Source organism: Rutidosis leptorrhynchoides, unplaced genomic scaffold (assembly GCF_046630445.1).
Source record: "Rutidosis leptorrhynchoides isolate AG116_Rl617_1_P2 unplaced genomic scaffold, CSIRO_AGI_Rlap_v1 contig171, whole genome shotgun sequence".
Classification (NCBI taxonomy): Eukaryota; Viridiplantae; Streptophyta; class Magnoliopsida; order Asterales; family Asteraceae; genus Rutidosis; species Rutidosis leptorrhynchoides.
This window is the reverse complement of record NW_027266420.1, coordinates 24,623-90,599: the sequence shown is the minus strand read 5'-3', so window position 1 is coordinate 90,599 and position 65,977 is coordinate 24,623. Positions and strand designations below refer to the sequence as shown.

Genomic DNA, 65,977 nt, shown 5'->3' with positions numbered 1-65,977 from the left:
AGTTTCTCCAAGTGTAAGGCGAAGTAGCTGAAGGCTTAATACTCACAAAAGCTATTATGCTAAATCAAATATGATTCACCCGAGCAATCCACAAGGTGTCAGATTCAATCAAAAACATCCAGATAAGCTTAATTCGGCAGCCTTGCTCCTCCGAAAAATTTGTTTAAGCCCCAAACCACCCTCCTTAGTTCTCTCATCAGCTCTGTCCACAAGGAGCTGCAGCACCTCTCCAATCTCCATGGCTTTGATGACTTCCTTTGGCAAAACAAAAAGTTGCACCAGTAAGAGACAATACTATAAAGAACAGAGGTTATAAACTGAAATGTACCAGCAAATTAGAGCCTTTGAGCACTCCAACCTTTCACTCTACTTACAATCTTTTAGGTCCAAGTTCTACAAGTGAGTCTACCTGAAACTCATGGAATACCCAAGTACCTCACAGTCACAGGTGAAGCCTCAACTTTAAAGCCACTAATATGGGCCAACTCCTCCGGGGAATCACTTGAAATACCAGAAGTATAAAGCTGTGTCTTGGTTAAGTCTAAGTTCAAACATCTTATATAAATTTCTAAACATATTCACCAGGAAAATAATCCTCCAAGGCACAATTTATAGCCACTGAGAAGTAAGGAGAAGTGACACAAGCCTTGGTCCAGTCTGTGAACTTCTCAGGAGAACTCGTGACCTCATGAGCCAGCAGCACATCTTCCACAATTTTCCTCCCCTCCACAGAAGCACTCCGATTCAAGCTAACCAAGCTAGACAACACCACTCTTATTACTACCAAGAAGTTTAGTGATACAAAAATTAATCCTCTATTATGACACTCTTAATTACATTTTTTCTCTCTTTTCCACAAAAAAATGTTCTTTCTTTCCATAATACATTGAGATTGTCTTCATTTTCAATTGACATGTTAGCAATATAGTCCGTGTAATTGAGTGTCAATTGCAGAATTTATGTTAGAGTACTTAACTGCGTTAACCAGATTAAAGACCAGTGTAGAAACTAATTGCCAAACATGAATCCGTCACATCACTTCGTAAATCAATTTTATTTAATATGTCTATTATTATTCTAGTAGGAAGAGCAACTAGCACTAAAATTTGTTCATCAACCAAGAACTTCATGTATAAGGTTTAAAATCTCAAAAACTAACGTTTAAATAGCAGTGCATGAATAATCCTGATATAGAGTAAATCTACTTGATCCTAAATGTTAAATGATGTGGTTTGTGTGAGACTCACATGATTTAGAGACTCGGATCACATGATTTCAAATGAGGAGCGTGCAAGAATTTTTCGACTTTTGTGCACATTGACTCTGTGAGATAATGTGTTGAAAGGAATGCAAAAAATTATTAGGAGCACTGCTAGCAGCGATGCCCACCTTTTTTCGAAGAAAGGGAATCGGTTGAAAGCAGCCTCAAGGGGCGTGAGTTTCTGACATGATTGGGTGTTTCATTGATATGTCCATTTGAACTGCACGGGCGGGGACCGGTGAAGGCGTCATTCGTTGTTTTTGAAGCCAAGTGAGCGTGCTTTCGTTGTTGAGGTTTCACACTGTTGTCTCCCTGCTCGTCTGGAACAGAGATCTGTTCCGGATGGAAAAAAGAAACAAATTGTTTTAATGGATATTTTCTTTTCACTTCTTTTTCTTAAACGGATTAGAGTATTTGGATTACTCGACAAATCCCAATCGGATTCGAGAGCCTTAGAGCTGTCCCCAGTCCTATTGCCATCAAAAGATCACGTCATGCTTCCATAGACGTAGTATGGTGCTGAGTTCTAACCAACTCGACAAATCTAGGTTCAATTCTCCTTCATTTTCGACTTTAATGTAGTTACTCTTTCATTTCTGATGTCCTCGAATGTATGCTTGTTGTGAGGCCTAACTTGTACTTTGTATCGAGCTGGGAGCTGGGAAACAAAGGAGAGAATGGAGGCAAAGGAACCAATTACAACATAATCACACTGTAGACTTGGTTCTAGCCGTACTATGTCTTCGATGATAGACTGAAGATGCCTTCGATTGAACACACACGAACAAGCACGTGAGCCACTCGAATGGATATGGCTTAATTGCTATCTAATATCTTCTGGTCTATGCATCAGGAACTTTAGAAAAGTTCTCAATTAATGGATAGTTACAACATATTCAAGAAAATTATCCTAACTTTTTTAAACTTATTGCATTTTTACCAATTTAATTTTAAATCTTTTGATTGTGCCAATTGAGTCTTAAATATTTTCACATTTTACTAATTAAAAGGTCAACCCTGGATCGACCCTAGACTGGCCCAACTCTGCTGGTCCTGGTCCGGTTCCTAGGGAGATTGGGTCGGTTCTTGGTCCTGGAATTTCTAAACCAAAACTGTGTGGATTGGTTCTTAGTCCTAAGAGTTTCGGGTCGGTCAAACCCGAACCAACTCTGACTATATATTTATATAGAAAAAACATTAAAATAAACGGCGTTAACAACATTAAACAGCTCTTTAGTGAGGAGTTCAAGTAATTTTATATTGTTCTTTAATAACTTACGTTTTTAATATCTTTTACGGCGTCAATAGTCATAATTTACGAAAGAGGAAAATGTATTTGTGATGAGTCCTCACGGCATCCAAAAAGGCACTTTATGGCATTCTCCTTTAGTGTTTGTTCTCTTCTGTCTTATTTGTCCTCTTAGTCTTCAATTTTCCAAAATTGAAAGAAACAATTTCTCTGCTTGCCACTCGACACTCGCCTCACTCATTTTAGGTCACTCGTGCCACTCTCTGCTCGATGCTCGCTTGGCTTATTGCTCCTCATTCGATATTCAATGCTCATTCCATTCTACGCTCACCCCACTTGACCCTCATCGCTTGCCTTTCTTAGCTGACCTCGCTCATCATCAAACCCATTGGGTCGATACAATCCCTGATTGCTATTTCAAGGAGTGCAAAAAATGAAATAAAAAATTATTGGTTGTTTTTGGGTTGACCTTGAAATCGGATTGAACCCATTGAGTCGGTCTGTTTCTCAATCGTTTTTTTGAGGAGTACAAAAAATGAAATAAAAAATCATCAGTTAGTCATGGGTTGACCCTGGAATCGAACGAAACCCATTAAGTCGGTCCGGTCATCAATCTCAAACTCAATAGGGTCAGTCTTCGGTCCCAAAAGTTGAGGACCAGCACTGTGTGGGTTGGTCCTAGGGTTAGGGGGTGGACCGGCCCAACCTGGACCATGCTCATCCTTAGCCGATATGAATCCAAATAAAAGAAAAGAAAAGAAAAGAAAACATTAAAAATTCAAAATATATTAACATATTATAAAAAAATCTACGTTAGTGCTAGCCATGCCATGCTATGCCATGCAAGACATCTGGTATCCAAGTTAGTGATTCCTGGTCAAAGCTAACTGGATAAACTCAATTGACAAATTGTAAACATGTTTGAACTAATTTGGCAAAAGTGTAATAAGTTTAGGATTTTTTGAATAAATTTCTAGGTATAGTTATAGGCTTAAACTAGAGACCCCAATTACCTTATTTCATGTAAAACTAAGTAATATATATATATATATATATATATAATATATATATATATATATATATATTGGCCAATCAAGTCTTTAATTTTTTGTAATTGTGCTAATTTAATTCATCTGGCCAAATTTGACCAGTTGGTATTGCATAATTTGCCTAATTGGAGCTGACATAGATAATTTTAATAAAATATTGAATGTTTTTAATTTTTTTTAATTTTTTTTCCTCTTTTCTTTTCTTTTTCCTTTTTTTTTTCCTCTTCCTTCCTCCTTTAGCTGGTTGTCTCAGTCTGATGATTGCCCAGAGGTGAGGGCTCAGTCTAATGATCTTGCTGGTCGATGGCTAGGCTAGCTCTAGCGATGGTTGGGGTAGGGTGAGCTTGCCCTCGCATTTAGTGAGGGGTTGGCAAGATCGACTCCTAACCACTGGTGAGGGCTCACCTCGCCACTAGTCGGTGAGGTCATCAGATTGAGCCATCGACTTAGTCCACTGATTGGCCAGAGGAAGAAGGAAGATGGAAAAAAATAGATAATAGAAGGAAAAAAAAATTCAAAAAATTAAATATTATTAAAAATTGTTTATGTTAGTGTCAATTGTATCATGTTAGCATTGGTTATATGCCAGCATGGCATGCCAAATTTGACTGGATGATTGAATTTGCATAATTGTGAAAGGTTTACGACTCAATTGGTAAAAAAAAGAAAGTTTATGACTAAATTGATACAATTGCAATTGGTTGACTTTTTGGATAATACTCCCCCAAATTTTATGAGCGACTTCTTCAAGATTGAGCTTGACCGTTTATCATCACAAGCTCAATATCAGCCTCTCGATGTTAGAGTTTTAGAACTTGACTCTTGCGGCACTTGTAATAGATGGGCCCAACAAAGCCCAAAACCAATCTCTTCAATAGCCAACTCAGCCCACCTTCATTTTCCTTCACAGATGATACACGTGAAGTCAAGGCAGCGGACAAAAGAGAAAAGTGAGCTCGTTCGTGAGTAGGAAACGACAAAACGAGGAAAAGTGAGTGAAACTTTTGCGTGTACACGTTTCAGACTACCGACAAGCTAAATCAACTACCTTTAGTAACATCCGGTAAGTACTTGAACTCGGTGTCCATCTAATCAGAGTAACTTTTGAAGTTAAGTCATAAATTTGATGTTATGTGAATTTTGAACTATGAAATTCCATTTAAGAGTTGTTAAGCTGCGAATTATGTGAAAATGATAGTTTAAGCTGTTGTGAAGTTATGGATTTGACAAAAATCGATTTTGAAATATAGTTTAATTAAAATGGATTTTTAAAGTCTCGTGTGTGAGTAAGAAAAAAAAAAGTCTCATGTGTGAGTTACACATAACGGACAAAGATGAATGTTTACTATCAACGAATTTTTTGTTAGTACATAAGACTCAATGGATCTATGAGTAAGCATAATTTAATTGAGTTGTCTGTTAGAGCAATGTTTTACTTGAATTTTAATAATGTTTTTCGATAAATTGATAGATATATGAGTTTGTCGGTTCGTGTAACCTTTATAAATTAGTTTTTGGCTTTCCTAGATAAGTAGTGCCATTTTTTCTTTGAGTTTGTAAACTTATATTTTGAAAGCGATATATATTAGATATATTATGAATTATGGAATGGCATTATTGTTGTATAAAAGTCTTGATTGAACAATGATTACTTTTAGTAATTATGAATAGTTTGAGAAACGTTTTAGGAAATGTATTGTGAGAGGTTTTCTTTTATGTATATACTTCTTTATGAATCTAGTTTATGAAATGAATTCTCTTGTGATTTGAGATATGCTTGCACAAAAAATGTTCTAACTAATGAATTGAGTCGTGAAAGATTATATATTTTTGTTTATGAAAGGATTTTGTTTGATATATTGAATCGTGAAAAGTTGTAGGATTTGGTTATTGAACTTGAGTCTTGTGATGTATTTTGGTTTTAATTGTGGGTTATTGGAAAATGAGGTTTGTAGATTATGTTCATGTAACTATAATTAAAACTCGTGGAGAGGCAAGTATCCATGCAATTAGTAGGGTGTCCTTTTAAATTGAACTATTAGCTGATGTAGGTGGAGACATAGCCAAGAAAGGATCGTCTTGGTCACGGGTGCTAAGTGTGACCATTTTTAGATATTTAGCATTAGATTAGTCAACGGAATGAACCATTGGCATTTAATTTAATAGATATCGATTAATAAAATGAACTATTGATGGTTGCTTTGATATTGTTAAGTTGATAGTGTTGATTGATTTGATATGTAAAAAGTTTTGTTGAAAAGAGATAATCCACTTTTGATAATTTACGTATATTGTATATTGAATTTGGCATTGATAAGTTAGGATATCGTTTTATAAAAATGCATAGCAAATATTCAATTTGGTTAGAAGATGTACTATTCACTTGGCTGTAGTTGCTTATTTCATTTGTCTTACTTTCTTTTCAAGTTTTTCAACTATTTGTCTTACTTTCTTTTCAAGTTTTTCAACTAGCCGTGAGTAGGACTAAAGTGTTTAGGTTATCAACAACATTTTGATTGTAGGATTTCTAGGTATGAGTTATTTTTGTGTGAGATGAACTTGTAAGTCTAGTTGTTGGATAGAGATGTATATATATTTTTGATGGATTACAGAAATTTTGATCCTGTAACCATACGACTCTTTTATCAAATATATAATTGTATTATATTTCGATAAAAGATTGATGATGCTTATGTATGAGGCCGCGTCTTCAGATGGCCGTGTTATCATTCCTTTTCTTGTAAAGTTAGGGGTGCGACAAAACTAGATGGCATTAAGTGCATTTCTATGTGAGAAAATGGAGGTCTAGGTGTTCTCGCTATGCGGAACAGGGGTTACATGCAACCTCTCATATGCACACTCAGGCGACATGAAAACCATCCCACTGGTTTCTCTACACAATATTTCGGATGAAATAATCCAATTAAAAACAAAAGAGTAAGCAGAGGTGAGCTGAGCTCGCTGGGGCGCTCAAAATTTGTCACGATTCGGTACTGAAATTACCCATCAGAGAGATTGCAAATGCTTCTTCTCTTTACTGCTTATCATCAAACCAGCTGAGATCTGAATAATTTGCTGGGTATGGAAACAGAAACTAGCAGCAGATAATAGATTTCGTCATTAAACACATCACCCTTATAAATTTGCGCTGTCAGTAGTGAGATTCAGCTGGACAGATCGAATGACGAAATGTGCCAATGTGTCGAACCTTGTCTCGACTGTCCAGTTCTGAAGGAAAACGACTTCTCAGATGCCTGCTACATAGTTGTTCCCACCTAGTGCAGCTTCTGCACGTATTTTTGGGACCGTCTGTTATCGTGCGTGCGTGAATCTCTCCTTGGCTCGCCAATATCTTGTGGCCTGGTTGTACAGAATAGACCTATCGATGAGAAAAGCGAAGTGACCAAGACGGAACGAGGCCGAATTGGAGTAAATTCTTTTTGTCACTCTCCCAATATTTGAATTACGCCTCGATCACGTTATGAAGGAGTAGTGCAGCTTCCTTTGGAGCTTTCTATTTGACACCTTCTTCCTTCTCGTTAATACGTAGAATATGTTTAGAGTAAAAGAAATGGAAGAGAAAGGGACAAATGATGAAAAATTACCCGCAGGAAGACAAAATCTGCCATCATTCTGTGATGATTGGGAGGTCTCATTCCCTCTCATCTTATCTTCTTCATCTGCATTGGTGTAGAATGGCCAGTCGAGAGTGACCGACTGAAGTGGGGGACCATAAGTTTGTGATCCAAGGCGCTAGAGGTAGCTAAATGAGTTTTTTAACTCATACTTAATAGGTCTGGTGATAAATGAGTTGCCTAAAATTTTTAAAAATGTCTTTATGAATTTGAAAGATAAATACCTAATTACATGTGGGTCTTAATGGGTTAGGACATACATTACAAATCCATTTCATTGCAACATAATTACTTTCGGGGAAAAAATTAAAGAAAGAAAAAAGAAAAAGAAAAACAGGAAGAGCAATAGAAATGGTTCCGGAGAGAGAGAGAGAGAGGGGCTAGATAGAGCGGCGATGGGCATTGATTGTGCCATGGCCATTGGCAACATCGTTTACATCGGTCAATCTTGCTGCCAACGTCGCCCGAAGTTGCGGTAGATCTCTCCGACAACGTCTTTAGCAACTCACCAATGTCCATGGCTCGCGGATGTAGTGGTGTCTCTCTCTGTTCTACTTTTCAGATATGATCGAAAATAGTTGCTTGACGGTGGGATCAAGCTCGGCATCCATTGACAACGAGCTAGCGACCTCGTGGTGAATTAGCAGTCAAGCATGATGGCATTGCGAGCTCGAGCTTGTGACCTAGTTGAAAGAAAGAGTAGTCAAGAGATGGAGGTGATGGCCCGGTGATGAGTAAGTCCCCGGTGATGACTTGGCAACAGCTCAGTCACACCGATCGTTTGACGGCGGCGGCAATGACGGCTCGTCGGTGGTTGCAAGAGATGTTGCAAATTTCAAGGTGGATTTACAGCAAGACGGCAATTCCATTTTTGACCTTTTTCATATTTTATTTTATTTAATATAGTTTATGTATGCTTTCATAGATATTACAACAAAAAGCATCCCTTTATTTCTATTTTAAAAGATATATGTGCAGTAAAGGATTGTTCCCCTTTTCAAAATAAGTAAAAGAAAAATATTCTCCTGAGAAGATTAGATCAAATTTCTAGCACCAAGAGAAATAATAGAAGATGTGTTAGTAGCTTGATTCGTCAAAATTTACAATAATTTCTTATTTGCCAATTTTTTCATGTTTAATTTATTTTTAATTGATTAGTCTTTTTTTCCTTTTAGTATGCTATTTTCCATATTTAAGGGGGTAAATTGTTAATAATTGGTTGAGAATGAGTTGAGTTGAGTAGGATATGAGTTGCTAGAATTGTATTATATAAAATGGGTCAATATGAGGTGAAAATGTCTTAGATCCATTTTCTATACACCCAAATCTAACTCGGCCGGAACCACACCTGTTTGACCAATTTAGTTATCACGTAGTTCTGTGCATTTGAATCTTTATATTCACATGGGTATTATGAGGAACGAATCAAAATTGGCTTTCACAAATTAATTATTTCACTCATGTAAAGATTTTTTTTTTTTTACTATTCTAATTTTCAATTCACTCTCAAACTTTTACTTCGCTTCCTTATAGAGTGTGGGAGTCAAACTCTACACTTGAAATAAGACATCCTTATGCTTAGCTCCTCTAAGAAGGAAGGAAATTGAATTCCCCACCTTCCCCTTCCCATGTGGGAAGGGTGGCCATTGAGACAATCTCTGATGGTTAATCATGTGAAGATTAAAGCCGACTCAAATCCAGCTTCGGCTGGACAAATGATATTCAAAAAGTAGATGAAATTCTAAATTTTTCGGCTGAAAGAGTTGGAAAGCCCAATTGCCTTCTTATGCGCTACCCTGAAGTGAATTTACGTTCTAACATGAACTAGGAGATCAATGTTCAATTTAGATAAGATCCATGCATAAGGGAAATGTGTCAGAAAGTTCTAAACCTACTGCATTAATGTCAATTTCATCCTAAAACCTTTTGACTTATTGACAATTAAGTTATTTCAATTAATTTCAATTGGATATTGTTGATGTGAACACCGACAAGCTTATGTGACACTATCGGTGCTGACGTGGACAATTTGAAATAATATTTTAATATTTTAAAAATATTTTTTTTGATTTTTTAATTTCATTTTATTGTTTTGCCTTTCTTGTTTCTTTTGCTAGTGACTAGTCACTAGCCAGAGGCGATGGTTGGGCAGGTTGGCCTCGCCTAGGGAAGAGTCGCCCGCTACAAGCGAGCCCTAGACATGTGAGGGCAAGCCTTGACAAGGGCTCCCTTCGCTTGATCTGGAGAGGTCGGCCCTAGCCTAGGCTAGGGTGAGCTTGTCCAACGTTGCCTCCACTCGAGAGATACCTAGCAAGGGGAGCCCTTGTTGGGCTTTGTCCTCACTCAGCTGAGCCTCACTCGAGGTGGGTAGTGGTGGCCCTCACCCAGGCAAGGCCACCCACCCTGACCATGGTTGCTGGCCAACAAAAGGTTTAAGGCATAAATAAAAAAATGAAAAAAAATCATAAAAAAGATGATATTAGAAAAATAATAAAATATCAAAAAAATTAAAATATTACTTTAAAATTGTCCATGTCAGTACCGGTGGTGCCACATAAATCGGTTGATCTATGTCAGCAATATCATACCAATATTAGTGAAAATGACCAAATTGGTACTAAATCAGATGTTTAGAACTAAATTAGCACAATTAAAAGGTTTATGACTAAATTAGCACTAGTAAATAGGTTAAGGACTTTCCTGACACTTTTCCTTCCATGCATACATTCTGAACTAGTTATAGCTTTGCCAGTATGAGCCATTCATGGACCTATTTTTGTTGAATCTTCCAAGTAGCTTGAGATATAGAGTAATCTGTTATTCGGTACCCAGATTTCATTCTAGTCTCAAGTTGAAAGAATGAAGCATTTTGAAAATTCAGCTCAGGTAAGTTCACCTTATGGGTAGATAAGGAGAGGAAGCTCGAGTCCGGTCGTGGAGGCATGAGAGTAGACATGTGCAGTGAAGTGAACTCACCGGCGTATCTTTGGATGGGAAAGAAAGAGCGTACTCTCTAGCGTGCAATCAGTCCGCAAAAGTATATAAGGCAAAAGAGTAACTGTGTAGTGAGCGGGGTAAGCCAACGGACCGACATTGCGATGTACATGGTAGATGAAGCAACGGATAAGATCAACGATCTCTCAACAGGCCCGAAGACCGAATCATTACTTCGAACAAGAAAAGTTGCGAAACAAGCTAGAGAGATCATAATTAGTTGTAATAATGCAAATGGGTCCTTTCTTAGAGTCTTTTGAGGTTGTTGCCAACATGACATCCATTTGCAAGGGGGCAAAGGCTCGGGGACCCCCCAATGTTTTCCTGCAGGGATCGTTGTTCTTCGAACTACTTTTTCACTTTCGCTTTCCAGCATCTTAAATTGCCATCACCACTTTCTTCTTTCTTTCTTATTTATTTATTCCTTTTTCCACCGCTCAGGTGACCCCGAGATGTCCCAGAAAGGATTAGTCCAGAGAAAAAGTTTGACCGAGATGAACAGTGCTCATTGTAGCTGATGAACGCGATGATGGAGAGCGTCCATTTTTGTTTTTCTCTGTCACAGCTTTTCTTGGGATGCAACAAGCGAGCCATACAGCATGAGAGTCCTCAAATCATCCTCATTAACGGTTTATGGTAAGCCTTGAAGATTTGTTGCAGGTTACTCTTTCTTTCGGGGACCAATCGTTCTTGCAATTTTTATCTGCCTTCCTTTCCGGGCGGATCTTGATGGTTCCATTGGTACAGACAAATTTTCCAGTGGTTTTTACTTCCTAGGTGTGGCTACAGCCTCAAAAGCCTGGGAGCTAGAAGCTCATAATTGGAGTGTCATGATTGAAGTGATGCCTTAGCCCCCTTAGATGTATGTACTTATTTTTACCACGAGATTTATGTAAATGGGGCAAAGAATATGAAGTCAGCTAAATAGTGTTTTATCCAATGAAATTACGACTTAGGAACAAGAGATACACCTTGCCCTAAGCAACTGCAACATATAAAGAGATTTGGCATAATAGAGAACAGTTTCAATGTTAATAGACTTAAAAAAAAAAAAGGTTTTTGACAAACACGTGGATCTTCCATTTATCTCCAGATATGGTATAAACAATCAATGGATGGGAAGGACTTTGGAATTTGCCTTTGAGATCGGCAGACAAGATGGGGTCTCAACTTTCTCTGAAGCCAGATTCTCTGCCTAAAGCATCATGTGGTTTTGTACCCGATATGTCTGAATGGATGTCCATGTAAATTCATGAACAACAGCAACAACCGAACATTGAGTGTGGTAGTCAAGTGGTGAAGGCTTGTGACTCTTTTTGAGGCGTCCTTTAATCCGACCACCGAAAGCATGACGGTTATGCAATCTTTATGGTAAGGTTTCCCGAACACCCGATGCGTGTGAAGACTTCTATAATAATGTCACGGGCACTTAAAGTGACTGCCCCTTCCTATCCTTTATTCAATAAAAGAAAAAAAAATAAATTTTCAGCATTTCCAAGATCAGCATTATTTTCAGCATTTCCAAGATCAGCATTTGATCGAAAATTACTTCAAAATACTTACCAAACATCTAAGCATTTCTCGAAGGGCTTTAGAGGCCGAAAACCTCTTGAGAAAGCTAAATAAAATGCATCCTAAATTAGAGCTAATGTACATTCGTGCCTTGCAGGAGCTATCACATCAATTATAACCAAAATGAACCAAAAGAGAAAATCTAACAATAAAACAACTTCAAAGTTAATGTACCAACTTGTATAGGTAATTGAATATTCTTATAAATTTTGAAGCAACTTAAGTAAATGAAATTAACAAAGGTGATTCCATGACCAATTTTATTTTACTTTTTTGGTTGGATAACCAACTTTAGTTCACACATTTCTTTATCATGTCTTAGATACATGTAACTATTATTGTTATCATTATTTTCTAATTTTGATGAAAGCATGGGCGTATTCATGCTTGTAGTTGTTTACCAATGTTAGTAATTAACGATATACAATTCTAACTATTTTGAATTCGCCTAAAAAAATAGTAAAATAAAGGAAAATGTTGAAACCCTTTTATTAAAGAGTAATCTCCACCAACAAGCAAGGTTTGGTTCGATCTAATCTACAGGAATGCATTAACCATAAATTCCAATTAACTGTTGATTAGTTGGTAAGAAGTGCAATTAAAGTCGGATTAAAAATCATAATGTGATTTGAGTTTTGAGCTGAATTACCCTTTTTTTTCTCTGGGTTCCTCTCGTTATGCTGAACATCGAAATGAAGTGTATTATTAAATTTAAACGTGTAACAATGGAAAATGCAGGATAATTCAGGAAGAGAGGGGAGGGAGGAAAGAAGTAGCTAATAGGCAGTGATATGGCGAGAGACAGCAGAGCTCTTGAGAAACTCTATTCGAAACAACTTCAATTGCATTTATAGATAGGCAGCTGTTTATTGAATAATCGAAAGCTCTCATCACCCTCTGTCGTCCACCATAATAATCCAGTCATTGCTTCAACGTCACTTCAATATTTTCCATCTTTGTTTCCCCAATAATTTTGCTCATCTCGACTACTTTAGTGTTGTTCATTAAGAACCCGACGACCAGCGGGTCTTCTCTATCTAAATTTGAATGCATCTCCCATCAATATCAATACGCTTGCATTGAATGAACCCTCTCTCTCTCTCTCTCTCTCTCTCTCTCTCTCTTCCGGGAATTTCCGAATCGTAGACCAACGTTATAGCCACCCTCCAATATAATTTGGGCTCACTCTCGAAGCCTAATTACTAATCAAATCACACACGAGCCTCAAGGAAAGCTAATTAAACAATTAGCCTTGGCACTTGACATCAACCCCTCTTGTCCAATCCCATATTCCATTTCTCATCAATCATTGTTACCCCTCAAAATTCTCTGTTTTCTTTGTTCTTTTTTTTTTTTTTTTTGGGGGGGGGGGGGGGGGGAGGGGGTGGGGTGTACCTTTTTTGTTATCATTAATATTCTCACATTTTATACACAATCGTCGCAGTCCTCTCTATTTCCATCATTATGTCAATGTTTCCTTTTTCTACTTTCTTTTGGGGTATGGTCAAACATATATATATATATATATATATATATATATATATAATATATTTTAAATTATTATAGGAGTGACCGGTTGCAAGATGAGTATGTCCTAGAACATGTACTTGGAACCTAACCCGTCATTGTTAGTTCTTAGTTTTAGGAACGGGAAATTGGCCTGAATCGAAGAAATATAACTATTAATTTTGAAAGCACATCCTGTGAACAATTTATGGCATAATGGCTATGGATATTTTAACCTTCGCAGGTTCAAAACCTATCTTTAACATATTAATCTTTTTTAAAATAAAGTGAAGAAAAAAGAGAGCGCTAAAAACCGATTCTGGGACGGTTCTTGGTATAAAACCAGGAACTGAATCGGTGAAGGAACTTACTCCGTCTCCATGTGTTCTAGCCTGACCGACTGGGTAAAGGCAGTCCATTTCCCGGGTCAAACTGGCCCGATTTCTCACCTCAAGAGGTCCTTCTCTATCGGTGTAAATAAATGAAGTGGGGTTCAAGTTCAACCGAAAAAGGGTTGGATGGTTGGTACTTTGGGGAGTGATTCATGTGGGAGTTGCTAATGATGAGTGAATCCACAATCGAAGATGAGTGGCTTTTATCAAGACACGAGTAATTTTGGCAGCATTCTCACTAGTTTACATAAAATTCATGTCGTTCACCATGTGTCAAGCCTCGGAGGCTAAGTACAAGTTCCAATATACAACTTGCAAAACGTCTTTTATTTGTCTAATAGAGCAGATAATGTCTGTGTAATTATCCAAGTATTTCAATATGTAAGTGCTTTTGCCCAAAATTGCTTATTTCCACTAGAATCTCCTGTTTTTGAATCTAGTAACATAAAATCAAAGAAATGAGTTTCAAAAACTGAAATTACCTATACCATTATTTTCGTGTAAGTCTTGATACAAAACTAACAATTTAGGTAACTACCTCTCTAACAAATCTAAAATCTCTTTTTGGTTAGAATTTTATAGATATTCCTGGACCGCAACCTCAATGTCCACACAAATTCGTCATTGTTCTCAAAAGCTATGAATTTTCTTATGATCTCTCAAAATAGTAACAAAGTATGAGACGATAATTGGTGTAGATGAATAAGAATGCCATGTTTCTAGAGTACGCAGAATTATTAATTTTCCTTCATAAATTGTTTTGAGTAAACAAGCCAATATTGAAGAAACGAGGGAGGGCAAAAAAGGAATTAAAAAGGAGGAAATCAAATGTGATGGTTCTCCTGGATTTCCTCTAGATTGAACCGACTCTTTTGGAGGGAGGTGATGTTAGACAAGGGGACAAAATGCTACAAGCTGTTCCCAGATTTTTTGGCCTAATCTCTGGGGCATCTCTGTCATTTTCTAATATTAAAGCCCCTCCTGTTCTTTTCTTATGTTCAGTCGATGTCCTCTTTTTCCTGCTTATGGTTTGCTTGGCCAATATCATGCAATCGCATTGAGGTCCCTATCATCCATCTGTCCCATGAGCAAGATGTTCTTTGGATTTCAGTTTGAGCTTGACCTAGTGACATCAAGCCATACGTCTCCTTCCCCACTCTTTTTAAAGCAGAAAAAAGTTTCAATAAATGAAGGGGAAAAAACATGTTATGGACAAAAAATAAAGGAAAACAAAAAGGAAAAGGAAAGGTGTGCGATGCAAGCATGATAGCATTTGAACTACAATACCGCCCCTGCTTGGTGCTTTGCTCTTTCTAACCGGACTCCTTTCCTCACAAAAGCTAGAAGAAGCTTAAAATTAACTTTGTGCTCTGCACTAAGTTTTCTTCAAAGATTTTTGTACTCCATGCTATAATATGATATTTGAATCGAGTCTATCTACTGGCAAATAATACGTTACTTAAGGAGACAATTGATAATAATAGATTCTTCTATGATCTCTCGAGGAGCTAATTCATTGTCATACCACACTTGTACTCAAGTTTAGTTTGTCTTAATTCCTTATTAAAATATTGTATATATGAGTACTTGTAAGTTTTCAATGAATTGTGTGACACGACGCTGTACGAGGAAATTAAGACAAAAAAAAAAACCCAAAATAGAATTGCGCATCTCTACTGGCTAGTGCATCTCTGGATGCGATTTGATCCCAGAAAGAAAATCATAGCTTGGTCTTGGCCACTAATCCTGTAACCCATATCCAGTTAAGTACAGTGAAAAAGCAGAAAAAAAAGTAGAATTTTCTCTTGGGTCCACCACAAAGGGCAAAATCAAAAAGAGAGAGAAAAGAAAAAGAAAAATAAAGGGAAAGGGTAGCTGAAAAGTAGACCGAAACAATTGAGCAGCACAGGGCATGATCTATGTCCCTGTTTCCACGCGGGCATAGCATTTCATGATTCTCTCTCATAATTCAAGAGAGAATGGTGTCAGCTTTTGCCTTTGAAAGCTTCACTCTTTTTGAACAACACAGTAGAGAGAGAGAGAGAGAGAGAGGATAGGGGGGGAGTGGGGTTGTTTAGCTGATAGTGGGTCGCGGGAATCAATAAAGCAAGCCTCTCACACTTACAGCACAAAAGTGAAAACAGGTATGCTTACATTTTCATTGCATTAAAAAAATGAGAAAGATCCAAATAAAGATACTCAAGCAAAGCAGCGGCCATGGGGAGTGTGGGTAACCAAATCCATCATCTAATCTCGAGCCCCTCGAGATTCCCACATTCTTTTCTCAAATAAACAAATCAAAAGCACTGTCTGTTTTCTGCTTTTTCAATTTTTGAAGTACTTTTTACTCTTCTTCTCAAATGGCCAGCCACAAGGAATGTTGGCATCCCATGGGCTCCGGCCACAGCCAAAAGCAATTCTGTGTTTATTCTGTGTCCAATGCACGCATGAACGAGTAACCAACAGTTACCATACTTAACGTGATTCTCACAGCTTGTTCTGTCCTCTGTCCGAATCACTGAGCAAATAATAAGCGGAACAGGTTGTAATTATATGTAAAAAAATCCAACGAAATAGAAGAAGACAACCACAAGGCTTCCTGCGCAGGGATAATTATATGACCCAATACAGATTTTGACCGTACTGGAGATTTTGGCACCACCATTTGTAAACTTCTATGGTCTTAATATTCAGTGCTTCATTCCTTAAAACATCCTGCACTGACCTCTCCTTTTTTTTTTTTTAAAGAATTTAGTACTTTATAAGAATTTTTATTTTTAAGAAAAAAACTTGGTTGGAAATGCATTAATATTGAAAAAGCAAAGGGAATTACCCATTCTCTCCCCTGTACAGTCTCACCTTGATTTGGTAAGCCTTGTTCACTTTAAGAGCATGGGGTTTTTTGAATATTCTTTTCTTCATGACCTCCCCATCTCAGTTTCGCAAAGCATGCTTCTCTTCTTTTATATGATACAAGAGAAAGCAGGTTTTTCTCTCTCTCGGGTCTGACACGCAAAACTGTGGAATACCTTAAGTTTCTATTCATACTAGAAACTCACTTCACAGCCAAGAGACGTAATTGCAGAGATTTATCATTCTATCTGCACCATCACTTGCTTCAAGCAGATTTGGACTAATCTAGCCTTAGCCCATCTGGGTTTTCTGTGCTTCTGATGAATCTCAATACGATGAGACTGAAGAGAGGTGAAGAAGCCGCTTTGTGTTTAGTGGCCTTTTTGTGGATTTGGAATTCGGCAAACGGATTGCTCTCTCCCAAAGGTGTGAACTTTGAAGGTAAGATGGGCGCTTTTTTACCTCGCACCTGGTTTTGTTCATAATTAGCTTGAAGATTTCTTCTGGGGCTTTAAGCTGAGAATTGAAGGTTGTCTTTCTTTCTTTTTTCGGCTTCGTGTTGGAATGATTTTAGTGCAAGCTCTGATGCGCATAAAGGACTGTCTACATGACCCTCACAATGTGCTTGAGAATTGGGATAAGGATGCTGTTGATCCATGTAGCTGGACTATGGTCACATGTTCAACTGACAGTTTAGTTGTTGGACTGTAAGTACTAAGTCCCATTCTTCCTCTTCTCCAACTCTGTTTGTGGAATTTGTGTCTGTAGGAGAATCACTTTTTTACACAACAAATCAAATGGAAAAACTGTGGTGGTTTTTATCATCCTTTTATCTTGAGAAACTGAAGGGTGTTGACAAAATTAGTATCGAGGTGAATTGAAAGTTCAGAGCGCTATGTTGTCACGTATTGCAGGGGAACTCCTAGCCAGAGCTTGTCTGGTACTCTTTCTCCAAGCATAGGCAACTTGACAAACCTTCAGATCGTGTGAGTATTTTAGAGTGCATTTTGATCAGAGCTCCCTTTGATGTAATTAAGCAAGGACTGCTACTTAAGTTTTATTCACGCCTGCAGGCTCTTACAGAACAACAACATAACGGGGCCTCTTCCTCCAGAGCTTGGGAGGCTTTCGAGGCTTCGCACTCTCGATCTTTCCAATAATTTCTTCACCGGAGAAATCCCCTCCTCATTGGGTCATCTGAACAGTCTTCAGTACATGTAGGCCTTTCTTATACTGTATTAAGTAAAGAAATAAAGCCTATGTGGCACTTACACGAGAACCGTGTTTCTTGGCATTGATTTGCCTCTAAACATAACATGGTTGGTGTCAAATGATTGTAGGAGGCTTAACAACAATAGTCTCTCCGGTGCATTCCCGAGCTCTTTGGCCAACATGACTCAGCTTCAATTCCTGTGAGTGTTCTAATTCTGTGACTCCATGTGCACACGTTAAATAGGAAGTGCTTCGGGAGAGTACAACTTTCTCATGCCCATTGTTCTTGGTCGTTTCTACAGTGATTTGTCTTACAATAACTTGAGCGGCCCTGTCCCTAGAATTCTGGCCAAAACATTCAAGTAATGCTCTCTCTCTCTCTCTCGCGTCTCTGTGTGTATATAGATTAAAGTCACAATTTAATTTGGTTATCTCTGGAGCAGCATTGTTGGGAACCCTCAAATATGCGCAACTGGCACTGAGCCAGACTGCTACGGAACACAGCTGATGCCTATGTCCATGAGCTTAAATACTTCTCAAAGTAAAGCCTGAGCTTTGCCATATGCTATTTTCTGTTTTCCAGTAAAGTTCTATATCGTGTTGCTTTTGTGTTAAATAGGAATCTCTACACTATGTTTTTCAAGGTCTCTGTGCCTTCTTCCTAACCCGTCTTTAAAATTTTAATGCAGCGCTACCCTCCAGCAAACGTGAAAATCACAAAGTAGCCCTTGCCTTGGCATCGAGCATCGGTTGTGTCTGTCTCATCATTCTCGCCTTTGGCATACTTCTTTGGTTAAGACAAAGGCACAACCAACCCACATTCTTTGATGTCAAGGGTCTGTAAAAATTACAAAATCTAGAATCAATCTTTGTATTGTATGATAAATGTCTGGATGCCTGAATTTAACTGGGAACTTGGGCTTCTGTATCTTCCTTTCGGAATTTCAGATGGGCATCATGAGGAAGCTTCGCTGGGGAACTTGAGGAGGTTCCACTTTAGGGAACTTCAGATTGCCACAAATAATTTCAGCAGCAAGAACATTCTCGGCAAGGGTGGCTTTGGACATGTCTACAAGGGTGTTCTTCAAGACGGCACGCTCGTTGCTGTCAAGAGGCTTAAAGACGCAAATGCTGTTGGGGGTGAGATCCAATTCCAGACAGAAATTGAAATGATCAGCCTAGCGGTGCATCGCAACCTCCTCAGGTTGTATGGGTTTTGCATCACGCCCGCAGAAAAGCTCCTTATATACCCATTCATGTCCAACGGCAGTGTTGCATCTCGCCTCAAAGGTAAAGCCTGCCTCTTTTCTAGAGTTGAAAAGCCAAAGATGATGACAGTTCTGGTGTTGCATTAGCTTTCAAAGGTATAAGAAAGACCTGCATTGTGTTTCTCAGGGAAGCCGGTCTTGGATTGGGGCACCAGGAAGAGAATTGCCTTAGGAGCTGCACGGGGATTACTGTACCTCCACGAACAATGTGACCCAAAGATAATCCATAGAGATGTAAAGGCAGCAAATATATTGCTTGATGACTATTGCGAGGCTGTGGTTGGAGATTTCGGGCTGGCTAAGCTTTTGGATCACCAGGACTCGCATGTCACTACGGCCGTGAGAGGCACAGTGGGTCATATAGCCCCTGAGTATCTCTCCACAGGGCAATCCTCTGAGAAGACGGATGTGTTTGGGTTTGGGATTCTTCTTCTTGAATTGATCACTGGACAGAGAGCACTAGAGTTCGGCAAGGCTGCTAATCAGAAAGGAGCGATGCTCGATTGGGTAAGCGAAACTTCATTACAAAGATTGTATTTGCTCGATATCAATCCTAATGTTCTCATTCCTTTTTCATGATGTTTGGTTATCCTCACTTGGCTAACACTGAGCGATCACTTCAGGTGAAGAAAATTCATCAAGAGAAGAAATTGGAAATGCTTGTCGACAAGGACCTCCGAAGCAACTATGATCGGATTGAGCTTGAGGAAATAGTACAAGTAGCACTCCTATGCACCCAGTACCTTCCCGCTCACAGGCCAAAGATGTCGGAAGTGGTCCGAATGCTCGAAGGTGATGGCCTCGCGGAAAGATGGGAAGCCTCTCAGAGAGTTGAATCGAACAAAGGCAAGCCTCATGAGTTCTCATCGTCAGACAGATATTCCGATCTCACCGATGATTCTTCCTTGCTGGTCCAAGCGATGGAGCTCTCAGGCCCTAGGTGACTATGGTTCTTTTTCGAAGAATTGACAAAATCTATAGTTTTGGAAACGGAGGAGGTTGAAACAGCTTGTAGCTATTGCATATAGAGAAAATGAATTCATGTTGGTGACCTTTCGTATGACTTTATAGCATACCTGAGTTAAATGGGGTAAACATTGTAAGGAATTTACATGAGAGATCTGAGAGCTATCTGGAATGTGTGAGCACAAGATGAGTATTTGTATTTGTATTATAGTCGATCCAATATATGTCAGCTCCAAACGGCTTCAGTGTTTGCAACTGTACAGAATTTGGTCTTTGAAATGGACACTCTTTTCTTGAACTGAAGTTCTAGTACGTAAGTTTTGACTGCAGTTTGTTGAAGTGGATGTGTCATCACATTTCTAATTTTGCCTCGAAATAATGTCTTGAACTGCGTGGACGCTCATGTTGGATTTCAGATATTTCAGGCATGTCTTTGCTCACACATGGTCTAAATATGACTTGTGCTGGTACAAGTATCTCGCAACCATAAAGCTATGCAGCACGTTTCAGGTACATGCTCCCTTTCTTCATAAAGGAGCTCAAGTCGGTCCTAAATCTCCTTAGTTGTGACACTAGATGAAACACTACTAAATTTAGTAGGAGACAGCGCACAATACATGCTTTAGCGATTAATGTTAGTCTTCTCGTTAGCTGCTCTTGTGTTATTTTTAGTTGTGTTGGATGAACTGACGCAGTAGTGGAGGTTGAATATATAAGTGGAATTCTTGTTATGGGAAGCTGAGGTGGAGGTGTCGGGATTGTGATCCTCCTTGGTAGCTCAGATGGACTATTCTCGATCACGTTCCACTAGTCCTAGTCCTACTTTGTTGATTAAAAAAAAATTTCATTCTACATTTCCAATAAGTGGAGTTATTTCCATCAAATTTTGGAGGGAATATATTGAGCTTCACCAAAGGATGCTCCCATGATATCAGCCATTACGGGTCTTTTGCTAGAAAGTAAAACACAATAAAAATAATAGAGCACACGAGCTCTAACACCAATTGAAATGGACTGAATATAACATCCGAGGAGGGGATGAATTGGTTATTATACGAATTCTTATAACTTTTTTTGTGTTTTTGTGCAAAACTACATGTAGAGGATGAAACAATGTTGGCAAATGAAATATGCAATGAAGAGTAAATTTATTCTATCAACAGAAACGTAAAAAGAGTAAGGGATAGACGAAATTGTAAAGTAAGGTAGGATTCGGCCTTTTTAAATTGGTTTACTCTACTCTCCCAACTTTTCCAATTGGCTTACTACGCTCTCTTCGCTCTAACAGCCCAATAATCAAATTGGAATGCACTAGTGCAATTCTTGAAACCTTTGAAAGCATTTTCAGATGAAATCACCCCTCTACGAGGGAATGTAGCTCACTCTACAAGTATTCACACTTCACCCTAACCTCAAAGCTCTCTTTATAATGATTATACCAATAGTCTTTTAGAGAATTACAATTAAAATCACGGAATTTCTCTTAGAGAGTAAGCAAACGGAATAAAACAAGTTTTGAGACCATTTTGACCCCTTTGGTCAACGTCAACCTTCAAGTCGCATTTTGACGAATATGTAGGCCTCCAAGCTTAATTTCCACGTTGGAGTCTTCTTCTAGGTCAAAAGAGACATTGAAGTGTTGGCTCTTAACTCAAAGCTTCAGCTGGTGTGAGCTAATCAACATTGTCCAACATTTACAAACAACTTGTAAACTTATCCGACACTTTCTCTACTTATCTAAAATGGCAAAACCCATCTTCTCTAAAATATTTCTTTCTGGATTCCAAGACTTGGAATTGGTACCAAAGCATCAATTTGAGTTTAAATCAAATTGACATAGAGATGAATCTTCATTTTGGTTACGTGGAGTATTCGCCACTTCGTCTATAATGTGAACTTTCTCTACAACATGATCCATCCGCACTTTATGATTTTACCAATTTCAATTTGTTCACCTGCAATCCTTGCGTCCTTGCAAGCATATTCATGTACTTGAGTTATCCAAGTTGTTCTCCTCTTAATCTGTCCATGTTGCAAACCAATCTCTTATTCCCCAAAGATTCCTCCAATTCTAACACTTTCTATGAGTGCTGGACACTCTAAAATATCAAAATTTGGCATGGGTGGACACTTAGGTGCCAAAATCGGATAATAAAAGAACATTTAAGTGCCAACGGTGAGAAATTTTGGCCAAACTATTGATGTGGCTTTTTCCAGCAAGACTTTAACTAAAATGACAATTCTTTCTAAAAAGATTATCCATGTAGACACCAATGCTGTGCTAAATGACTTCATTTTTGGCACTTGAGTGATCATTTTATACAAAAATTAGCACTTAAGTGTTCAATTTTTATCACGAGTGATACTTAAGTGATCACTTATACCATAACTTGACACGCAAGTGGTCCTTTTTAACTATGACTAGCACTTAAGTGAATATGGAAGACAATGTCATTTTAGACAAGGATTATTGAGTGGACATTCCGACAAGTTAAAATCCGACTTGGAAGTCAAATTTGGAATCTTTGGATTGGGATAGGTTTGTAAAAGTTACTATAGCGCCAGTCACTGTTCACCATTGTAGCAATAGGCTTGTGATAAGGTTACTATAGTACTAGTCACTGTTCACCACTCTAGCAATAGGCTTGTAATAAGTGGGTCTCGAATGGTCTTGACCCCTAGTCTTTGGTGTTGTCTTAATGTTACGTCGAACTTCTGGCAAGCTTGCTGAAATTGGTACTTAAGTATCCCATTTTTTTTAAGTGACACTTAAATGTATCTTTTAAAATTTTTTGACACTTTGCTTACTTGTGCCAAGTTTTAATACTTGCGGTATACTTTAGCCCACTTTCTAGTTAGTATCTTGTGTTAAAATGTGTAATATATTTTATTATTCTAAATATGATTCCAATATTATTTCCTAATAAATACCCAATGAATTCCCTATATAAATTCCCATTATTGCCCAATTTTATTACCCACGTGTATTAAGTGATATTTGTCCGTTATTACATTGCCATAATGGTCTTGATGGGAGATACCGGTAACGTAACCAACGGAATAAAAACGTTAGGTCGTCTGGTTTAAACCCTAACGATACAGAAAAACACACCATCAAGTTTTGTGAAGGGGATTCACTAGTAGAACAAGACGTGTGTTTTCTATACTACAGATCTCTCGTGCTGTGTGGATCCATCAAAGATTTTGAGGTTTCCCACTTCTAGATTTCATCAATGGTTGGAGGTAAGTTGATAATTATGTTTCCGCTATTCGATCCTGGATTTGTATGAATTTACCTGTTATGGACAAATCGGGATCTCCAAGTTTTGTTTATATGCAATCTCTAACAGTTGGTATCAGAGCCCTTATTTGCAATCTCTGCCTTGGTGAAACCTTTTGGAATTTATTTTATTGAATTATATGTGGATAAATTTCGGATTTGTATATGGCTTGGATCGGAATTGAGAATTCCGACCAAATTCGGGCCACCCACCATGAAATAATGGATCTGAATGATCACACCGCCATTAGGAAGAGAAACCCCTAAATTTTTCGACATATTGCTGATCGTCGAAGGTTAATTGAGCGGTGAAATTTTGGTGGTTAGGGTTTTATAGGGCAGATTGTTTTTTGGCTTAATTCTGGTCCATGCATGGTCGTTTTTTGTTGGATCTTGAATCTATTCGTTTGTCCCGGCGTTCTCTTCGAAACCCATCAACCAATTTGGTCGGACATGGGCTGTGGGAGGAGACCCAGACAGCGGAACAGAGGCGGTCGCGGCAGAAGGAGCGGTGGAAGAGAGCCCGAAAGAAGACCTGAGGGGCTGCAGCGGGCGCGTGCGTCACACGCACCCGAATGGGAAAAGCACGCGTGTCTATGGATTCTCAATTTTGCCCCTCCGCCTTTAGGAAAATTGCGATTCCGCCCTTGCCGGCGCAAAATTCCGATTTTGCCCCACTGGGGTGTGTAAACTTACAATTTTGCCCTTTTGGGTGTGAAATTCAAGTTTTACCCCTTAAAAGTAAAATTCCTATTCTGGCCTTGCATGTAAAATTCTAGTTTTACTCCTTTTGCACGTAATTTTACTGTTCTACACTAAGGTGCAATTCTATGAATAAAATTAAATGTCTAGTGATTCGTATATATTTAATTAATTAAGGATTAGCCACAACATCTTTGATTATATTAAATTATATACATTAAGAGCCTTTGGATCACATATAGTTAAAGACAATAATTGTAATTATTCACATTAATGTTATGAATTTTATTCCACGGGAATTTTCAATATATTAATGTGATTAATTAGGATGAAATATTATTTTATCTTTCTTAATTTACCCACAGGGATTAAGGAAGGGAATATAATTTGATAGTTTCATCATGAAGTAATTATGAATCAATTTAAATTAGAAACTTAACCCACAGGTAGTTTTTGATGTTATATGATTCATATTTTAAAACATGTTTTACATTGGTAAAATATGATTTAAGTTTATTTGCCTCAAATATATTGATACATAAGTTTCCTTTGATTATAATGCAGTTTTACCACCTACGATTAATTCTGGTATAATTGTTCCTGAGCTTACGGGAAATAACTTCAAAGAATGGAGAGAATTAGTTCTTCTCCAATTGGGGTGCATGGATCTTGATTATGCTCTTAGGTCAGACGAACCACCTGAACCTACTGATAGTAGTACTCATGCTGAGCATACTCATTATGCTCAATGGGAGCGGTCCAACCGTCTCAGTGTGATGTACATAAAGACAAAACTCTCTGCTAGCATTCGTGGTTCGGTCATTCAGCATAACAATGCCAAGGAATTGCTGAAGGCCATTGATGCACAATTTGAGTCTTCAGAGAAGGCGCATGCTATGACCCTAATTATGAAGTTCTCATCATTGAAGCTTACTAGTGTAAGAGGTGTGCGTGAGCACATCATGAAGATGAGGGACATTGTAGCTCAGCTGAAGAATCTTGAGGTTGGGATATCAGAATCCTTTCTTGTATACTATATCCTAAATACTCTCCCACAAGAGTATGCTCCATTCAAGATCTCTTACAACACGCATAACACTAAATGGTCAATTAATGAACTCATGACCATGTGTGTTCAAGAGGAAGAGAGGCTACTTATGGAGAAAGGAGAAAGTGCTCATATGGCAACACGGGATAAGTATAAAGGGCAAGGCAAGCAAAAGGGGAAGGGTAAGATGCCTCTACCTCCCCAAGCTGGCATTAAGAAGGAATCCAAGTGCTTCTTCTATAAAAAGAAGGGGCACATGAAGAAGGATTGTGCTAAATTTAAGTCGTGGCTCCAAAAGAAAGGTAACCAACTCACATGTGTATGTTATGAAACTAATATGGTTGATGTGAGTCACAACACTTGGTGGATTGATTATGGTTCTACAATCCACTTTTCCAATTCCTTGCAGGGTTTTCAGAACCAGCGGAATCCAGTGGGAAGTGAACAAGGCATCTATTCAGGAAACAAGATGCGCTCGCGTGTGGAAGCTATTGGGACATGCAGATTAGTTCTCAGTAGTGGTTTTGTTTTAATTTTGGAAAAGACCTTTTATATTCCTAGTTTTTCTAGGAATTTAATTTCAGTTTCAAGACTTGTACCTTTGGAATACTCCTTTGAATTTTTAGATTTAACATTCAATTTATTGTATAAATATGAAATTGTTGGGAGTGGTATTTTGTCTGACGGTCTCTTTCGAATTAATTTACAAGACAATACCGTTAATAATGCGATGCACGTTCATGATAATGCTGGGATAAAACGATGTGTTGTGAATGAGAATTCCTCTATGTTGTGGCACCGGAGGTTGGGACATATCTCCATGGATAGAATTAAGAGACTAGTAAATGATGGAGTACTTAATACTCTAGATTTTACTGATTATGACACTTGTGTGGACTGTATAAAGGGAAAACAGACCAACAAGTCAAAGAAAGGTGCTAAGAGGAGTACAGAAATATTATAAATCATACATACAGATATTTGTAGTCTAGATATGGACTCAAATGGTCAAAGATACTTCATTTCTTTCATAGACAATTATTCACGATTCATGTATCTCTACTTGCTTCGTAATAAGCACGAAACACTGGATGCCTTCAAGGTATTTAAAACCGAAGTAGAGAAACAATGCGACAAGAAAATTAAGATCGTGAAATCGGATAGAGGTGGAGAATACTATGGTAGATACACTGAAGATGGACAAGCACCTGGTCCATTTGCAAAGTTTCTTGAAGAGCATGGGATTATGGCCCAATACACTATGCCTGGTTCACCAGACCAAAATGGTGTCGCAGAAAGAAGAAACCGAACATTATTGGACATGGTGCGAAGTATGCTTAGCAACTCCAAACTTCCTAAATTTTTGTGGAATGAGGCTCTTAAAATAGCCATGTACATATTAAACCGAGTTCCAACCAAGGCTGTTCCAAGGACGCATTTTGAATTATTCAAAGGTTGGAAACTGAGTTTGCGACATGTACGTGTTTGGGGATGCCCATCTGAGGTAAGAGTCTACAATCCACAGGAAAAGAAGTTAGATCCATGACTATAAGTGGGTATTTCGTTGGATATGCCGAAAAGTCCAAAGGATACAGATTTTATTGTCCATCTCACAACGCTAGGTTTGTGGAATCAAGAAATGCTAAATTTCTTGAAAATGATCTGATTAGTGGGAGCGATCAATTCAAGGATTTTGTCCCCGAAGAAGGTCATTCAGATACTCAACCTTCCACCTCAGATACTGGATTGGTTGTTGCTTACAGCGCCCCTTCAGTTCAACCGATCGCTGAGCAACCAATCATTGAAGATCCACAACCAGCTGATATTGATCCAGTAAACCAAACTGTTTAACAATTACCAGATACTGTTGAACTTCCAGTAGAACAGCATACTCCTCAGGAGAATGTTGATGCGACATTAAGAAGGTCTACTAGAATGAAGAAATCAGCGATTCCTAATGACTACATTGTGTATCTACAAGAATCTGACTATAATATTGGAGCTGAGAGTGATCCTGAGTCATTTTCACAAGCCATGAGTTATGATAAATCTAATTTATGGTACAATGCCATGAAGGAAGAGATGAATTCTATGGCATCAAACGAAGTCTGGGATTTAGTTGAGTTGCCTGATGGTGCAAAGGCCATTGGTTGTAAATGGGTCTTTAAAACTAAGAAGGATTCATCAGGCAATATAGAGAGATATAAAGCTAGACTCGTTGCCAAGGGATTTACTCAAAGGGAGGGAATCGATTACACAGAGACGTTTTCTCCTGTATCCAAGAAAGATTCTCTTCGTACTATTTTGGCATTGGTTGCTCATTTTGATATGGAGTTACATCAAATGGATGTGAAAACGGCATTCCTCAATGGAAAATTAGAAGAAGTGGTTTACATGAAACAACCAGAAGGATTCTTCTCTAATGCTGGTGAGCATTTGGTATGCAAGCTTAAAAGATCTCTATATGGCTTGAAACAAACATCCCGCCAATGGTACTTAAGATTCCATGAGATCATCTCTTCATTCAGTTTTAAAGAGAATATCATGGATCAATGTATATACCAGAAAGTCAGTGGGAGCAAAATTTGTTTCCTTGTGCTATATGTAGATGATATTTTACTTGTAACCAATGACAAGGGTTGTTATATGAAGTGAAACAATTTCTCTCTAAGAGTTTTGATATGAAAGATATGGGTGAAGCATCTTATGTCATTGGCATTAAGATCCATAGAGATAGACCTCGAGATATATTAGGACTATCTCAAGAAACCTATATCAATAAGGTCTTAGAGAGGTTTCGGATGAAAGATTGTTCACCAAGTATAGCACCCATAGTGAATGGTGATAGGTTTAATTTAAACTAATGCCCGAAGAATGATTTTGAAAGGGAACAAATGAAGAACATCCCATATGCTTCTGCTGTTGGAAGCTTGATGTATGCTCAGGTTTGTACTCGACCTGACATAGCCTTTGCTGTGGCAATGTTGGGAAGATACCAAAGTAATCCAGGTATGGACCACTGGAGAGCTGCAAAGAAGGTGATGAGGTATCTTCAAGGAACAAAGGGACACATGCTTATGTACAGACGGACGGACAACTTGGAGGTAGTTGCTTACTCGGACTCAGACTTTGCTGGCTGCATTGATTCTCGTAAATCAACATTGGGATATATTTTTATGTTCGCTGGCGGAGCTGTATCCTGGAGGAGTGCAAAACAAACCTTGGTTGCCACTTCCACTATGGAGGCAGAGTTCGTATCCTGTTTTGAGGCCACCTCACATGGTGTGTGGTTGAAAGGTTTCATATCGGGGCTTAGAATTATGGATTTCATTGCTAGGCCATTAAGAATATTTTGCGACAATTCAGCTGCAGTTTTTATGGCTAAGAACCACAAAAGTGGTAGTCGAAGCAAGCACATCGACATCAAGTATTTAGCCATCAGAGAACGTGTTAAAGAGAAGAAAGTGGTCGTAGAACACATAAGCACTGGATTGATGATAACTGATTCTTTAACTAAAGGCATGTCACCAATGAGTTATAAGGATCATGTTTCTAGAATGGGCATTGGTCCAATCATGTAAATTTTTCTTTATATGGAAGAATTTATGAGACTTTTATTAATTTATAATGTTTTTCTTAATACAATTGTATACATTCAGTTATTATGAGAAAAATAATTACGTTTGACCTGGAGTAAACATAAGATTTATTCATTAAGTTATTTGATCACATATTGGTTGATGAAATACATTGTGATACATGGGAGATAATACTCGCTCTAAGAGGACTCATCGCCGTGATTCATGTGTTTTATTTCAGTATGAAGTTTGTGGGTTTGGGTTAATAATTCATTTGAAGGAATATTGGGATCAAGTGGGAGAATGTTAAAATGTGTAATATATTTTATTATTCTAAATATGATTCCAATATTATTTCCTAATAAATACCCAATGAATTCCCTATATAAATTCCCATTATTGCCTAATTTTATTACCCACGTGTATTAAGTGATATTTGTCCGTTATTACATTGCCATAATGGTCTTAATGGGAGATACCGGTAACATAACCAACGGAATAAAAACGTTAGGTTGTTTGGTTCAAACCCTAAAAATACAAAAAAACACACCATCAAGTTTTGTGAAGGGGATTCACTAGTAGAACAGGACGTGTGTTTTCTATACCGCAGATCTCTCGTGCTGTGTGGATCCATCAAAGATTTTGAGGTTTCCCACTTCTAGATTTCATCAATGGCTGGAGGTAAGTTGATAATTATGTTTCCGCTATTCGATCCCGTATTTCTATGAATTTACTTGTTATGGACAAATCGAGATCTCCAAGTTTTGTTTATATGCAATCTCTAACATCTTGTTCTCAATTTGCTGATTAAGGAAGCTCTTTGCTAGAATAAGCGTTCTGTTGTAAATAATATCAAAATACGAAATTGTGTGCGGAGGATATTTTGTTTGCACCCTCAGGTACTCGTATAGTTCACTTTGAATATTTCTCATCCTTAAAATACGAAAGGTGTTCTCTCAACAGTGTTGAATTGATATTAATGGTTTGAAACCAAACCAAACTGAAGTTTTAAGTTGGTTTGAGTTAGGGCTAAAGATTTTTCTAAACCGAAATTGATTTGGCGATCTGTAACGCCTATTCTTGTATGGATAGACTTTTAGGGAAGAAAATGAACAGGTTCCATCCTAGGTTTGAGTTCACATCAACAATGAACTGTTCCTCCTACTGGGTTTGAGCCTCGCTGGTGGCTAGGCTTGCCTCTAGCAAGCTTGCTGGATTGTTTGCTGGCGACTGGCGGTGGTGGGTGGCGGTGGATGACAATTGCAGCGACGGCAGTAAATGAAGAATAAGAAAATGAAAGAAAAAGAGAAAATATGGGCTTGATTCTAGAAATTGTTTTCGGGAACAAGAATCAACTTTTTTTTTTTTTTTTTATGACCCAGGGAAGCCCCGTACACCGACAGTGCGGTGGAGTAAACCCTGAGGAGGCACGCGAGTCACTACCACCCCTCGTGCCTTGGGTAAGTCACCTTTGCGATGCTTGGGAGTTGAATTCCTCCCCTTGCGTTAGGGGGAGAAGCTCGCTGCCAGCAGCGCCACCAAAGTGGGTAAAATCAACTTTTTTATTTATTCTTTATTCTGTTCCAAATTTACTTCTAGGAACAAAATTTTTACCAGACACAATTTTATTCCAAAATTACGCCCGGGAACAAAAGAATAGAAATTGCCACTGTTTGGCCGGTTACCAAACGGGCCCAAAATTGCCTTAGAGGTCTAACTCTCGACCTTTGTACTTATGGCCACTCGCTTGCATATAACTGAAACTTCTCAAACTTTAATGCAGTGACTTATGTCTAAAATTGGATTAAATCACAATATTTGAATACTACGAAAATATGATTAAAATGTTTCATCTTGCTTGCAAATGGACAAAAAAGCTGCATGCTACGAAATGAAGTTGTGAATAAAAATTGAAGAAATCCATCGTTGGAATATCTTTTTAAAGCATTTTATGCAATATCAAGTTAAATTTCGTGAAAGGGCTTATTTTCTTGAGCAAATTCTGGCATCAATCTTGCACAACTAACGTTACCTTATACTCAAAATCCTTTAGCATCAGATTCCTACTTGACCTACAACAGCTAATTTAGAAGCAGACTCGTGATTTGTGTAAAGCTAGTATGAACACCTAGAGGGGGATGAATAAGTGTGAAGACAATTTTTCGAAAGAACAATAGAAATATTTTGTTTCTAAAATAGGGTCTTAAGAATAACAGACTTTGAGCAAGTTTAGACTTTAGTAGTTAAATAGAATTACAAACAAAATAAAAGAGTTTAGGGAAGATAATAAGAACACATAAATTATAGTGGCTCGGCTTAAATCAAGCCTATGTCTACTCTCCACGCTGACAACCTACTGGCTAGATTTTACTAAGAACCAAAATAGATTTTATAGTCTTGTGATCTCAACTTCACAGTGAAGAGTCTCTACTGCTCTCTCACAAAGTCACACTAAGTGTTTCTCTCTTTTGTATACAACTTTGAGCTCAGTAATTGAGTAACAAGGAAATGGAAAGTTTCTGACTTTGAAATTTTTCTTTCACACACTCTATTGAACAATTGAAGAGTTCTCCTTAAATACTCATTCATGCCATCTCGACCGTTGGCACTTTTCAAAAGAATTTTTCCAATCTACCCGTTGAACAGAATCAATCAAGGAGATCTCGAGTCATTTGAAGATTATGATGAAAGCCCATCAATCATGTTCTCACATACAATCAAGATCTTGGTTTCCATAAGTAGATACTTTCCAAATTTTATTGGCAATCCAAAAAGATTTGATTTATCTAAATTGATTCAAATAAATATAATTAATCATGTAGGTGATATATCCAACTAGAAAGGCATCCATAATCCATAAGAATCGAACTCTTGAAGAAATAAACAAAAACTTGCATTTGGATAAGTCTTCATTCTTCGGTAGAGTTCAGTCTGGACTTTATCAGTGTGGGCAGACTTTGACACAAAGTCTGGGATACTTTAGACTTTGACACTAAAGTCTGGAAGTCTTTAGACTAGACTCTGGATAAGTTTTGTCAACTTCAAAACATTAAAGGAGTTTTCTCCAACAATCTCCTCATTTTTTATGATGACAAAACTTTTTTGTAGATTTAAGAACTTTTAACTTGTAAAATAACTCTTAAGTAGTACATGATATTTTATAAAAGTAGTTGATTAGGATTTGGATGCAACCACAGAAAACAAGTTAATCTTGAAAATATAAGACGAATATCAAGACTTAAACAACTATTCATTCAAAATCATTACCACAAAAGTAAGTTGTCCGCTAATGTCAAATGGAATAAAAGTAGGTAAAAGTTCAACACATCAAAAGTTCAAGTCAAATAAGTCAAATTTGCACCTTCTCCCCATTTTTGTCAACAACAAAAAGTGGAAAAAGTTAAAAAAAAAAAGAAGAGAGAGATGAAAAACAAATGAAATCAGGTTTGTTTTGGAATACGAACGAGCTGGAAATCCCCAATTGACTGAACTGTCTCCTCTACCTTTCGCATTGTTTCCTTTAGCTTCTCAACATCTTCAGCCTTGGCAGTCTCTTTAACTTGCTGTTGTAAAGTTTGAACTTGAACATTAAGAGCTTGTACCTTTTCACAGAGAGAATCCGAAGTAGATTGCAAAGTAGAGTGAAGCTTCAGGATCTCACACTCCATTCCATATTGATGTGCTTTTAACTCCACAAGGAGCTCTAGCAACCTTTGAAAGTCTGCAGAAGATTCTAATTGTACACTAGCCTCAGCATGTTCAGTTTGTGGAGTGTTGAGAGATGATGGGATATTGGCTCTTCTACTTCCAAGACTTGGAGTAGATTTTCCAATATCAGCTTCAGGAAAATGTGAAGCATAGACATTCTCTAGATTAGCAGGAGATCTACTAACATCATCATTTGTTAAAAGAGGAGAAGAAGAAGTACCTCTTTTCTCAAGAACTCCTATTGTTTTTGTGGCTATAGGTGGAGAAATGAATTCTTCTTCTTGTTCCTTCTCAATTGTAGTACCAGAGTGATGAGCTCCTCCAGTTCCACTCCTCGTCTTTTCTGAATCCGCAGACAAGGATATTGCAAATGTTGGTTCATGAGAGTCATCCTGACCCTCCTCTTCTTATCTTCCTTCTTCTTTAGCTTCTTTTCCCGCTTCTTCTCTGCCCTCTATTCCTTCTCTATCTTCTCTTCCTTCTTTGTCATGTTGCTGCTCAAAACTAACAAAACTCTGAAGATTTTTCAAGGCAAAAGATAGTAAGATCATTCTCATCCTCTTCGTCCTGTAGGATAAGAGATCTTCTCTTCTTGACAGGTTCACACACGATTTCTTTGCCTTTCCTTTTTGTAGTAGAGTCTTGTTTGGTTTTGCTGGAGGACTTTTCCTTCAAGCTCTCGATGGCCTTGTTCAGTTCTTTCAACCTCATATTGGACACCATCTTCAATCGTATAACCATAGGAGCAATAGTTTGAACACAAAGAGAGGCTGGAAACTCAATTTGAAAATGTCTGAATAGTTGTGTGACCAACGCTGAGTAAAGGAGCTGTCCTTTAACCTTTACAACATTCCTGTACATATGCATCATGATTGTATGAGGCAGAGAGAACTTCATTCCATTATTGATGGCAAACATCAATTTAGCTTCAGATCGGGAAACATTTGTCTTTGAAGTTGACTTTGGTTGGATGCAGTTGATCACAACTTTGTGCAGCAAAATATTCGAGACAGATAGTCTGGCATAAGTGATGCCTCCTTCAGGGAGTCTGTTCTTAACAAGGAATCTTGTTGCATGACCAACCGAGACATTTATTGGTTGGAAACTACTCCTTTCCACCCTAATAATGTCAGCCAACGTGTCAACATTTATCACATAGCTTTTATCATGCATAGTAAATTGAAATCTATTCGGGTCAAGAAAAGACAAGTTCGAATAGAAATATGCAGTCAATTCAAGATATGCGACAATAATTTAAGAGCAAAAGTTCTCTAGTTGAAGGAGAGTCAGCTTCTCCCTCAAGTTCACCTTTATCTTATCCAGAAAATCAAAATTGACCGATCGATGGTTCATCACCCCTACTTTCAGCAATTTGGAGTAAACCTTTTTGTGATCCTTAGAATGAAAAAGACTTGTTCCATCATCAGTCACTTCAGTAACAATGCCCATTCTTGGCTGGAAGTTTGAAAACATCATTTCGTCATTGTCTTTGCTTTCACGCTAATTAAAAGAACTAAAGTGAGGATCATTTGGAAAGTTTTGAAATGCCCTATCTATCACTCCTTCTGGCGCTATTCGTAATCTTTCCGTTGCTTGCAAGAACAGAGTCTCGTCCTTATATCTTCTTTATCTTAGAAATTCATCGATAAAAGACATAGGAGTACCACCTTGCTTCAAATTAAAGTAAAGCTTATAAAGAACCCGGGGTTTCAAGGTTCTAAGAGGTTCTGCGTCTTCCTCAATTTCTTCTTCCACTGATTTGCCCGGAGGATTCTGTGTAGCACGCTGTGGAGACTCTTCTTCTTCTTCGGTCAAATCAAAATGTGTAAGACCCTTAGGAATATTTCGTGGTCCCCTACTTGAGATCCGAGACGACTTCCTTTGAAAAGACATCTTCGAAGTCTTTGAGGATTTCCTGAACACGTTCAAGTGAAAAAGATGAAAACTTATGTAGCAAACTTGAGAGTAGAGATGAGAGTGTCGAGTCTGTATTTTAGGGTTTTCGAAAAGATGTGAATATAGAAAAAGACTCGATAGTATATAAAGGAAGTAAAATGGCGTTAGTCGAACTATCATAAGGAAAAAAGAAAATTGCCTTTAAAAAAATAAAAAATGCTAAAAAATTTAAAAATTCGAAAAAGATAATTTCTAATAATAATCAAGCAACGATTCAAATATCAACATACCTATTTAGAATTTTCATACTAAAATTAAATTACCTATATTGAAGAGATATTAACTTACCGAAGTAGTTCATGGACATTTTGAGTCTGATCAACTTTAGACTTTAATTAATAGGAGATAAGATATTCAATCTGGTGCGAATATACTTAAATAGATTTTTCTCCAGAGGTTTTTTAAATATGTTTGCCAACTGATTCTTCGAGTCAATGAACTTAATCATAAGCTCCCCATTTTGGACATGATATCTTATGAATTGGTGTCGAATCTCTATATGCTTTGCCATTGAATGAAGGATTGGATTCTTGATGAGATTAATGGCCTGGTGTTGTCGCATTTTATCTCAGTGCACAATTCTTCAATTCCAAAGTCTCTTAATTGTTGTCTTATCTACAAAATTTGAGAATAATAGCTTCCAAGAGCCACATACTTTGCTTCTGCTATTGATAGAGCTATAGTTCTTTGTTTCCTTGAGAATCAAGATACTAGCATGCTACCTAGTAGTTAACAAGTACCAAAAGTAATCTTTCTATTGACTTTACAACCTACTAAATCTACGTCTGAATATCCAAGAAGAGTGAAGTCTCGTTATTTGGGATACCACACACCTAGCTTGGGAGTAGTTGCAATATATTTAATGATACGTTTTGTAGCACTTAAATGAGATTCTTTGGGATCTGATTAGAATATAATACAGATGCAAACACTAAACAAAATATTAGGTGTAGATGCAGTAAGGTAAAGAAGAGAACCTATAATGCTTCTGTAAAGCTTTTGGTCTACTTTCTTTCCTCCTTCATCTTATCCAGCTTCGAAGAACTTGACATTGGTGTCTCTATTTTATTGCAATTTTCCAATCCGAATTTCTTGATGAGATCTTTTGCATACTTCTCTTGGTGAATAAAGATACATTTCTTTGATTGTTTAACTTGCAATTCTAGAAAGAAAGTTAACTCACCCATCATACTCATCTCGAATTCGTCCTGCATACATCAGGCTCGAGGTGCTTACTTCAATCCATATAAGGCATTTTTTAGTCTGTAGACTGAGTCTGACTTTCTTGGATCTTCAAACCCTGGTGGTTGTTCCACATGGATTTCTTCTTGGATGAATTTATGAGGAAGGCACTCTTTACATCCCTCTGGAATAACTTGAAATCTTTATAGCAAGCAAAAACAAGCAATAATCTAATTGCTTCTAATCTCGCCACTGGTGCATATGTCTCGTCATAGTCTATCTATTCTTCTTGTGTATATCCTTTGGTCACGAGTCTTGTTTTGTTCCTGACTACTTTTTCTTCCTTGTTCATCTTGTTCCTAAAAACTCATTTTGTCCCAATAACAGACTTACCTTTAGGTTTAAGAATTAGCTCCCAAACTACATTGATGCTGAATTGTCTGAGCTTTTCTTGCATAACTTTGATCCGGCTTTCATCAGACAGGGCTTCTTTTACACTTTTGGGTTCTATCTCAGAAATAAGTGCTAGGGCACTAGACTCTTCTCGCCTTTTGGATTTGATGTGAATTCCTTCATCAATGTTGCCAATGATGAGTTATTTGGGATGACTTGACTTATGCTTCTAGTTGCTGGTTGATTTGAGAGTTTGCTGATCCTTTGCTTTAGTTGAATATTCTAGATTTGCTTGTTACTGATATCCAGAAATTTGAATCTCTTTGGGAGAAGTAGACTTTATAAAGTCTGGAACAGGTTTAGACTTTTCAAATTGAGTCTAATCTGGTTGAGTCTCCTCAAATTTAACGTTCATGGATTCTTCCACAGACTGAATCTTTTTATTAAAGACCCTGTAAGCTTTGCTTATGATTGAATAACCAAGGAAGATTCCTTCATCTGATTTCTCCTCAAACTTTCTAGATTGATCAATAGGATTCTTCAGAATGAAACATTTACAACCAAATACATGGAAGTAAGAAACATTTGGCTTCTTTCCTTTATACACTTCATATGGAGTTTTCTTTAGAATAGGCCTCAAGAACACTCTGTTGAGAGGATATGTTGCTCTCAATTAAGAGGATTCTGGCCATCTCCTGTAAAGATCTACTATTCCTTTCCATGACCCCATTTTGTTCTAGAGTGTATGGAAAAGAGAAAACACGCTGGAAACCAAATTCATCATAAAACTTCACAAATGCTTGATTTTCAAACTCATCTCCATGGTTTGTTCGTATGCTTGAAATAACATATCATTTTTCATTTTAAACCTTCTTGTCAAATTTTGAAAAGTGAGAGAAGACTTCAAACTTATTTGCCAAAAAGTAAACCCAGGTAAAGCGAGAGTAATCATCCACAATTACTAGACATTATTTTTTTTTTCCACCAATACTTTGAATTTTGGTTAGTCCAAAGATGTCCATATGCAGAAGTTGCAAAACTTGATTGGTAGAAACTTGATTTACAGGTTTAAAGAAATTTCTAACCTGTTTTCCAATACGCATGGATTGCATAATTCAAACTTTTGATAAGTCAGGTTGGGAAGACCACGAACAAGCTTCCTGGAAGAAATCTTGGCAATTTGCTTTATGTTAACACGATCAAGCTTTTGATGTTAAAGATTTGCTTCATCTTGAATATATATAAGACACTAAGAACTTTCTAATTTTATATCCAGAAGGTAAATATTCTCATGCCTTCGTCTAGTGAAAGATTAAGAGAAATCTTTATTCATTCCCAAATAGATGCATTTTTGAAAATTTATTTTGAATCTAGTATCGCAAAGTTGACTTAGGTTGAGTAGATTGTAACTCAGATCTTCCACTAAGGAGACATTGTTGATAATCAGGCTTCTGATTATCACGGTTTTACATCCAATAATTCTTCCTTTACTATTTCCACCAAAGGAAACTTTTCCACCATTCATTTGAATAAGTTTTATAAAGCAGCTCGAATCTCCTGTCATATGTCTCAAATAGCCACTATCCAAATACCATTTGATCTTTTTCTTAATAGTAACCTGCAATTATAAGAAGAACTCAAGTTTTCTTTGGTACCCAGATTCTCTTGGGTCCAAGAGAGTTAGCATTAAAAACAGTCTTTGCCCAGTCATTCTTAACAGGTCTCCAAACTTTGGGACATTCCTTCTTGAAATGATTTGAGCTGTTATATTTTGAACATTTGAGATTACTTCAGCCAACATGTTTTACAAAAACTTTTTGAAAATGATTTTTGTAGAATGCTTTTATAGATCTTTATTTGAGTCTCTCTTTTACATTGGGAAAATTTATTAATAGAATAGTTTCTGAAGTCATACCCAAACCAAATTTGTTGAAATAAGGTCTTTGTACTAAAAGAATTTTCGCTAACTTCTCAGATCCTTTTGAAAATCTTTTTGTGATATTTGAAATATCTTCTTTCAAAAAGACATTTTCCTTCAAAGGAGAATCATAATTTATTTTCAAATAAAAAAAAACTCTTATCCAAACTTTCAAAAAAAAAAAAAAATTCAAGAAGTTTTCTATTGCCTCAACTTGGATTTTTTTTTTCTTTAGTTCAAAAATCTTTTTAAGAGAGGTTTTGAGACTGAGACAAATTTCTTCCATGTACTTCGAAACTTTAATAGGAATTTTTAAATCACTAACCTTAAGTTCTTTGTCTGAGTCTAAATTGGAGTTTGTTTTTGATTCTGAGTCTGAATGAGCTATCAAACAAATATTGGCATATTCCTCTTCACTTTCCTCACACTTAGTGTGACTCCAAATTTCAGCTTTGAGAGCCTTTTTGTATTTCTCAGTTCTTCCATTCTTTTTCTTTAACAAAGGACAGTTGGGTTTGATATGCCCATTTTTTTTTTTTTTTTTGCATTCGTAGCATATTACTTCCTTTGCTAGTTTCATTTTCTTCAGTCGATCTCTTTTGGAAATTTTGCATGTTCTACTTCTTCTAGTTGAATATTCTTCCCCTTTTATTCAACTTCCTGAACTTCTTAATCATAAGTGCTAGCTTTTTATCGTCCATGTCATCTTCTAAATCTGTATCATCAGAATTATCGTTAGATTTTAAAGCAATTGACTTCTTACCTCTTGAATCTTCTTCCTCATTGATCTACTCCACTTCATATGATTGAAGTGTGCCTACTAGTTCATCTACTGAAAGAGGCATGATCCTTTGGGTTTCTCTAATTGACGTCTTCACATAATTCTGGTCTTTGGAGAGTCCACGCAGCAATTTATTGATCTTCATTGGTCCTGAGATTGGTTGTCCTTGATATGCCAATTCATTCATGATTTTAGTGAAACGACTGAACATATTAGTGATGGATTCTCGAGGTTTCATCTTGAAGGCTTCATACTGTCTGAGTAGAATGTTGATTTTCATTTCCTTTACTCGATTAGTTCCTTCATAGGTAACGTGTAATCTATCCTAAACTTCTTTTGTTGTTTCACAAGAAGAAATTCAGTTATACTCAGTCAAAGATAAAGCGTAGTATAAAGAGTAGATATCTTTAGTATCAAGAGCTTGTCTCTTGGTTAATTTTGCTTGTATTATTTCACTAGCATCCACAGCTTCTTTTCCTCTTTTTGAGGTTGATGTAGCTTTGGAATTTATCCATTTTTCTACCACATCGCATTCTAGGGGATCTTTCGATCTTAGAAATGCCTTTATCTTATTTTTTTCACACATTGTATTCCTTCCCATCGAAGTAAGGAGGTCTGGTGTCAAGAGGTCTGGTGTTGCTTTGACCTTCGACCAATCCTGGAGCCAAAATACTAACCATAGATCATTAGCTTAAAAGTAAAAACACTTCAATAAAATAAGCAAACAAGCTCTGATATCAATAGTTAGAGCTAGTATGAACACCTAGAGGGGGGGTGAATAGGTTTGAAGATAATTTTTCGAAAGAATAGTAGAAATATTTTGTTTCTAAAACAGAGTCTTAAGAACAACAAACTTTGAGCAAGTTCAGACTTTAGTAGTTAAATAGAATTATGAACAAAGTAAATGAGTTTAGGGAAGATAATAAGAACACATAAATTATAGTGGTTTGGCTTAGATCAAGTCTACGTCTACTCTCCATGCTAACAACCTACTGGCTGGATTTTATTAAGAACCAAAAGAGATTTTACAGCCTTGTAATCTCAACTTCACAATGAAGAGTCTCTACTGCTCTCTTTTTCCCTTTTCGGGTAAATTCATCAGTACATAATGATCTTGAATGAAGCTCGAGTTTTAATTCTCGATAGATCTCATCCGCTGAAGCCTACACAGGGCACTTACCAGAAGCAATTGATGTTACACTGGTCTAGTGCCCTTCTAACAAGTTCAATGTCACATTTGATGTCACATCCTAATTTTAACCTTTTCTGGCAATTATTTCCTGAGTCTTCACATTCATTTTTCCTGCCCCGAACCTAAAGCAACGGCTGATGTCTTCCTGACTTGGAACTCCATTTGCTCTTGATGCTGATTGGTAACGACTCAATATTCTTCTGATGCACTGAACAAGTACCTATTTGTAAAACTACAAATTGTTACTAGAGCATAAAGGGAATTGACACGACATTCTATCCTATTTGAGATACTTAACTGCGTTTATTGCTCAAACCTCATGGACAGATGACAGCATTGAGATAATATTTCTTTCTTGATTACATGAGGGGAAATTTTACTTCAGTATATTTATGCGTCATCTGCAGATTTTACAAACTCCTGTTGAGAATGGATTTTGGGGTTTCATTAAAGAAAACAAGTGATCACTGTAACGAATAGCTAACAATGGATGAGAATTGAGAACTTCTACTTTGATTATTCTTTGCTGGACTTTCTAAACATTCTGTTAACAATCCTGATTTAGAAGGCTTCTCACCGTATCCTTTTCTTGAATTATCAAATCTTTCCATCGTTCCATAGTAAAAATGTGAGAAAGGTGGTCTTACTCTTTCCTTTCCAACTAGTAGCTTTGATGTTGATCTCTCCCTCCCGGCCAGCTGTGTTCTAGGGGTAGTCTCTTCAAAGTGAATTTTCCCTAGATGATTCTGAATCACAGAAAAGAATTGGTTCAAAATCTACAAGAAATATGATGGTCCTACTCCGCATGTTCTCATCACCGCAACAACTGCCCACCTCATGCAAACTAGCCGATTTAAACACTGAGAATCGCATCATCCCATTAAACCGAACTCTTACAAGCAAGTCCCTGTTCACTGTAACTCCAATAACTAGATAGATAAAACAAAATGCTCTTCAGACAACTCCTAGAATTAGATATAGAAGCCACTTAAAACAGATTATTCTCTGGGCCCATCCGAGATTTTTCAGTAGTAACCAATGTCTGACCTGATATGCACAAGCTGGCTGTATCTCCGTCCTGCTTCTGTACGAATGGATGCTCCAGTTAGTCGCTGAACACAAACGACATCATTTTCCAACGCTTAAATTCCCATTATAAATCAACAATATGGCTTTCATTCATCTCCTCTGCCTAATTGTCTTGCTTTCCAATGTCCATGACAACCTCTGTCTTGCTGATGATCTAGCATCTCTGACTCACTCAACGAGCAGCAACTTGCAAACCTACGTTGTCCAAGTGACTCCCCCCAATGACCAGGACTCTTCTTAATTGGTAGATCTCAAGTCTTGGTACCACTCACTTTTTGCCGACAAACTCTACCAACTCGGAGAAATGGCAGCGTGTGCTGTACTCTTACCAAAATGTGATGATTGGTTTCGCAGCAAGACTGACTCTGGATGAAGTCACTGCGATGCTGGACAAGCAGGGATTCATGGCGGCTCAACTGGAACAAATTTATCACCTCCAAACAATGCACAGCCCCCAGTTCTTAGGCTTACCGCTGCATGGAGGATCTCTCAATGGTTAAACTATGGAAAAGGGAATTATCATTGGCGTGGTGGATACAAGAGTAATGCCTGACCACCCTTCATTTAGCAGAGCTCGAATGCCACCGCTGCCAGCCAAATGGAAGGGGAGGTGCGACTTCAAGCCATCCCTATGCAAGAACAAATTGATCGGGGCTAGGGCCTTCAACAGCTCAGCTAAGAAAAAATGCAACCATGCCACCAACGGATGATGTTGGGCACGGCACTCACCCTCCAGCATGGCGGCTGGTGCTTCTGTGCTGCATGCCAATATGCTTGGGATGGCTGATAGCACAGCTGTTGGCATGGTTCCATATGCTCACTAGGCAATCTACGATATATTGTTTTGAGGGTGACATGCTTGCCGGACTTGATGCTGCCCTTGCAGACGGTGTTGACATGCTTTGAGTCTCGCTCAATGGTCCCTCCCATCCATTTTATATGGACAGCATTGCCGTAGAAACTTTTGCAGCCATTCAGAGAGGGATCTTCGTCTGCTGCTCTGCTGGGAAGTCTGGTCCTTACTCTGCTAGTGTAAAGAATGTAGCTCCATGGATGCTCACTGACTGTCTGGGAAAGCACCATCGATAGGAATATAGTCTCCAACATAAAACTCTGGAGTGGAGAGGCATATGAAGGTGAGACTGTATATCAACCTTCCTCCCCTTCAACTTTATCGCCTGGAATTGACGGTACAGCAGAATCCATACATTGTGTCCTGGGACATTTAAGAAGCAGTCAAGTGGAAGGGAAGATTGTCTTTTGAGAATATGGGGATGTAAGCCAGTTTGAACAATCAATCGAGGTGAAAGGAGCTGGGGGAGCCACTATGATTTTGATGAACCCAGAATTTTATGAATTCAATATGGTAGCCAATGCTTGCGTCCTTTCTGCGTCTCAAGTCAGCTACTTTGCAGGTATGAAGATCAAAGCCTATATTAATTCGGCCAAAACTCCCACCACTACAATCGTGTACAAAGGAAACATGTATGGATATCCAACTGCTGCTCCCACTTGCTGCCTTCTCTTTGAGAGGCCCAAGCTTGGTTAGCCCCGGAATTCTGAAGCCAGACATTATTGGTCCTGGTTTGAATATATAAGGAGCATGGCCATTTCTCATCAGAAATGATACAAGAACAAAGTTTTACTTCGACATCCTTTCTGGCACATCCACTTCTTGCCCTCATCTTAGCGGCATTGTGGATTTGATAAAGGCCGTTCAATTGGACTGGTCTCCAGTGGCAATTAAATCTGCGATAATGACTGTGGCTAAGCAGCTTAACATCAAGGAAAACCCAATCCTGGACAAAAGACTTAAACCTGCAGATGTCTTTGCCATCGGAGGAGGCGATGGGGATCCTATAAAGGCCATTGACCTCGGATTCATTTACGACATTCAACCCGATGATTACATTCCTTATCTCCGTGGTATGGGATACACAGACAAGCAGGTGGCTACAATTGCTCACGAACCAGTGAAGTGCTCATCTAGCATTCCTGGGGGAGAGCTGAATTACCCTTTGTTCTCAGTTACCCTTGGACCGCCGCAGACTTTTAACAGGACTGTGACTAATGTCGGCAAAGGAAATTTGTCTTATGTTGTCGTGATTGTTCCCCCACAAGGCATGTATATCAGCGTGGTGCCTTCCATACTCAGCTTCTCAAAGTCAAACGAGAAAGTGACGTATTCAGTGACATTCAGCCGCGCAAATTCCACTGGCAAGACCGGCAGTTTCTCCCAAGGATATTTGAGGTAGGATTCTGGGAAGTACTCTGTCAGGAGTCCTATTTCAGTTATGTTCAACTAAGGATTTTTGGAGTGCAGAAACAAATAAATTAATCTGGATTGTAATTTTGCATCACCACAAGTCCACGACTCTCTGATGAAATAAAGCATAAACAGTACGCTCTGATTTCCCTAGGTGGGCAAAAATGATGTATATCTTCTTTGCAATATTACTACTACTTATCAGCATACAGTAGAGTAGCTACATGAAGTAGTTTCCATTCTAGACCTTATATATTTACTCAGCTAGTTTGGAATTGATGATCTGCACAGAAGATAGCGAGAGAGAGAGAGAGAGAGAGAGAGAGAGAGAGAGAGAGAGAGAGAGAGAGAGAGAGAGAGAGGTTGGATAACAGAGTACTCCGAGTACGCATGACACGAAAATGTTAGGATGTGGTGGACTAATGAACAGAATCGCAAATCCAATCGCATTTTGGCAGGCTTTTGCCATTGATTAATACAATAAATAATCAACCTCAGCAACTTAGTGTTCTTCGACATATGTCTCCCTTCAAAGTGCTGATACTCTCCAAAGTCTCTCCAAATAAATTCAATAAACTCTACTACTGGAGCATAGAGAATTCAGTCGCCTCATCTGCATACATAATCTACCCCTCATCCGTTTGTTGGAGACTTCAGTCCAGCGAGTTGAAACGAAGAAGGTTGAGAACATTGTTGCAACAGATTGGAAAATTATTCGCAATTATCATGACCATCCTCTCGGTGGAATTCAGGTATCATCTGAATCTTCCATAGTAAGAAATGGCAGCTTCTCTTCTCAGCAGTCTCTTCATTGTTTGGTCTCCACCGGTTGTAGTTCATTCTTTCTCACCGCAATGTAGCTAAATGTTTGGTTACTGAGGGAAAGCAACTATGGTTGTGGCTTGCAGATATAAGCAGGAGGATCTGCAATGTGCTTTAGCTTCTGATTGTGGATTTCAACACAAGGTTGAATAAATTAACTTAAAGCAACTTACGTGAAGCAAGGTCCATCCATATAAACAACGTTGAATAATGCGCATAGAAAAAGCTGATAGCACTGTTGTTAACATGATCCAGTTAGGACTTTATATTCATGAGATAGATGGTCACATGTGTGTATGAAATATATTTTATGATTGTCTTGAGGATAGTAGTTCCCATGATCATAATTAGGTAGTTGATTATTACAATTCAATTTAGGAGCATTGCCGAACCAACAATGTAATTGGGGACGGGAATGGAACTTTCCATGATTTAAAATTAGGAGATAGTTTATGTCACATCTGGTAGGATTCAACTATTATCAAATTATTTTGGAGAATTGTAACATCCATTACACTATTTCAATTTGGAAGGCTCGAATTGTGCGTGACGTTCTTTGTTTCATACATCTACTATCTCATATTGCTGGTCTTGATTATCACTTTCTGAAAGTAATTAATGAAGAGTTCTTAAATCGCTATTTCATGAAGTTCATAGTTTTAGAAAAACATGTAAATTAATTGGCGACACTATTTTACTTGACACAAAATACTCATCTTTATCTTGAGTTCTTACTTATGGAGATACAAAAAAATCCAAAATTTATTTTATTTACTAACCGATAAAGGCAATTATACTAAATTTATTTAATTGGCTTATAGTTTTTTTCTAGAAAATATAGAATTGTTGAAAAAAGGGTGAGAAAGCCACGCCATTGTCATCTTTTTGAATGGCGGGGCCATTCAAGACAAATGGCCCGGCCCCCTTCAAGTTACTGGGGACTGGATACCTTCAATTCTGGGCTGGGCTTATTTTCTTATGTGAAGGGGAAATACACTAATTCAATTGCTGGATTTTTTACTCAAAAAAAAAAAATTGCTGGATTTTCAAATTGATTCAATAACAATTTTCATTATTCTATTATACAAGGGTGACGTCAGAGCTGAGAGTGTGATTCTTCTGTACTCGCCAAGTGGTACGTCATCTCGTCTGTGTATGCCACGTAGTATGACACGTGGTATGGTTTTGTCTGAAGCCCATATTCGACCAAAAAATCATCCACTTATTCATTAGTCTTCTTCAAAATTTCCATTTTAGTTGTGTCTAAATTTCAGAAAATTGATATACACAAAATATATCACTACTTTATATCTCATCGAGTTGAGCTTGAAAAGAAAACCCATTAGACAAAGTGTTATCATACATACTAATAGAGCTTATATTCTTGAATGATGTAAATATAGTTTAGATTATATCTATATTCAGCAAAATTTCGTTATCCAAGAAAATAAATACATGAATAAAATAAAATTTTGAAATAAAAAATAAAAGCTGAACAAGTAAGGTTAATTGTAAAACAAACTAAAGACATATGTTCTCAATAGATATATTAGTTTAAATTTAGAGTTTCATTTGATATTTCAATAAAATGATTGAGGAAAATCTCATGAGATTTAACTTTCGTAATACAACCTTTCTCTCTCTTTTTTTTTTTAATCTATATCTCGTGTTTGACCTTAAACTGGAAAAAATAGATAAAAAGAACATATTAATGAATAATATTTTTCCAACAATATAGCTTATTCCCCCCCCCCCCAAAAAGAAAAAACAAATGGTAAATATAAGGAAATTAAATTTAAAATATTACCCATTTGCGAATGTATCATACATGTCATTATTGAATGAACCACACTTAAAAATAATAATATGCCTATTTAACAAATATACGGTTCATGATTTCAAGTATGACCTATTTCATTACACGCATAAATCTTAGTTAAAAATCTCATTTTGCTTACATATTACTAAATATAGTTTGTATCGTAGCTTATTTTATTATGTGAATGAATTTGTACTGATATAATATTTAATACTTATATCAATTACACAAAAAATTAAATATATAAATTATTAAATTAAAATAGAAAAATTAGAGGAAACCTAAAATCATATCTTATCAGCAAGACATCCATTCTTAATATATACATTACCATTAACTGAATAAATTCCACCAGAATAGTATGTGTAAATAATAATAATGTTATCTGTAATTTAACCATAACTGATTTTATTATAATAATTTGATTTAATGTACTAAAAAAATTGCATAAACAAAGAAATAAATTTACCTTGATAAATGCACAAAATTTTAAACGAATATAGCTAATTTAGAATACAATTGTTTAAATTTATTTATTTAATAAATAACTCATGTTGCTTCGGTATTACCAAAAAATTTATATTATCTTGAACTTGCAACAAACTTTGTTAAGTAAATAAAAGATTGAAATTGCAACTTATTATAAGATAGAGATTTATATTTTATTTATTTTTATTGATTAGACTTAGTATCGTAAATAATATTCAATGATTGTATGCTAAGATATCACTTTATTCTATTAATATTTAAGTGCTTAGTAAACATAATAATAGTGTCTTTCTCCATCGTGATAATCTCAGGCCCCATTAATTTTGATCATATTCTGAAAAACTTCATATATTACCATTGAATAAGTATCATCCCTTCTCTTAACTCGCATTTGATATTATTGGTGTTACTAAGGATAAAAAATATGCATAGAGCGCAAAAGCTAAGTTACCAGTTTTTATAATTTTCATTGACCTAATTAAATTGGGCTGAGGCTTTTTATTCACATTTTTCCACTAGAAGCGTTCTATAAAATCCTTGGACCCTCAACGTTGGAGTATCTCATTTTCAGGCGATTCATAAGATTCAACAAGGATTGCATACTTCACAATCAAACAACCAGACAACGAGGGAAACAAGGGCAATCTATAAGAAACACAAGGGGAGGAATTTAATATAGAGTACAAGTTCAATAATATTCCCAATCATAAAAAAAAAAATGAATAAGAATTAGGTCGTTGTGTTTAGATTTATTAATACAAACATTCAAATCGTAATTTTGGTAAGACGAGAATGCCACCTTACTATAACATAAGTGGGCTTCTATCATTCCTTAACTGAAGCATTCATTCACTTACATCAACCGTTGACTCGTGTCTACGATTATATCATATTCCTCCATTACATGTCCTTAACTGGTAATATAGTATATGGTATCATAAAAATTCCTTCTAATGTAATAGGATGATAGTTTTCAGGCATGCACGTAGCACTTGCGCAATTATTTTTCATTCCTCATGTAACATCATAATGAGTTGATAATAATTTGGATAGAGAAATAAGATAGTTAGCATTATTTTATCTTTTTTTTTTACCAGTATATGATTTTTTTTTATACAAAACAAACATCGAAAAACGTTTGTACACTTTCACTAAGTAAAATCTAACATTTACTCAAAATTTTGAAAAAGAAAGTGAGAGAAGGATGAAGTTGTTGCAAATTTGGGTAATTATGGAATTTCACTGTGCGGACAATTAAGAAAGTTCACAGATGGGTATTAACCTTCTTATTCATTTTCTTGGCCAATTTACAATTTTCTCTTTAAACTAAGCGGGAAATGTAGAAGTGAGACAAAATAATTTTTGACTTAAATAGATCAATGAAAACATAAGTAACCCGAACCAAAATAAGTCACAAAATATATTGTAAATAAAACACATATTCACAGGCAACAGATTCTATCATTTGGCCCTCCAAAGAAAAAGGATAAAGAAAAAAAGGGCTGTGAGAATGAACAGAATGGTGGAATAGCAATGACTTCAATTTATTTAAATGTACTAGCTAGATTCTAGCAATGTAGGCGACGCTTCGGAAGATTTGAGTATTGCTTCTTTTAAGCAGATATACTAATCAATGTATGACCCGCCTGCGACTTAAAGGTCAAGTGCTAGGGCTCACCTGGATTTGATATTTTCATGTGGCTATTCAACTCTCTCAAGGGTCATCCACTGTTCTCCACAAAAGAATTAGATACAAAAGTGGAAAAGTGTCAATTCAATCATGTAGAATACTTATATTAATAATGGATAAGTGTACTGAAAGTCTTAAAATTTATTACGAAATGCAATTGAGTTCTAAATTAAAAAAAAAATGCAATCAAATCCTAAAATTTGTCATGGAAATGTAATTGAATGCTAAAATTCTCAAAAAGTGTAATCAACTTCCAAAACTTATCAAATTGGTGTAGTCAAGTCCTTTTAGAAACTCCGTCCAACTTAACAAATGGAAAATATTAACAACTTCTAGAAATTGATAAGTTTTAATTCTTGATTGCATTTTTTAAAAAGGTTTTACAACTTAATTATAGTTTCTTGAAGAATTATAAGACTTACAATGCATTTATCCCTATTATAAATCAACTTGACATATGGATATCTACCAAACTTTATGCACTAGGTTAGGATTAATTGATTGAAGTAGCTATTACATCATAATATCTCCCAATTCATCGAATGAATCTTTCGAGTGAAATATACCCAATTACGTAAATGCTAATGGCTCATATTAGAGCTAACTATAGCAATCTCTCACCGTAATGTATTGGACTTACGATTTCCCACAGTGTTATGAAAAATTTGATTATGAAAATATGATTATTCTGGTGTCAAGTGATAAAAATCTCCGCAATATGCCATTTGAAATAAATTTTATTGCGTAGCCTATTTTCAGAAAAATCTACTTTTTGCATCCTGCTATTGTGAGACTTGTTTCATGGGAAAGAATGAAATCGCGTGGGCCAGCAAACTACGATCTATCTCAACTTTACCTTCATATACACTTTACATATTCCTTTTCTTTGTAACCCGAGTTTTTCTCCTATGAACTGTGTATCTTAAATCTACATTTCATTCTAAGATATGTAGTTTAATATAGCGTCTGTCTAGTACAATTCTATGGTGTACATCTATAGCTGTCTAATGAAATGACTTAATTTATGTATTTAGCGATACATTCGCTCAAACTGCAGCACCTCAAAGTTTGCTGAGACAACTTTCTAAAGATATATAATTTTTCTACTAACACATCGAAAATTGGGTGGTTCATCTAGAGAACTTGAAATTAACAATATAACATTGAGACTTACATGGTCTACAACTCATTGATTCGTTTTCTCTTTTGAATTGTGAAGATCTCCAAATATAAAATTGGTTCATAAGGTGTGTGCATGAATTAGTGTTGGGAGGCCTGGTCACACAAAATCAAATAGCATCGACTTTCTAATCTTAAAGGACCCCCACCGCTCAATTGCTACTTTTGGGCTATTAGTGCATATCCCACCACCACTTTAGATATTTCTGAATCCTGGATAATACATCTTTTAAAAGCAAAACCAGGGTTCTCAGCCAACAATTTTCCATGTTGGCCCTGCATGGAGATCATAATTTCAACAAACCATGGGAGATGCGTCAGATAATTTCTTCTTCCTCTCATTTCCTTTCGATTATTATTTTTGTCTGATGGATAATTTCTTTTGGCGAAGTCTATTGACCTCAATCTTGGCAATATCAACCTAGAGACCAGGGTAAAGGAGTCAGCTAATTAGTTTGACTTTTGATGCCAGGACGAGGAGGTCATATACTTTTGAATCGTGTGACCACATGTGACATTTTTTTCTTCCTAAGTGGACCTTCTGCAAATGCACTTTTTCATCCTGTCAAAGATTAACGATGAGGGATGTCGAAATTTAAATGGAGGTAAGGGAGAAACATGAACATCACTTGCCTTTTTTTTTGGTATATAGTGTTTTGGAAGGACTAGACAATTGGAGAATACATGTAAAATATTACTTGGTAAAGAGTATGCTAAAGATATCGATAAAGATTTGATTGTCATGGTAAATCAGTGGTCTTTGATGTTTTACCAGCAACACTTGAACGCTTAACCAGAAGGCTCAGCAAGGTACTGATGTTTTTACCAGCTATGAATGAGATAATGAGTGAACAAATGGAATGTCTAAAGTGGGCACAGCCGGTTGTAGCGTTGGGCTGTGGCAATAACGGATCCAGGATTTAGGTTGGGAGGGAGGGAGCAAAATTTATTGATGAAATATGGAGTAAAACATTTTATTTTTTTTACACATTTTATTAAACTTGCACACAATAAAGTGTTTACTATTTGATTATTAACTAGGAAGCATATAAATCTCAATGTGTAATGTTGTAAGTTTTGTTCTTATACTTTTCAATATGTACCAAGTGTTTGAGCAAGAAAATAATTTTTTCTTGGTGACTATATAATGATTTGAGTGTTCTTCTTTGCTTTGTTTTGATTGATAGTGACCGTTTGTTGCTGATAATGTCTCCGTGAGATGATATTGAGTTGTAATCGTGATAAAGTAAAGTGTTCAATTGTAAAAGTAGTGTTTATTTTTTAATAGTGTGATCTATAAGTTGATAGGTGCAATACTTGTTGATATTGAGTATGGACGTAACCTTGAGGATAAAGCTGAATTGTTATAAAACTATATATTCTATCTTTTATCTCTTCACCATTAGCATTACCCATTCATTATTATCAATATCTATTCATTAGAGGTACACTCGATTATGTTAATCTGTTTTTGCTATCGGTGAAGTTTAACTTGTTACATTATGCAAACGTTCTTCAGGGTTCTCATTCAACCTATTTATCCCCCTCTAGGTTGTATTATTAGCCCTAACAGTAAAGGGTAGTGGAAACTGAAATATTGCTAGAAATGTACATTATGAGGAAATTAAAAATAAACAGGCATGTTGTAATCGATTGTGTGTTTTACAATAATTACAAAGTGGCTTTTATACCACGCACCCACAATTATTTATTATAAATTTTAAATCCACAAATAACCTCCTAATTTAATTCGACAGTTACAAACATTAGACTCGATCTCCAATTATCTAGTGATGATTATCTACACAAAGTTTTAGTAAAAAAATTGTTGACACAACCATTAAGCAGTTATGCACTTGTGTCGATCCATTAGCCCTGTCCTTATTTGTTATGTTGGTATGCTTCTGCTCATTAATTGCATTGTCTCAACTCTTAGTTAGAATTTGGGATTGCTTGGGGCTCTCATTCATAACTTTTTCACCTATACTGAACTAATTGGTGGCCTTACGAGAGCTAATCTACTACTTGACTCACTAGTTGCTCAGTGAATCTCTTGATTCGTAATGATTGAATCGATTTCACTTTTCACTTTATTGAGATTGGGTGTTGTTGATTCTCTTAATTGTTGATAAGTTCATCTTGTTGACTGATGGCTTCTGATCTAACCAAACTTTATTCTTGTTGACCAAGCTAATTACTCATCCATAATGAGAATTATAATTTTTTTGTTTCAACAAATACCAAAACTATCACATGCTATATGTTGCCTAGCTCTTGAGCCCTTGTATGCAGTAGTTTGTATGGATTTTTTTGGCAAAATAGGATTGGATAGGATATGGTAAGATTTTTTTTTTTTTTGGGTCGAGATAAAATTGTATTTATTGCTTAAAAGTGTACATGAGAAGTGTATAGACTTTCATGACAAAGAAAATCGAAGCAGAGCAAAGGCCAGAATACTACAAAACAAAGCCAAATCGAGGAAATAAGGAGATTCAACAGAGCATCGGCAGGGTTAAGCACACACTTGTTTCATAAGAATAAATCTGTCAAGCAAAATAATTAGCTATCAATCATTGGATTAACTATCATCAGTAGTGATGAGCACACACTAGAAGTTCATTCTCTGATAACTACAGTGTTGGCAGTTGGTGATATGAGCCTAGGTTCAATTTTCTCTACATTATCGTCATACGGAGACAACCAAAATATGTTGAATAAACACAAATCTAAGAGTAAATCTTCATAATTCAGCAAGATGTTAGAGATTCTATGATCATCATTAAAACTCGAGGTGAAGGACCTGTACAAGGACAGAGCACGGGGATATCAAATCCCCAAAAATATTATTAAACTCTCACATCTAAATTAGGAAAGAAAAACTAACAGGTTTAAAATTAGATTAGAAGAGTTCAAACTTTCTAATTTAAAATTAAACCGAGAGAAAAGAGCTATCAGATCTAGATGAGGAGAGAAGAAAAAAGAAGGAAAGAAGAAGAAAACCCAAATAAAATTAATGATAGATAGAAGGGAGGGTGAGACTAGCTTAAACCTTCCCTTGTGCCTGAAGGTTGAAGAAGACGATGGATAGAAAAGAGAGAGGGAGAGAAAAAAAAGACTTTTTGGTTGCTTTGTAATCTAATTCTTCGCATAAGATAAGATATAAAATTTAGGAATTTTCTATATTATGTCTATAGTTCGGTGAATTACAATAATAACATAAGATATTTTCACATCCTAGGTATGAACAACATATTGATGTAACTGAATATGAAAATGCACAAATGGAGATTGTAAAAGTTTCTCATGATTCATTGTGAAAGAAATCACAAATAGATAAATGGAGATAACCTTTTACCAAGCAATTCATAAATATTGTATGATTACATCTTAAAAAGAAAAAAAGAAAAAAAAAAAAGAGCTCATTGTAAGCCATAGGTCAACAATACGAGAAATGTAAATAGGCTACAACAACATTAATGAGGTAGGTCAGCCTGTAAACGCCAAATCCAATAAAAGAGAGAAAATATGATTATTTACCTTCATGATCCTGAAAAGTATTGTGCATTGATTCTGTCGCTACTTTCATGAAACTTCAACATGATTCATAGAGCTGTAGAAATGAGGAGTTTCAACTCTTTTTCTACTTTTGTGTACTTTTGATGTAAATCAAATAGTTACAGAGGAGGAGTTTTGACTCTCTCATTGATTTCATCGAGCATTGACATAAACAAAGAATTACTAAGGAGTTGGAAAGTTTTAATATGAACTAGAGATACAAAAAAGAAGGACATGAGATGAATTAGAAAGATCGGTTTCAAGTTTGAATTTGTTTATTTAGATTCAGGATTCTTCTTATTTATTTCATGTACTTATCTTTTAATTAATTTTCCTCTCTTTTTTATTCCCTTCCATCACTCCTTAATAAAAATTTCAGTAAGTAGTAAACTATACCAGGATACCTAAAATATGTAACTAATATAGATACTAAGTATATATACATAATATATATTGTAGAATAGATATAAATTCAAATATATAAATAAAAAAATTTTCCATTATTTATTTTTTGAACTTTCCTTTTTACATTAGAATTCAAATATTGTTTTAAATTTAATTATTATTTTAAGGATTTCTATTCCAAATATATATATATATATATATATTATTTTTTTTGCCATGAATATAATAAATTCTATCCACCGTTATTTGACCTCCCTTACAGGATAATTTTATCCCAGTAATATTGCCTTATATCCATCTTTCATCTTATCTTGGTTATAAACCAAACACGAGATAGGATAAAATTAATTTTATTTTGATTTTTATCTTGACTACCAAACATAGCTTGTGTGGCAAAGGACAAATGTAGAGTAGCTTTTATCTTTTTTTTTTTTTTTTCATTGGGCTAATTATCAAACCATATTGCTTCAATCAAGTTGAAATTGCGCTATCGTTTAATCAATACTTGATTTAACATCTAATTGATAACTATCAACACGAAGTTAAATGATGATATAAATTGATTAGATCCTACAACAAGAAATCAATTGGATACATGATTCCTATATAGAATGTCTCCTACGATTGCGTTTATTAAATGCTGAAGTGCTAAGATCATCTGTCACAAAAGCACTTCGAGTAGCCTTAATACAATCAAATGACGAATAAAGCTGGCCGGGTTATGGTTAGCACTCCAGTCAGTGAATTAAACAGGGCTTAATTAAAATCGAGAGAATTAATACTTGAGCCGAGAGGACACGCTTTGATGGCGGGGACGGGAGATGTTGGTATAGGCCGAGCCAAAAGCCATTAGGGCTCCACGGCACATATTCACCCCTCACTTTTCCGCCCCTGTTGGTTCCTTTCCCATCACTCATGGAACAACGTGAAATTTCTCACCAAGTCAAATTACGTCAATGCCCATGCATTTCCACTATAAAAATAGAAACGAGAAAACTACTCTAGATTTGATTCTCCACAAAGAACCTAAGCATCGAATGTCGGATTGGGCATGGCTCAAGTCTCAACCTCAAATTAAGATCGAATTGGGACCATGGCAGTCATATTTGAGCTTTCTGAGGTTTAAAACGCTTCAAGCCAAGGAGTTGAGCAATAAGAGAGAGGGCCAAGATAAAGAGAATGGCGAGAGCCGCACGGTGAATTTAGAGGGGATTGGCGGCATCGTTGTTCATGGAGGCTGACAATCAGGGTGGGGAAGGCATCTTGGACAAAAGGAGGCAGCAGCATTGGATGGGCGGTGGCTTGAACATAAGTTAGGAATGGAAACAAAGAGAGGGTGATTAATTGTCACATGATGTGAATTCAATTATTAAAAATGCGGTAGCATAGGGGTTTGAAAATAGAGTCTTATCACCCAATAATGTTCAAATAAGTGGAAGGATTTTATTAAAAAATACGCAATTCCATAACATTTTCAAGTTAATCTGAATAGGCATTACAAGGAAACCTCGAGGGCAAACTGGGCACCAGAAAAAGGCGAAGGAAACTTCGAAGACAATGATAAAAAAAGAAGAAATACTTAGTATCGAGTGCAATGCGTACCAGCGAAGCACACGGAAAACCGAATCTCCCTTTCGCAAAACCTCCCTGCACCTTCTTCGTCCTAATCCAACAAGCACTGTGCATCTTTTCCATTTATTTTTTTCCCTGAAAACACGGTTTGTCATCGAATAACATGTTATCAACTCAAAAGCAAGCGTCTCTCTATTTATATCCTGGCGCCCAAGAATAACCACAGGCACGCACGGCACAACCCCCCTGACCACATTTCACTGACAAAACCAGAGCCCGAAAGACAAACTTGAGAAAGCAAAACAAGACTGTTTGCTTCCCACTCATCAAAGATGAGCTCCGATGCCACCGTGGACGGTGGCTTCCACAAGTGGAACACGCCGATCCCGTACCTGTTCGCAGGATTGGCTCTCATGCTGGGCCTCATCGCGGTCGCACTGGTGGTCCTCGCTTGCTCCCACCGGAAGTCCTCGGCATCATCCGGCCTGAGTCGTGACCCCGAAGATCAAACCGGAGTGGATAGCGATGACAACAAGCCATCAAAGGTGGAACAAGAGGACAATGCGCCCAAGATCGTAGTCATAATGCCCGGGCATGAGAATCCCACGTTCTTGGCGAAGCTTGCTTCTAGTTCGACCGCGAGCCACAACGGATGCCAACAAGTATGAGAGATCATCATCATCGCCGATCAATCTTCATTTGCTTGCACTGTTATATAGAGAGGGTGCTGGATTTTGGGATCCCTTCTTCCTTGTTTTTTGGGTTTTTCCATTGTTTTGTAGAGATTACATCGATTCTTTCATTTTCACGAATATGTATATGGATGGATTTTTCTTTCTTATATAACATGCGTTGCGCTTCTTCTGCTTCTCTGCTTCTTCGCCTTAGATCGTATTGCAACTTTAAGGCATGCTTGTTTGTTTCGAATTTCCAAAAAAAAAAAAAAAAAAAAAAGACATGAAAAAATTCTGTGCGACTTTACTGATTAATATTTGCATTTTGTGAAAGTTTCAAATATCTTGTTGAAAATGAAATTGAAGTACATGTGCCACAAAATTTTGATAAATAAATAAAGGTTAATCTGGACAGGTCCTCAATTTAGAAAGAAGAGACCTCCCAGCAAAGCTTTTTTAGAATTTCGATGTTATTAGAGATAATAAGAGATTTTATTATAATTACTTGGTAAATGAGGAGTTACAACTTATAAGTCAGATTATTGGCACTATTACCATCTATGCTATTTCGTCTAATTTTTAGGTTTTCCGTTTAGTCTGTCCATTTTTCGTGGAAAAAAAAAATCCTATATGTCCTTTCCGTATTGTTTTTAATACCTTGTTGCTATAAACACGCTTATCCAAACATGAAAGTGGTTGTATAATTAGTGCCACATAAAAGAAAAAAAACGGAAAATTCAAAAAGAGAAGAGGATTTTATTTACAGATACTTTTGTCCCACAAAATAACTAATGATCCGCAATGGCATCATTAATTTGTTAGCTCCAACGACCGCGTCAACTCCAATTAACTTTTGAAGTCAGAGGATTTTGACTACAAAAGTTTAGCAAGTTTAAATATATAGATAAAAGAAAATTCAGGGATTACGCAAACTCAGATATCGAACGTAAGAAAGGAGTGGAAAATTGCAGAGGGAGAGACAGATGAGAAAGGCAAATCTTTAATCTCAACTTCTTTTACATATAAAAGAAAACCCTTTTACTAAAATGATTTTAGTCTAATAATTCAATGAGTATTTACGGTTTTCAACGATGTCTCCGCTCTTACGAATAATAAAAAATTGAATAGGGTTGTAACCTGATGAAAAGTTTCTTGAAATTAGAACCATCGTCAGTAGAGACCATGTGCCCCCTTATCCCAACATTCAAGCTCAAGTAAGGGCCCTAGCATACTCATAAGGATATTAGGAAAGTACTCTAATCAAATAGCAAAGTCTTTCGGCTTTCAGTGCGTCTACAAACTCGTGATATGCCCAATCAATTTGTGTGGTTTTGAATGATCTGAATAACATAAACGAAAATCATCCGCATCGGCTAACTCCGCTGGTCGGAATAAAAGATACCCCCGGTCTGTTTGTAGATGAACCTTTTTGTTCCTCCTTAATGGACAAAGCTTTCTTAAACAGGATATGGCAAGCATTTGCTATTGCCTGTGTCCGCACATTCCGTACAGTTCCTAGAGTAGAGCTCAGGTTGATGTGGGGAAGGGACAAGCAACTAACCCAATAGTCAAATTTGCTGTGTCCCAGCAAAATATATTCACCTCATTATCATAGCAATCTAATCTTTTATATCTCATGAAAATTTTATTAAATTCAACGGTTTAGATTAGTTTAATATATGTACTAGACTCTTGGAAAATTTGATTTGATTAATTTACTAAGAAAGAGAAAAAGGAAAAAAAAAAAAAAAAAGAGAGATCTGACGACAATTCAAGAGAATTTGAGCTTGGGCTTTATGGTAGATTGTGTTTGTTTAAGCTTGACTTTGAGACGTCATAATAGACTCAACTCTTATGTTCAATTTGAAACTCGAAAAATGATATATTTCCTCTTTACAATGAGTTTCGACATTAAGTCACTTTCGGCTATGGATAGGGGAAATTGTTTGATATAGGTCCCGTTTGGTTCGACTTTGGGGGAATGTCCTTAGGGAAATGCAAATGCCTTTAATCTAAAGGGGTTTGGCGAAATGTAAATAATGTTCACTTATTTTGCTTGTTTGTGCTAATATGCAGTGAAAATAACCATTTGAGATTACCACGATTGGTCGAGACATTGAGGGATTTTTATTGGGGAACTGGGCACAGCCTATTCAAATATCATTGGTTATGTTTAAATTGTTTTGGGTTAGAGCCACGTACACAAGTTAAAGGCCTTTGGCTGGTTGATAGGGCTTGTAAAGTATTTCGCGAACTTCCAAATAAACAATCTTCTGCACATGCCCTGATATAATATATATCCCAAATACACCTTGTGTTGATCCATAAACTAGTTTCTCCCTTCCTTGCTGTAGATTATAGTTCAGATTGATATCTACCACTAATTTTAAGTCAAATCACAATTTATGTCCTGTTTATTGCGCTAACTTTCGGTTCAATTTGCAACCCCAGCTACTACCTCAAAGTCATAAAGAAGATGCATACACCATTCACTTTCGGATAAGCACTAAGAAAACCGGTTGAACTTCTCCAATTCCAAGCATTGGTGCCAAGGTGGTTGGAATGGGGGAATCAAAGTACCGAGCAAATCAAGTGAAGGCAAAAGAGATATCCACCAGCAAAAAGTAGGATAAGAAAATATAAAGGAGGGAAGGAAACGGAGGGGCAAGTTCCAGCGGTGAGGCTAGGTTGGCTCTCCTTCTTTTCTCGATTAGGTACGACTCCAAGTCCAAGATGAGTACTACTCGGGGCCTTCATTGGGTCCTTAAGGCATAATTAGCAAACGAAGTTTGACAAATTGGGATAAAAATATCGTATTTTAATCATGTCCGGGGGCTAATTGGATTAGGTCGATGATTAAGAGACGTGGGGGCTCGGAAATGTAATTTAGGTCATTATTTTGGCAGCTGTTGCTCTCTGGAAACGATCGGAAAGTTAGGTTTTCACATTGGAGACAAATGAGTAAGTAAAAAGATAGAATAAAGGGGCTTGTGAGTCGGTGTTTTCTGGACAATTTTTTAATCATATATAATGAAGAAATGTCCCCATCCGCAATGCACTGATTACACAAAACAGAGAAAAAATCTCGGGACGTTTTCGAAAAATAGCAAAAAATAATAATAAAAAAAAAAATGCCTATCGCTCTCTCCGGATGGGGCAAGGAGAAGAAAAATTTTCCAAAAGGAAAAGTGCAATCCTTGTCATGATCTCACTTGGGGGCATGGGGAATTATTACCGTGTCCACTACGATTCTTTTTATATGCGAAACTAGCGTCGCGTCTCTCTCACAGGTCGCACGGGACAGTGACCTGAAATGATTGTCTGTCCGCGCCGTCAAAGTCATCCTCGCTCCTCAGAATTCTCTCGGCTCGCTTAGCTGAGCCGCAGAGTTTATTGAGTCGTACTACTCTTAAAGCCGACCACGTCTAAATTGCCCCTGGTTTTCGGACACGCCACCGCCAGATGATGTCATTGGTCTGTTCGTCTCGTCATTAAAAGATAAGTTTTCTTTATTCCCTTGGAAAATTTGAATTGGAAAAATGATGTATGATTTCTGGAATTTGATTTAATATGTAATGTGATACTTTAATTTTGAATTTATTTAATATGATTTTCAAATTTTAATTGAATATGTAATGTCGTTAATAATTTTTTAGTTCATTTTTTTTTGTGAATCATAATACGTATCGGATCAAAATTTAGGAATCATTATTCATTTTGAAATAAAACGTATTCTTAAATTTTTTAAAAAAATCAAAAGAATTAATTGATTTTGTGATATTAGTCATAGAAACTTGGCTGCCCCTAATAGGATCAGGTCGATCAATTGCGTTTGGAGTCGGCTCGATCCAATATTAACAGTCCTGCGTATTTCCTATAAATTATTTTATTAGATCAATATTGAAAGTGACTTTAATGTTTGAATTCAGACTAGAGAGATATCTCAACAATTACGTCATCCAGCAAATGATGAAACACTAGAAGGAAGTCATTAGCTAGTGCAACAACACTTCCTTTAATCATCTGGGGACAAAAAATACATTTCATTTTTCATCCACGGAGGGAAGGAATTGATGTTAAACATGCTTTAAATTGGGTTTAACACGGTGGATTAAACAGTTGGGATGTGGTTTGTCAACGGGACGGAAAGATAAATTCATAGTAATTTAATAACAATATGTAGAGGAAGTAAATCGGTGACATCAGAAAGTAATTATGATTAACAAATTTAATCAGCCTTAACATCGTTGACTTTTGAGGTGTGCATTGTGCAATTAATCATTAAGAAAGGATTATTAATGTAAGGATGTGTCTGTCCATGTGATATTGCTCTATGGGTAATAGTGAACCGATTAGGGCAGTCTAATTGGTTGAGTTTGTCCAACTGCTTAATGAAAGCAGCATCCCAATGTGCCCACTGCCCAGTTGCATGAGTAACTAGCCTTACAAGGGACTAGCCTTCTATAAAATACATCAAAACCCACTTGGATTTCGGAAATACTATATTAAGTTATATTTTATCTAAAACGATTCAACCTTGAAGGTATTAACTATACATAATACTAGAGTAATCTGTACATTGAAAATTGCAATTTTTTTTTTTCATTTAGTTGCTTAACAAGTTCCATTAAGCACCCGTGGATAGAATCCGGGAAACAAATTCCTTACTAAGTTTCCCTTTTGTTCTTTCGTATGCGATTATTGAAAAAGGTTTAATTTTGCAGAAGGCACTTTTTCTTCACTCCGCGCTTTGAATCAATTTCTGCAATTCTTTAATAATGGTCATTGATTCGATGACATGACAAGGATTGTGGCTAGCTGATATTCCTAAGCATTATTCATTTCAAATTTAACAAATTTAAAATCTTCAAAAACTTGGGGAAAGGGTATTTTTGAAAAATAGATTGACATTTAACATGAAAATAAATAAGAAAATGGTTTTTTTCCAAAGAGAATAATGGCAAATAGGAAATATGTAGTTCTAATTAGGGATGAGTAGTTCTCGATTCCTTACTGGTTTCGCCTAAAACCTGAAACTTATCCCCGGGTACAGGTTCCTCATTTTTTGGAACTTGAAACCTATCCGTCAGAATCAATAACCTAGAACCTACTCTGTCACAAATTCCGAGATTGATTCCAGGTTCCAAAAGGTTTTTTTCTTTTTGTTTTTTTTTTTAGTTTTAAAAAAATGGAAATGGACATAGCAATGATAAATAAGCATGTCATTCATCAAAGAGAATATATAATGAATACATAATCTATAATACTCGTAAATGTCTAATATTTTGGAATGTGAACCAACATTCTACACGATGATACTAGCAAAAATGAGTATGCCACATACCACATTAGACCTATGCTGAATATTTTACAAATGACAAGTGATAATGGATACTACCAAACAAGTACCTTTTTGGTATTGCCATCTCCATTGTTGTCTTGGGAATTGAGACTATCTAACTTGCAACTTAGATGATGTATTTCTCTGCAATAGCAAAATAAGTAACATGAAACAAGATAAAGAGGTCATTCATATTTTGAAAGATTGGACAGTAATTAACAATTTATGCAAGCGAGGATTCATAAAAGCAATGACACGAGATAATAGAATCAAGAAGTAATAATTGGCCCAAACAGCTTCAAGAATATCTTGTACATGATAGAGAGCATATGTAGCATATTATCTCATAAACTAAATCCGATCACCAGATTCAATCACTGATGACATTTCAAATTCCAAATCGATTGTAAATTTGCAGATAGAGGCGCATTTATAAAATAGGCAAATAATGCAACAATTTTCTTCTCATTGTAATAACTCAGAGAATAAGCAACAGCAGCTCGGCTAGCATGTAGGTCCAAGTATTCATGTTCCCAATAAAAGATATATCAAGTGACACAAATACCATAGAAAAATCTCACATTCAGATGCAACCGGAGAAAAAGTATACATTTCCAACAGTATGCAATCATGTCCTCTATTAAAAATAGATTAATCTTGCAAGGTAAAAAAAGGGACAAGGCAAAATGGCCCATTAGTCGCTCCAACCGATTCCACCTTATAGATCCATCATTCCGAATGACAAGTCGCCGCAAAATTCTTCTCATATCAGGATTGGGGTCTGCCAGAAGCCTCTCAATGACAGAAGGGTAAGCACTCTCAATAACTTTAAAATCAGGGTCTAGAAGTTTTGCGGTCCCTTCTAGTGATCCTGGGGCTCTTAACACCATGGCATAGTCTGCTGGGAGTGAAAAAAGTTAAATTCATACATGACATCATACAGCTGATTCATTATTCCCTGCCATATGAAATAGCAACAATAATTCACAATTTAATTTCATCCACATTATATAGCAAGATTCTACAACCTCTATGCAATAGATAAAAGCAAAAGGGATTGATCAACAGCTTCGACAAATTTGACTCACGTCCCAATCAGAAACTACACTTGACGGTAAACATCCACAATTCTGTCTTTTATGATTTCTTCTCATTTCATAAAACACATAAATGCGCTTGACATACTTGCTCCTACACCCACAAAAGCATTCACAAACATTATGCTTTACTTCTTGACACAACGCCATAATAAGAGGGATGTCAAAAATCTATCAGTACACTTTATTTTCTCATGGCCACAATGTGTAGTTTGGGACCTAAAGAATGCACACTTATGCCAAGGGTTGAGCGGCATGGAGAAGGGTGAGCGGCACCAAGGGTTGAGTAGTTTCAAGAGGGGCGAGTAGCGTCGAGGGGCGTCGATCGGCACTAAGGGTCAAGCGGCATCAAGGTTTGAGCAGAGTCAAGAGGGGCGAGCAGTGTTAAGGGGCATTGAGGGTGTTGAGCGGCACTGAGGGTAATGCGGCGTCAAGAGGTGAACGGTGTCGAGAGGCGTCCAATGGTGCAGAGGGTTGAGCGGCTTCAAAGGGCGTTGAGGGTGGCGAGCGACGTCGAGGGGTGTCGCCAAGAGGAGTGAATCAAGTCGTCGGAGAGAGATTTTAGAGTGACATGGGGTAGTCGGGGATAGGAAACAGAGGGAAAAGGAAGAAATAGAAAGGGGGAAGGGGAAGAAACAAATTTGAAATATAGGGCTTTTAGGTTCTAAAACCCGGTTTCGATTCCTATAGGAATCGGGAATCAAACCGGGAACCGCCAGTTCTTGAAAAAATGGATCCGAGAATCGGAATCTCTCCCTTTAGAACCGAGAACCAAACTGGACCCACCGGTCTGGTTCTTCAGTACCCGGTTTTATCTGGAAACTGTGCTCACCCCTAGTTTTGATCCTCTTGAACTTATATTGCTTTTAGTATCATTCATAAAATTTTGGGATAATCGAGATCGCTAATTTCTCGGTAGTGTTGTCAAGTTATCATTAGTATATGGTTATTTTTGGTGTAATAACCTAAAAAATATCCAACTTTAGCTTTTGTTCCAGTTTCACATTTTGTTTTATAAAAAATTCTTTAATTTTAGGTCTTGTTCAAATTCGTCCATAAACTTTTTTTTGGTCCTACGAAAAACCATCACCTTTTGTTTTTGTCTCAATTTTACTATCCAATCATAATTTTACCCTAAAATTTTTACAGTCTTACAAAAAACCACAAACTTTTAGTTGAGTCACAATTTTGCCCACATCAACCCTTTGTCCAAAATTTCTTGTTGACAACTGAGAGATGGAAAACTCCTAAGCACGAGCTATTTGAACGTCTTGAGCATGAGCTCTTTGATTGTGAGATATAGAAACATTCCCAAGCATGAGAGATCAACGAGGGCAAAATCCCCAAGGTTTTGGTGGAAGGTTAATGAAAAGCTGATTTGAGACTTGAGTAAAAGTTTGTGATATCTAATGAGACCATAAAAGAACATTTAGAGTGAAACTGAAACTTGATCTAAATTTGAGATTTTCTTACGAGACAAAAAAAGTTTGGGATAAAACTGGTACTTGAACTAAAGTTAATCATTTTTTATGATATAAAAAATGTTTAAGATAAAATTGGGACTTGACTTAAAGTTGAGAGTTTTTTATGGAATGAAAAAGAGTTTAGGGTAGATTGGGACATGACTTAAAGTTGGAAGTTTTGTTTTGTTTTGTTTTTTTTAATGAGATAAAAGGCAGAATTGGGACAAGAACTAAGGTAAGAGGTTTTATGGGTATTAGGCCAGTAATTTTTGCCATTCGATTGGTAATTTGACTGTTCTTACGTGGTAAAAAAGAAGAGTGGTGCAATATTTTTCAAATCTTGTTTATATCAAGTCTTGTAAATAAGAGTTTTCGAGTCACTTGCTAGAAATACTTAACAAGAGTATATTCGATTTTCAACATATTGATTATGCATATCTAATGTTGTTTGATGCACCAAAAATTGCAATGTTTTCTTATTTAGTTATTTAACAAATATCTCAAAAGTATATTTTTAATCTAAAACTAATATAAATTTATGTATTCAACATGAATAAATTCAAGATGGTTTGTTGGATGTGCAGTAGAAGCCTAGAGAGAAACTCAAGTTTGATCCACAAATGAGTAATGAGTTAAGTAAAATAAGGTCAATTGCTCCACATCAGACCTAATCTCTAATATGGGGCTCCTTTAATACAACTTACAAGTATAACTTAGTAAATGCCATTTGTATAAGAGCTCTAGTGTTAGGCATACCCCTTTTAATCTAGGTATCTTTCTCAAGATAAGTGTAAATTCATGTGATAAAGGTAATCTTGAATTTGCAATTATATCTTTCCGTTAACCAAATCATTCCCATCAAATTGGTCAATTTATATTTTTCTTTCTTCTATTGCCATGGATTTGCTTCAACTTAGTTAAGCTTGACTCTAATACCACTTTTAGAACGCGTAGTAGAAGCTCGACACTTTCATTTGAGAAGGTCATCAAGAAAGTGTTGTGGAAACAAACAAGTGAATGATATAATGGACGCAACAAGAAACTAAATTGGATATCATATTTACTTAGTTATATTGGAGTGACTTACGTCCATTGGAAGAGCAAAATAGATATCCAAACACTTGAGTCATTCAAAAACTCTTAGTATTTTCCAACTCCCGATTACATCCAATAACTCACAAATTTTTTTTAACTCCATAATTCTTCTCCAATCTCCTAAAGGAATTCACAAAACAAAATTTATTGGATTGAAAAGACTTGATATGTAATTCATGAGTACAAGCTTCTATTGGATTAGCTTAGGGTGTAATTCATGAAGAAATTGCCTCTTGGATGCTTTTCACAATGAAGATGCGTCTTATATATAGTATGATCCAAAAATAGGAAACATACTCAAACTAAGATAGCCAATCAAATGGGAAATCATTTCCAACTAGGAAAACTATTCAAATTAGGAAAGTTTATTTTTTGGGCTCAAACTCAAGACTATTTTCAACAATATCCACCTCGACTCAACATTTGAACTAAGTTACAATCACTTCTTGGAAAATCTGAACTTTAGTGTTACTCTCCCCCAATCCCTTATGAACGCAATCACCACAGAGGTCTTCCAAATCCAAGGCTCACTTGAATTTTGTCATAACTATGGATCTCATTAGAACACTAACTCTACCTACACCTTTAGCTATTTCACAAGAATACTCATACAACTTCCTCTAACACAGAAAAGCAAAACCATCGTTGCATCCATCTATGTTTCAAGATTTAGCACACACCTTAAAAAAATCAGCGGCTATAGTAATTGTTGGATCTACAAGCTCCACTTTGCTACAAGCTAATCCATGTTAATTACTACGTAGCTACTCACTAGCTCATGAGTTTGTGGTTACAATTCTACCTTGAGTAGAACACTTTCCAAATATGAATAAATACTACCATAAATAACCCTACTCAAAAGTACTGGAGACTCATCTAATATAATTTTTTTGTTGACAATAAGTGAATATAACTCCGAATACCCCAACTAATAACCTTGCTCACCTTGTGTATAGCTTGGGAATATGCACTTTCTTGCCATCCTATCAAGCTAATCATCACTCGCTCAAACATAACATGAACAACTAAATATTCTTAGAACAAAATAATCAATAACGTACTCATCAAATTTCTCTGCTAAAGATAATTCTTAATTTCCCATCTTCTAGAAACCAAAATAATTACCATTTAATCCGTCAATTTTCATTTTTTCTTTATTTCTTTTGTTGCCATCTATTTGGTTGAACTTAACCAAGCCTAGCTTTGATGAGAATTGTTTTGGAAATAGGCAATCAAACAATAAAGATAGAAAGAATAATAATAATAATAAAAAGATCAAACGCAAGTTTTACATGGTTTGGTTGGTGTAACTTATGTCCATAGGGAAAGTGCGATAGAATTTCACTATTGATCAAGCATTCGACGAAGATACTCGAGTCATTAAACACTCTTAGCATTTTCAAATTCTTAACTTCACCCAATAACTCATAGAATGTTTAGCCCAACAATTTTCCACAAAACAATCTCTTAATCTCATAGAGGAATTCACAAATCTCACTACTGGATTTATTAGCTTTAGAGCACTTGGGATTAATTGATAGTACAAGCTCCTTTTGGATTGGTTCAAGGTGTAATTCTTGATGAAGTTGCCTCTTGAATGCTTTCCACAATGAATTTACTTTTAGACATAGACATGAATTGGATCCATTATAGGATACCAACTGAAACTAGGTAACCGGTCAAATTGGAAACCAACTTTAACTAAGAAAACTATTTAAATTAGGAA

At 36.6% G+C, this 65,977-nt stretch overlaps 3 protein-coding genes across 3 annotated transcripts; all 3 read left to right on the top strand.

The window, feature by feature from the left end:
• Positions 1–16,831: 16,831 nt before the first annotated feature.
• On the top strand, positions 16,832–19,935 carry LOC139881564 (protein NSP-INTERACTING KINASE 1-like). The gene is made up of 11 exons (XM_071866014.1): positions 16,832–16,952; positions 17,086–17,218; positions 17,426–17,497; positions 17,585–17,728; positions 17,852–17,923; positions 18,026–18,085; positions 18,167–18,264; positions 18,413–18,559; positions 18,672–19,013; positions 19,119–19,498; positions 19,615–19,935. The coding sequence occupies exons 1-11, from the start codon at positions 16,832–16,834 to the stop codon at positions 19,933–19,935; spliced, it is 1,890 nt and encodes a 629-aa protein (XP_071722115.1).
• Positions 19,936–27,881: 7,946 nt separating this feature from the next.
• Positions 27,882–28,568, top strand: LOC139881562 (secreted RxLR effector protein 161-like). The gene has a single exon (XM_071866013.1). It carries the CDS (start codon positions 27,882–27,884, stop codon positions 28,566–28,568), a length of 687 nt encoding a protein of 228 aa, XP_071722114.1.
• A 13,579-nt stretch (positions 28,569–42,147) lies between these two features.
• LOC139881561 (subtilisin-like protease 4) lies at positions 42,148–44,025 on the top strand. The gene is made up of 3 exons (XM_071866012.1): positions 42,148–42,328; positions 42,384–43,035; positions 43,959–44,025. The coding sequence occupies exons 1-3, from the start codon at positions 42,148–42,150 to the stop codon at positions 44,023–44,025; spliced, it is 900 nt and encodes a 299-aa protein (XP_071722113.1).
• Positions 44,026–65,977: the final 21,952 nt, after the last annotated feature.

Bases quoted from the DNA above. Each gene is read 5' to 3' on its own strand.
- LOC139881564 (XM_071866014.1), top strand. From the start codon at position 16,832: ATGAATCTCAATACGATGAGACTGAAGAGAGGTGAAGAAGCCGCTTTG. The intron at 17,219-17,425 runs GTAAGTACTAAG...CACGTATTGCAG, and splicing joins GACAGTTTAGTTGTTGGACT to GGGAACTCCTAGCCAGAGCT. The intron at 18,265-18,412 runs GTAAAGCCTGAG...ATTTTAATGCAG, and splicing joins GAGCTTAAATACTTCTCAAA to CGCTACCCTCCAGCAAACGT.
- LOC139881562 (XM_071866013.1), top strand. From the start codon at position 27,882: ATGAAGAACATCCCATATGCTTCTGCTGTTGGAAGCTTGATGTATGCT.
- LOC139881561 (XM_071866012.1), top strand. From the start codon at position 42,148: ATGGTAGCCAATGCTTGCGTCCTTTCTGCGTCTCAAGTCAGCTACTTT. The intron at 42,329-42,383 runs GTTAGCCCCGGA...TGAATATATAAG, and splicing joins CTTTGAGAGGCCCAAGCTTG to GAGCATGGCCATTTCTCATC. The intron at 43,036-43,958 runs GTAGGATTCTGG...TGTGGCTTGCAG, and splicing joins TTCTCCCAAGGATATTTGAG to ATATAAGCAGGAGGATCTGC.